The sequence below is a fragment of the Pinus tabuliformis genome, chromosome X, assembly GCF_031772625.1.
Source record: "Pinus tabuliformis cultivar Carrire ecotype Pingquan chromosome X, CPIR1, whole genome shotgun sequence".
NCBI classification, from domain to species: Eukaryota; Viridiplantae; Streptophyta; class Pinopsida; order Pinales; family Pinaceae; genus Pinus; species Pinus tabuliformis.
Genome location: NC_142308.1, coordinates 671927998 through 672000086, shown reverse-complemented (window position 1 = coordinate 672000086; position 72089 = coordinate 671927998). Strand labels below are relative to the sequence as shown.

At 39.0% G+C, this 72089-nt stretch overlaps 1 pseudogene across 1 annotated transcript; it reads right to left on the bottom strand.

Moving 5' to 3' along the window:
• Positions 1–25040: 25040 nt before the first annotated feature.
• LOC149141753 (bet1-like protein At4g14600) lies at positions 25041–66780 on the bottom strand (annotated as a pseudogene). Its single transcript, XR_016264546.1, has 4 exons — positions 66442–66780; positions 65718–65840; positions 25985–26041; positions 25041–25425 (listed from the first exon to the last, which is right to left on the bottom strand). The product of XR_016264546.1 is annotated as a bet1-like protein At4g14600 (transcript).
• Between the last annotated feature and the right edge of the window lie 5309 nt (positions 66781–72089).

Sequence of the window (72089 nt, the reverse complement as noted above, 5' to 3'; positions counted from 1 at the left end):
TGAGGTATCATGTAGCAAAGTGGAAACTTGTTACTGCAGAAGTGTGTTGCAGCTCACGAGTTGAAGTTGTTACAAGAAGACCATAAGCATATGACTAAGAGGTCATAGTTTTTTGTACCTTGGGAGTCTGATGCAGGAGCATCAACTCATCCTCTTAGAAAGCAATAAAAAAAAGTTTTAAAAGGTGCAACTATAAAAATGGCAAGGTAATATCTATTTTGTACAAGATTAAAATCTTGAAAAATCAAATCCGTGAGGGATCTTAGGGATCATGTTGAGAGCTTTATGTTGAAAATCATGGATACGAAGTTATGTAAGACAGTTTATTTCCCTTTATAAATTGTAAACTTGTGTGTGTATGAAGGGTGGCCATTAGAAGAAACATTTGGCCAACCAAGGCACTAATAGATGTTACGTAATAGTATAGCGGGTTTAATTAATGATATTTGATTTTTGCTTTATGTAATTCTTTGTGCGTGAATCATGGGTTGATGTTTTGATGGCTTGATACATTGATGCATTGAAATTGTTTGATGCATTGATGTTGCATGCATGCATGCACACACTGAGTGGACAGTGGAAGAGTATAGTGGAGCCATAACCCACAGGTCAAAGATCGAGACCAGTGAAAGATTGGAAACGAAGAACCACCAAAATTGTTTTCATTAGAAAGGATAAAATGTTCTCGGTGATAAATTTAAAAGAGACACTCCATTTGCAAAAGAGGGAAGTACCACTCTTCAAGTTACCGATCTAAGAGACCATGTAGAATCAAAATATCATCAAATCTCTTTACAATTTTAGGAAGGAGAAAGCAAACGAAGTAATATTTCAATCACTAAACATGCCAAACTAATGGTGGATGTTGAGAATGAGAGAATTATATCATTGATTGAAAACAAGTTTTTTTGTTGCTATACATGATTTATCTTTATAAATGTATAAGTGAATATGTAACTTGAAAAGGTATAAATGCACTCCACACATGCCTCTTAACAGAGGAATATTTTGCATACACAAATACATCATCAGGAAAAGAGTTTTTTCGAGTTGCTAAAGAGGTGTATTGAAACAAACTAAAGAGGAAATTTTAGAACAATGTAAATTTTGAAACGAGAACTCATATTGTTACCCGTTTTGTAGAGATACCAAAAAAGTGACCCGATTTTGAAAATGGGTGATGCAGAACAGACGTGTTTTTTAGAGCTTAGTTTTTGGCACTATAAATTTTTTTATGTACATTGCGTTTTAGAATGGTAATGTTTTTTATGCTGATTTAAATACGTGGTAATTCTACACTACGCCCTTTTTTTAAAATGCTTTTTCTTTTTTATTTTTGTTTTTCTTGTTCTTTTTCTTTTTTTTTCTGATGTATGAAATGTAAATAACTATTTTGTAAATTTAATCATTTTTGAAGTGGTCTTTTTCTTCATATTATCTTGTTTTTATTTTAATTTTATTTTTTTGTAGTGAGGTTTTTATTGTTTTGCATTTTTAAAGAAGAAGGTTGATATTTTGAATTTTCAATATTCTACATATTTATACATCGTTAATTAATTTTTCGATCCACAAGAAATAATTGTTTCTAAAAAACAATATTTTTTAACAATGGACATAAAAATAGCCATTTTTAACATAAATATAACTAAAAAACTATATGTTTTGATAATTTTTTGCTACAATTGACATGCAAAAATCACAATTTTTATACGAAAATTTTAACTAAAAATAGTTAAATAATAGTTTTTTTATGAATTTCATGTCAAAAAAATAATAATAATCACTTTTTTTTCAAAAAATAATGATTAACTTAAAAATTAATGCGAAAATCACATATTACAAATATTGAACACATAACAACCTTAATTGAGTGTATATTCTTCTCATAAAATGTCAAAGTCAAAACATTGCAAGTATAACTACTTAATAGTTACAAAAAAATGAGCTTGATTTCCAAGCATAACTTAAATTTAATCAACAACGTCACGTAATCCAAACTCTTCATCCTCTAAAGTTTCATCACTGTCTTCTTCCACAATATTTTATGCTTCCTTTTGCTCATTTTCATCTTCTAATAGATCTTTGATGTCTGCGAATCTCCCAATGTATGTCTTTCCAAACATCCCATGTAATGGTGGTTGAGGTTCCTTTGCCTTTTTTGCCACACGTGATTCACTAAAGTCCCCTTTCTTCAACCCAATTTCTTGCATTGCATCTAGAAGAAATTGAAGAGCATTAATTCTTTGCTGAATGAAATTGCACTATAATGGATTTTTTTCAATTGCAATGCAATTTCTTCTTTTTTTAATGCAGCATGTTAGTGTTGTACCTAATTATCAAGCACAAAAGAAATAATGAAGTAAATTAGTACAATGACATATTAATTAAAAAATAACAAATTGAAATTCAATTCCATATAATAAAACTTACCTGAGCCAGAAAATAAATCCAAAACCCAATCTCTTTCATTTGAGCATATGTCTATAAGATAGTTAATCAATCATTGTGGTTTTTGATAAATGTTAACTATCTCTCCTTTTGCTTCTTTGTCTTCATATGTTAGTTTTCTCACAACAACATCATAAGTCAGTGTTTGGCTATGACTCTTTCCGTCTACCCGATTAAAAATCATAAACATATAGCTATCATCTTTTGCCCAACTATCAATATGAATGAACTCACAATCATTTATAAATACTTGATCTTCACGGTTAAGAAGTTTTGACTTTTGCCTGTAACATGAAATAGTAAAAGTTCAATCAACTTGTACATAAATGAATTTTTCAACATTAATCAAATATACATTTTAAACGTCTGACCATGTAAGCTGCATCATTGAATTTGTTTTCCCCTTGAAGCTTGACAATATCATTACCAATTGTATGTCTGAATGAAATGTCACAAATCTCCATAATAGTGATGACGTGACTTCTACAAATCTCACAACCACTTTACTAAGAGCTTGATAAGTATAAGGGTCACTATCATAATCAATGTTTGAAATATTGAAACCATAGGGAATATCTGCAATAACTAGGGCATACTCTCTTTTAGGCATGAGTTTAGCAATGTCTTCACAGTTGCCTTGTATTACTTGATATTGAATAGTGTCTATCCCATTCCAAATGAAATGAGTAAGAGTTGGATCAAGTTCAACATTCTTAATACGTTGCTTCCTCAATCTTTCGATCTTTATTTTTTCAATAAAGGTTTTGAAGCTAATTGGTGCTCCATTATCATCCTTCTTCATCTTTTATAAAATAAACAAATATATGTGTAAGTTATAAATTAAAAATAGTACACAGATGAATAAAAATGAATGTGTAAATCAAGATACCTTTTTAAATGCAAGATAAAAAGCTTTTAATGTTGATGTAGAACTTGAATCTGGATAGTTGCGTACAACATCATCCCAACTATCTTAATTCAACAATTTAACCATTTGTTCTTGAATTTTCATATAAAATTTGTGACTGCATAGATAAAGTAACAAAAAATTAATATAATGATGTTTATAACAAATACTACCAAGATTCCCGGATGCGGGTGGTTATTTGGCATAGCAGGTCCGTGGCTTGTCATAAGGGCATCTGTACGCCCGGACGAGACACGTATACCAGGAGGATCTGTATTAGGTGTAGCAGCGTGCAGCATTTAAGGTTGCAGGTGATGGTTCATGGCAGTCGAGTCCTTTCGGCATTTACTGCCCTTCTTGGTAACTGGAACATGGCGCTTCAAAGCCAAAGCTTCTCGGTCATTCTCCCGCAGTTCATGTTGGCTCATGCTCTGGTCCTGAGGGAGGTCGTGGTGGCTCATTGTATTGGCTCCTGCTCTGGTTCTGACGGTGGTTGTGGAGGTTCTGAGGTCGCGAGGGGGTATTCCTTCAATTCGAGCAATTCGGGGATGTATGTCATTCTCCCGCAGTCTAGTATAAGGATTGGGTGCTCGGCGGTGGTGTGGGCTCATTCTCTGGTTCATAAGGAGGTTGCGAGAGAGTATACCTGCTACCAGCCCAATTCAAGGATGCAGCGAGAGCGCCAACGAGGGATAAGTCGGCGCGGGAGTTATAGAGGTCGGGCTTCGATTCAGAGGCAAGCCCCCTCCCCCTCCTCCTCAATTGAGGTTTCTTCCGAACGCAGACGATCCAGGGGACGGGCAGTGGGCAGAGGAAGAGCCGCGGAACACCAAGAACGGATGGAATGTGGGCACTCTGAGCATCCTATGGTAAGATACCGCATTCCATGCACACTGTCAAATTCTACTTTCTTTGTAACGGTTTCGGTGGAGCACTGCAGAAATCCTCGAGGTCAAGATGAGGCTCTTCATGCCAGCCCTCCGCGGATTCCTGGGTTGGCTCCCTCAGTCGATATGCAACTTCCCGCCGTTGACATGCTGCGCCCTGTTCAAGACAGTTTCTCCCCAGATCCTGGGGCAGGCCCAAGTGAACCTGTGCAGCGCAACATTCCCACCGAACCGGACATCCACCAGCCTCCCAGATGCAAAACGGAGGACGACCCGCACACCACTGATGATGACTAGTTCGCTCTGCAATTCGCCACAGGTTTCTGAGCAAGGAATTTTTTCACTGTCTGCTCTCACCGCTATCTTATATGTGTCAGGTTTTTGTCATTATGTAATTCTGTCCTTCTCTGTTACAGTGACGGCTATCTATAGTTATTTCAATCTCCATGTGTTACAGTCTCAGCTAAACATGTATGTCGGTCTCATGAATGTCGATTTGGTTCAAGTGTCAGTCTTCTGTAATTTTGGAGATGATTATTCCTGAGCTTACTGTCAGTCCTTCGACAGGAATCACAGAGCTTCGGCTCTGTTGTAACACTGATGATGTAATTTTTGCCTTTTTTGTAATATAATAGCATAGTCTTATTCAGAAAACAAAAAAAAACAAAAAAAAAACAAATACTACCAAGAAGAACATGTTTTATTTAAAAGAAAATTATAATCTAGAAATAAATAAAAATAATTCAACAAACTTACTTTTGAAATTCCTCAGACATTTCCTCCAATAATAATTCCCCTGACTTCACACAAGATAATATTGTTTTGACAATTTTTTCATCTTTCACTCCTTGCATTGCTCTCCAAGGTGTGATAATCATATCTTCTGGAAGTTGCTTCAATTCAGACGTTGATTTATTGCCGCCACATATCAATGGCTTAGACTTTCTGACCTTCTGGTTTTTAATGCCAATGTTTTCCAACATGCTAAAAATCTCATCAATCAACTTCCAAACATCTCCAGTTCTAAATGCCAATTGGAAAATGTTATCAACACCTCTAAATATATCACTAGAAAGGTTGTGTTTTCCACCTTTTGAATTGGGTTTCTCTTCAATTTGATAGCCTATTTCCATACAACATTCCCTTCGGAAATCTGCGGTAACATTTATCCTATCCCCACCACATTTTTCTTGAAATTCACTATGAATAAATCTAACCCTTTGGATGAAATTCATAAACATCCTATATTCATTATCTGAATTATGATCCCATGCCACTAACTTTGCTTCTGTATCCGATAAACCAGCATAAATGATACATTTCATTGTTTCAAAACATGGGTTATTGGGATATTCCTCCATCAATTGTCTTTGAGCTTCTACAGAATGGTTCCCCCCAAGCACATAATAATTGTATTCAAAACATTTTGACTTATAAAATGCTTCTTTCTTGGGAACTTGAACTGGATCAACAAGAAGCACATAATTAACCACATGAACATATGGATTGTACCTCATCAATGTCTTCAAGTTGTGAACATGCAGATGATGTGGCTTTCTGACTTGATATTGACATTGTCGTTCACTTGCCTTATAGGTTTGTCTGACATTAAGCTGAAATGTACGACCACCATCAATTAAGTTTCTATTTGTCAAGTTCTGTCGAATGGCATTTTGTTTTGTTTTGATAATGCCATCCTCTAAATCAACGCTTGGTATAACGATTTCTCTGCTTTCTTTTGAAGTTTCACTAGGTTCTTGATCGCTGGTAATGACTACTTCAAAATCTTCAACTTTACTTTTCTTCGTCATAACATTCTCAACAGATTTATTCTTGAGCATTGCTACTTTTCGTATTTTACGGCTCTTCTCAGTTCCAATGTCATCTTCAGTAACGGCAACATATGCTTCACTGTCAGTTTCAACTTCATCGTCCTTAAAAGTAACTTGTCTACCCTTGCTAGATTTATCCACTATAGGCCCTTTTTTCTGATCTTTTGGATGTAGTTTTGTAGCATCATCAATTACTACATTTTTCTTGTTTTCCATATCTTCTTCTGACATTGAGTAAAAACTGCTGACAACTTTCATGATATCATGCTCTATGAAATGAATACCTCCCAACCTAATTGAAAAACTTTCAACAAAATTCTGCCAAACAAAATATCATATGTCAATAAAAACAAAGTTAAAAAAATATAGCAAGGCACTTTCAAGAACGCAAAATACAAATATAAATAACAATACTTACGATGTTTTGTTTCATCTTATTTACGATTTGTTTACACAACTTTGTAGATACCTCTCTCGTGTCATACAATGAATATGATAGTCGATATTTAATCATTTCATGTGACATGGGAGCTTTTGTAAGTATGTAAACAACTTCAGTGTCTGGTACCGAACACATATCTATGACTCTTCCCATCAGCTCATAAATTCCATTATCATTCGGTACATCAATATATAGATATATATTCACATTTTTGCTTTCTCTTCCTTTCACATATCAGATTCTTGATGGGATTTTCACTTCTTTTGAATTTTTCCACTCTGAAATCATCTTCTTATCATTTGAGGCACTTGAAAGATTTGTAGCCATGAGCTCAGGTGACCAATGTTTTTTGAAGTTGCAACTTTAAGAGTCTTTGGTCCAGAAAGATTCACAGAAATCCTCTTTGATGCCATTTTCCTGAAAAATAGAAACACATAAATCAGTAAATAACGAAAACATATTAACTTAAATCCACAACGAAAATATATCATAAATTTTTAATTTATATAATCAGATAATTGAAATTAAAAAAATATTAACATTAAGAAATGGCAGAAGGCCACCAACACCACCTCGTCCATCTGCGGAGTGGCGGGGATTCCGAGAATCGCGCAACCTCCACTGGCAGACGGGCGGGCCGCCATGGTGGTGCAGGATGGGGTTGCGGCAGCTCCTCACCGCACCACCCAGGCGGCCCCATCCTACAATCGGTCGGCCACTCGCCCCCTCCGCACACCCTACCGGCCCCCTCCCCAAACTCCCCCACCTTGTCCCTCCGCCTACTCCATCCCCCCTGTCCCCTACCAGCCACTCCCTCCTACCCCACCCCACAATCGGATGGCCACCCCACTCCACCCCTACCTCCCTTTGCCCCCTACCCACCTCTCACCCCACTCCTACCCCCCTTACCCGCACACCCCACTACCCCCAACCCCTCTAACCCCCTACCCACCTGTACCGCTGCCGCCCCCTCTCCCACCGCACCCATCTCCGCCTCCCTCGCCCACTCCTCGCCACCCCTAGCCTCGCCCACTCCACCCCACCCGCCTCCCCCCTCATCCCACCTCACCCACCCCCCGTCTCCCTCGTCCAGCCCACCGCACCCGCCTCCCCCCCTTCACCCCGCCCCAACAGCCGCACCCCCTTCCCACCCCACCGGCTGCCTCCCTCCCTTGCTCACCCTACCCGCCTTCCCCCCTCATGCCACTCCACCAGGTCCCCCGTCCCCCGTCTCGCCCACGCTTCCCCTCCAGCCTCCCCCTGCCCCACCCCTCAATGGGATGGCCACCGCACCCCACACCTACCCCCGTTCCCCCCACTACCCGTCACCCCCTACCCCCCACGCCGCCCCCTACTCCCCCATACCCACCCCTCCCTCGCCAACCCCTCACCACCCTTACCCCCGCCAGCCCCTTCCCTCGCCCACCCACGCCCCCTCGTCATCTCACCCTACCCTCCCCGCCTTCCTCAGCCACACCTCCCTCGCCTCCCCCCTCCCGCTCCCTACCCTCCCCGCCTTCCTCGTCATCCGACCCTACCCTCCCCGCCTTCCTCGTCATCCGACCCCTACCCTCCCGCTCCCCCCCACCGCACCCGACCCTAGCTGCCCCCACCTCCCTCGCCCACCCCTACCCCCGCCCTCCCGCCTATCCCACCGCACCCCAGCCCACCCCACCCGCCACCCCCTCCCTCACCCACCCCTCCCCATGCCTCCCTCACCCTCCGCCCCCTCCCCGCGCCACCCCAGTGGCTCCCCTGCCCGCCCGGGTGGCCGGCTGATTCTAGGAATCGGCCGGCCACCCGAGCAGGCGAGTGGGCCTCCGCCCACCCCGCGCAACCCCGGTGGCTCGCTTGCCCACCCGGGTGATCGGCCGATTCCCGGCCCCCCAGGCAGGCGAGCGGGCCTCCCGGGTGGCGCGGGGTGGGTGGCGGCGCCCCACCCCGCGCCACTGGAATCGGTCGACCATCCGGGCGGGCGGGCCGCCGGGGTGGAGTGGGTGAGGCGGCGAGCAGGCCGCCCAGGTGGCGCTGGGTGGGCGACGGCACCCCACCTCGCCGCCCACCCTGCGCCACCAGAATCGGCCGGCCATCCGGGCAAGCAAGCAAGCCGCCAGGGTGGCGCGGGGTGGGCACCGCCTCGGTGACCCGCTTGCCCACCCAGGTGATCGGTCGATTCCCAGCCCCCCAGGCAGGCGAGCGGGCCTCCCGGGTGGCGCAGGGTGGGCGGCGGCGCCCCACCCCGCGCCACTGGAATCGGCCGAGGGCTGGGCGAGGGAGGCAGGGGTAGCGACAAGGAGGGGCCAGGTAGAGGTGGAGAGGGGTGCGCAATGGAGGGGGGTAGGGGTGAGACGGGTAGGGGGGTAGGGGTGCGGTAGGGTGGCCGTCTGATTGCGCGGCGGGGTAGGGAGGAATCGGGGTTTTGGGGGGTAAGGGGCAAGGGTGGTTGGGGGGTGTGGGAGGTAGGGGACAGGTGGGGGGTGGAGTAGGCAGGGGGACAGGGTGTGGGAATTTGGGGAGGGGGGCAGTAGGGTGTGCGGAGGGGGGCGGTAGGGTGTGCGGAGGGGGCGAATGGCCAGCCGATTGCGGGATGGCGTTGGGCCCACTATGCTCACGACGGAAGTATTGGTTAATTTGGCTGACAAAAATTATTAATCTTACAAAAAAAAAAAAAAAAATCTATTTCATTAAACTAATTTAATATGAAAATTTTCAAGGAAAAAAATTTAACTGACCTTTCAATTGCGAGAATTCTTCATTGAATATGTTGTTGATAGCAATATAGCTGCTCCACAAATTCGCTCCAAGTCTTTCAACGAACCTCAGAAAACCTTGATGTAATGTGAGTAATAGTGATAATGGAATTTAGTATATAGGTGAAATTACGGAGATGTTTTACCGTATGGTGAATGCGAGATTAATTAGTTTTAAAAAATTTTAACATTTTAATTTTTTTATGGTAATGAAGGAAAATATGATAAAGCGAATATTATGGAATTGTTTTACAGCGGAGTGAATGTGGAATTAATTTGTTTCAGAATGTATTAAAAAAAAAAATCAATTGTTTAGTAAATATTATATACTTTGACTATTAAAATAATTTAAGTAGAAGTTGTAGTTTACAATTTTAACTTTAATGATTTATTTCATAAAAAAAAATTAGTTTACATTTTTCATTAAATTGTGGAATAAAATAATGAAGAGAAATAAATCTCACAAACTTTTTGGAGGGAAATATTTTCGCGAAACTTTTGGGGGGGGAGGGGAATTTTTGGAGGTAAAATTTCATTTTCTAAGCTATATGATATCTTTAGGAGACTCTCCATTTGTATCATTCAACATCTTCTATTTGAAAGGGATGGATTGTCCTGATAGTGAAATTTCGATTTATATAGCATCACATCTTCATCGCATAACAACTCTATTCATATGGATGAATATAGCGGGAATTCTTCTACTATGAATAGAAAGTCAATTCTTCCACTTAGTCCTAATCCTAAAGACTATGAGAGTAGCACTGATGAAAAAGGGGATGGAGAATTTGAAATAAATAAAGAGTCACAGATTCCACTTTGTCCGAATTCGAAAGACTATGAAAGCAACAGTAATGATGAGCTTGATGACAAATTTCAAAAGAATGGAGTGTCACGGTGTCCACTTAATCCTAATTCTAAGGACTATGAGAGCAACAGTGATGAAGAGCATGATGGTGAAGTTCAAAAGAATTGAGTGTCACGGTGTCCACTTAATCCTAATTCTAAGGACTATGAGAGCAATAGTGTTGAAGAGCATGATGACGAATTTCAAAAGAATGGAGTGTCAGAGTGTCCACTTAGTCCTAATTCTAAGGACTATGAGAGCAACAATGATGAAGAGCGTGATAAAGAATTTCAAAAGAATGGAGTGTCAAAGTGTCCACTTAGTCCTAATTCTAAGGACTATGAGAGCAGCAGTGATGAAGAGCGTGATAACGAATTTCAAAAGAATGTAGTGTCAAAGTGTCCACTTAGTCCTAATTCTAAGGACTATGAGAGCAACAGCGATGAAAAGCATGATGATGAAGTTCAAAAGTATGGAGTGTCACGGTGTCCAGTTAGTCCTAATTCTAAGGACTATGAGAGCAGCGTTGATGAAGAGGGGGATGATAAATTTCAAAAATATGGAGTGTCACGGTGTCTAGTTAGTCCTAATTCTAAGGACTATGACAGCAGCAGTGATGAAGAGCGGGATGATGAATTTCAAAAGAATGGAGTGTCACGGTGTCCACTTAGTCCTAATTCTAAGGACTATGAGAGCAGCTTTGATGAAGAGCGGGATGATGAATTTCAAAAGTATGGAGTGTCACAGTGTCCAGTTAGTCCTAATTCTAAGGACTATGACAGCAGTGGTGATGAAGAGTGGGATGATGAATTTCAAAATAATGGAGTGTCATGGCGTCCACTTAGTCCTAATTCTAAGGATTATGAGAGCAGCTTTGATGAAGAGCGAGATGATGATTTCAAAAGTATGGAGTGTCACGGTGTCTAGTTAATCCTAATTCTAAGAACTATGACAGCGGCAGTGATGAAAAGCGGGTTGATTAATTTCAAAAGAATGGAGTGTCACGGTGTCCACTCAGTCCTAATTCTAAGGACTATGAGAGCAACTTTGATGAAGAGCGGGATGATGAATTTCAAAAGTATGGAGTGTCACGGTGTCCAGTTAGTCCTAATTCTAAGGACTATGATAGCAGCAGTGATGAAGGACAGGATGATGCACTTAGTCCTAATTCTAATGAGTATAAAGGTAGCAGTGATGAAGGACAGGATGATGCACTTAGTCCTAATTCTATGGACTATGAGAGAAGCACTGAAAATGCACATGAGGAAGAATATCCAATAAACATCGAGTCAAATTTTCCAATGAGTCCGAATTCTAAAGACTATGACAGTAGCACTGAAGAAGGGGAAGATGAAGAATATCCTCCAAGTCAGTGTTTGAAAAGCACAGTTGATCATAGTGTGGATAACATTCCTCTTAATGATGATGAAAATCCTTATACAAATGATAATCCAATGATGGAGATGTTGCCAAGAAATATTGTATCGAGGAGTAGGAGCAGACCTTTTCGTATCAATGCAAGATGTTCCAGATATTCAAGGGGTAGAGCAGAATATCTGACGAGAAGTTCTATCAGCGCACTCATTTCAAGTGAATGTTGCCAAAAAGATTGCTTGAAACATATGGATTTCAAATTTGCATTAGAGAGCAGGAAGAGATATTTTTCAATGAATAAAAGCTTGCAAAATTCATCTTTAGTTGGGTGCATGTAATCTACATTGTCAGGTTATGATTATCATATGGGGAATTTATTTATCTATAGAAAAGCTTTCAAAAAGTTTCATTTGATTAAGAATTTTCGTCTCTCGAGAATTCAAGAAAATTTGGAAAATGATCCCACATTTTACTTTGAATTATGTCATAAAAGACAGTTTCGGCCATTATCAAATACTGCAATGTCATGGATGAAAGATTTATTTTCAAAGCATGGAGAGTGTATGCGAAATAAAGAGACAATACATATTCCAGATAATTTTTCAAGACGAGAAATCTACAACTTATACAAAGAATATGCAGAAGGTGCTGAGGGACATGGCCGGTTTATTACATATCAAAATTTTGTGAAGCTATGGAAGAAATAATTCAACAATGTCTGTATTCCTAAGAAGGAAATGATGGGGATTCGCAGTACATGTGCTTCTATTCAATCAAAAAGGGACAAATGTAAAGGGTCAGAAAGAGGTAAGCATTCATAACTTTAACTTTTAAAATTGTATATTCATCAAGTGTGAAAACATATTTCTTAATGGCTTTTTTTAATGTTGTGTAGATTCAATTGTCAAGAACTTCATGAGCATCGCGAACAACAAACAAATGAAAGGAAAAAGTTGTACAAGCATTGAAAGAAGTGTTATGATAATCCGAATAAATATTTGGGTTTGATAATTGATGGTATAGGCCAGAAGAAAACACTTTTACCACATTTTGTTCGCACACTCAAAAATTTACAGAAGGAAAATTTTATTCAGTATCACTTGGTCGGTTGTATGGTCTTCAATGGGAAAATGTTGCCAAAGGTGTACTTCACAGCTCCAAATATTCATAATGATGCAAATTTGACCATAACCATAATTCATGATGTGCTTTCTCATTAGTCTAATAATCTTCCTGAAGTTTTGTATCTACAATTGAACAACACTTATCATGAAAACAAAAATCAAGTTGTTTTTGGATATCTAACCATGCTTGTTGAATTGAGAATTTTTCAGAAGGTAAAGGTTGGTTTCCTTCTTGTTGGGCACACTCATGACCATATTGATCAGATGTTCAGTCGTTTTTCAGTCACATTGAGGAGGAAGGAAATTGGGAGCTTGCCATCATTAATTGAATGTATTAAGAAATCATACATGCCAGAGCCTACTTTTGATGTGTTGGAAGACACTGTTGACATACGAAGGTTTATTATGGGATCATATGGTGAGGGGAAATGCATTGAACAACTTAATGACATTAGCTTCCAACATCAATTTCGTATCAAAAAAATTGATGGGAAAACACTAATATGGGGCAAAAAGTATTCAACTACTGCAGAATGGGCACCGTCATCAAGTTTGCAATTTTTGAAGTTCATTCTAGATCATCCAATATTTGCATCAAAAATATGTTATTACAATCAGTTGGTGAAGTTCATAATGCACGCAGACAGAATAGAGATACAAATTATTCTAATTGCCTAGAAGAAATTAAAAAATGTATTAGATATACATATGAGTACTTTGACATTACTGATTCAGTTTGGTGGGAGTCAATTTTCAATAATCAAAGTGATATCATTTCAACAACAACAAATGAAGATATACCTTTGAAAAATCCATTTATTTGGCCACAAAATGTGTCAAATGCACATGAGGAAATAAACATTGTTGAACAGCAACAATCTCAAGGTATTATTAATTCTTCACAGGTAGAGGAAAGAGAGATGTATATTGGTTCTAGAAGATCTCGTTCACAACGTGAAGCCATGGAAAACCTTTACAGGGGTTCAGTATAGGATATTAAGGAGGGTTGCATGATTGCAGTGCTAGCAGATGGAAATCCCAATGGCTATCCATTCTGGGTTGCTAAAGTTATAAAGATTTTTACAGAAAATGAAGATGTTACAAGTGTTGAGGTACATTGGTATGCCACAAATACACACTGATTCAATGGTGTGTATAAGCCAGAGATGGTAGTTGACAAAAGAAATGGCGAAAAGAGAAAAAGAAAGGGTACGAATATAAATCATCGCCGCACAGACATTAAAATTGGAGGATGTTGACATACTTGTTTATGACTTCAATTTAACAAAGATAGGAACTCTTCACTTCAAGACGATTCTGAAAAGGTTGTTACCAGAAAGAACAGTGTTGAGATGGGAGTATGTTGAAACCAGACGTAGATCTAAAAGAATTTTGAAACCTGAACTGATGGGCATGCATGTGGACTCAGATGGGGCACTAGTTGATGAAAGAAAAGAATATGGAACATCTTCGTCAGCATCCAGTCACTCATCTGAAGATGTGAATTCTGATGGTGTGCAAGAAAATATGAGTGATTTTGAATAATTGTTTAAGACAGTTTATCTAACTGATATATGCATCGTATCTTGAAATAAAAGTTTTGATTTCCATATGGTGTTAAATGAGAAGTTATGTGTCATTTTTATGTTGTTGGATCATTTTACTAGCATTTTTTTTAATTTTAAAGATTGACCCTAAAAAAAGTCATCGTTCCAGTAATAATCACTTTTTTGTTTTCAAACTGTATTTTACACAAAAATTTCGTTTTCACTGCCATTTTTAAAACATGTTCAAAATTGTCCCTAAAAAAAACCATCGTTCCAGTATACACATTTTTCATTTTTAACACTATTTTTGACGTTTTTTTGGCGTTTTTTTGCCAGAGTTCCCATTTTGAATTTATAGTTTCCATTTCAAAGTTTATATTGTTTTATGATCTAGGTGGATATTGGTGGCCACCCACCTATTCCACTTGGACACCCAACACTATTTCTTTCATTTTCCTTAATTGTAGCATAATTTTCTATTTTGGGCATTTTTTCGGGGCCTAAATTTCTGGAGTCGTTTTGAGGCCCTAAACGACATTTTTTGGAAAACAAGCACAGTTATAGCTTGTGACAGGGATCTGCAATCGAAATTTGTTGTCCTTAAATATATCTTTTTAACAAGGTATTGTACGCGTTAAACGAAGATCATATTTCAAAATTGCAACACCGGGAAGTTGATGTTCCAACTAATCCCAATCAGGCCCACAAACTTTTGGCACTTCATCTCCTGGGGTTAGGTTTTTGGATGTTTATGGTTTTCCGTCGTTTCTCAATAATAGAAAGGCCTTTGAGCCTCATTGTAACACAATTCAGAAGACATGTAATTAACACATTTTTTCTCATAGATAAGCTACCATCGCCTGAGCTAGTTTGTTTCCCTTATGCATGTAAATGGATTTCAGTTTTTGTTATTAATTAATTAAAGTTTAGTTTTTGTTGTAGCTCTTTGTTTCTGTTTAATTTTGTAATTCATTTAATTCCTGCATAAATTCATATCATTGGTATCAGAGTAGTCTACTCTTTTTCACTTCGGAAGCATCACACCCTTCAAGATACAAGTTAAATTCAATATTGTTATATTTAAAGGTTTGATAGATGCAAATGTTGTAGATAAATGGATAAGTTTGTTGGAAGGTTATTTTTCGGTTCATAGTTTCTCCGATCGTAAAAACAAAAAACAAAAAAATTACTTTTCAACTGCTTAAGGCCGCCCCCCATGTCAAAAATTGGTGGGAAACTTACTATGAGAAAAGGATCGAGGAACCCTCTCTGTTTACAGCCACACCCTCTAGGAACTCTTTTCGAGATGTTGTCAAGGAACAATATTACCTTGTGGGGAGCTATGAAGACAAATACATACAATGGACCACCCTACGACAACAAAGGGACCAAGATGTGCATGAGATCACAAATATTTTTCATACTTTGCACACAGTGCTAGGTATGAAAGACTCTGAGCGACATCTAGTTCTCAAGTATCGCGACTGTTTATACAAATAAATTCAGGAATAAATGGAGTTCCTGGAAATATCCTCTCTTGGTGCAGCATACCGATATGCTGCCAAAAATTAAACAAAAGAAGCGTGACTTTTGATCCGTGAATCCGAAGTAAAGCAAAAGTGCCTCCAAGTCACAGAGCAAAGGATAGAGCCAAGGTGGAACAAATCAGGTCAACCCATCGAAGCCACAAGAAAATAATGTTACCATGAAGACAAAGAAGGACATGAGAAAGTGGTGTGAGTTCCACAAAAGCCCCACCCACAACACAAATGAGTGTCACGCCACGCAGTCATTGGTGGCCGAGCTAAAAGGTTTGGAGTCTGATGCATGTCTTGATTTTGATCCAAAAATCGACAAAGGGGATGAAAAGGGGAAACATATTATCAATGCACATCCTAACACCACTGTTGCCACTTTTGAAGAAAGTGTAACTATGTTCGGTCTTCATAAATGTAATTTTGATTTTTGTACTTGTAAAAGAATAGAATTATTATTTTTGTCATCATCAAGAATGGGTTTTTTGCCCATTTGATAGGTCAAGAACATGTTCAAGTGCTTCTAGGAAAGTCAAAGAGTTAATGTAATTGTTAGAGACCCATGTGGGCATGTTACACTATGTAAATCTATGTATTAGAGTCAAAGAAAGATGTCAAAGGTGATCCTCCAAAGCAAAGACAAGTCTCCTTTCCAAGTTGGCTCAAGAAATGAATTTTTGGTACACTTAAATTCAAGTCGGTCTCATTGGTCAAGTCGGCCCAAATAGGAGGGACATACTCCTATATATAGGGCAGCTTGACCTCACAAATGAAGCATCAAGTGATCTTTGAAATCAATGAAGAAGAAGGCAAGAAGAAGGTGAGAAGAAGTGCAAAGAAGCAAGAAGAAGGTGTCTCTAGCCCAGCGAGAAAGGAAGGAAAGAAGGCCGAGTTTGGAAGGCCTATTTCAGACCTAATTACAGTCACACGTGTGAAGGTGAAAGGGCTCATTCTGCTGCCATATTGTATCAGCTATTACAATCATAAGAAGAAGCTCGGTTGGGCTAGAAAAGATCACTAATTAAGCCTCCTCATCAAGCAAAGAAAGAGAAACCTAAAGTGAAGGAAGGGAGCAAGTAAAAGGGTTTATTTCAAGTGCTAGATCAGCCAACGTGCGAATAAATTAGATCTACAGTAGGGTAAGAGGATCAGCCTCTAACTCAGAGATATACAGGAAGACAAGCCTCGTTCTCTAGCCTAAGTATCAAGGAAAATGAAGATTTACAAGTGAGGTAGAGAAGGAAAGGAAGACACCAAAGAAGAGGCCTCTAAGGAGACCTAGGGTTTCTGCAGTTGACGGAAAAAGAGCTATCAGTTGTCAGAAAAGTGTGAAGGAAGAGATCAAGGTGCAGAGCAGAAGAAAGCATTGATTGAAGGACAAAAAGAAGAGAGGTTGTATCTTATGCTTGGAGGATCTACTGGCCAAGGGTCTAGGGTTTGGCATTTGTCAATTGAAGCTTCAATAAGATAAATTTGCATAAGGGTTTTCCCCTCCAGGAGAGAGAGGTTTTGCCCTGGTTGAGAGCCAATATATTGTGTTCTTGTCTCTCTTTTTTTCTAACTGTTTAATGAAGTAAGAGAACTAACACTAATAATAATAAGAGAAGATTGTGGTAATAAGAAAAAGTAAAAAGTACCTCACATATAGTTATCATCGTCAAAAGAATCTCATCCTAACTTAAATGCCCTATATTCTTCAACATGGTAACCAAGCTAAGGTGACACATCAAGGAAGGGCATCTCAAGAACACAAAGATTGACGCATCAGAGCTATAAGAAAGGGTTCCATATCCATCAAAGACAAGGAGGATTACCATCTCCTCTCCTAGATCCATCAAGAAGGACTACCATCCTGGGAACAAGGAAAGAAGAAATCCTTCCATCTAAAAGCATCTACAAGAAGGTACATCCAAAAAGAGTCTCCATCAAAGATCCTTCATCATCAAACAAAGGCACCCAAAGATCTAGGCTCATCATTAAAGATCTCCAAATCTACACAGTGAGAAGTTTCTATCACCAAGCAAATCTCTCATAAGGCACCTTGAAGGAAGCATGTTGAAGAACTCCAAGATCTAAGAAGACAAATCATCATATCTTCAAGGAAACAGCGAGATCACTTCACAAAAACTCTCTCAAGTAAGTATTCTATGTCTTCTTTTGAACATATCAAAATTTCTTTGCAAAGAGAGCAACAAATTGTTTGGGACAGCTAATTTCCTTGCATAGAAAAAAAGGATTGATTTACTTCTCAGAGAAAATGAATTTATGTACTACATCAAGGGGAATGTCATTTTTCCTGCAAAGGAACAAACTCAAGCCTTAGCAAAATATAATAAGAATGAAACAAGGGCTCAAAGGATTCTGGTAGAATCCATCAAGGACCCTCTCATTCCTTATGTTTCCAAACTTGAAACATCTAAATAAATTTATGATAAGATGGTGAAGCTATTCTTAGTTAGTACAGCTAGAGAAGTGATATCGTTGTGTAATGAATTATATAAAATGAAGATATCCAAAGAAGAAGGAATAGCTCCCTACTTCATGAAGATCTCTGAGATGAGAGACCAGCTACAAGAACTAGGAGAAGTTATGTCAGATAGAGAGATGGAAACTATGGTGCTCAATGCATTACCTAAGGAATGGGGCAACTTCACATCAAGTATATATGCCAAGAAGGAAGCTATCTCGCTGAATGAACTTTGGTCTCTATGCAAAATTTAAGAGACTAGACTCAAAGCCAAGGATGATGTGGGATCAAAAGAGAAAGCATTTGTTGCTATGGCCAGGAGAAAAGGAAAATTTGGGCAGTTTGGCCCACAGAGAAAGGGTAAAAGGGATATGTCCAAAGTGTCAACAATATGGACACTATAAGAGGGATTGTCCTAAGTTCAAGAAGGACAACAATAAAAGGAAATGACAAGAAGCCCACATTACCCGAGAAGTGAAAGAAGAAGAGAAGTAGAAGAAGGAAGCTCCTCCGGATCTCTACTATCACTGAGATCAACTTCTTCACATAAGTCTTCTTTAAAGTTTTGGGTATCATAGGAACATGTAGCAGTAGGATAAAATGCATGACTTATGAGAATGGCATCTTCAAAAATATAGGAGCATTGTGTAAAGATAGCTCAGATATAGATATTCATATAAATGTAGCCATTGAATTACCTCATCATTGCATAAAGGAATGATCATGATCAAGAAGAATCATCTTAGAAGGCCACTATCATCAATAGGAAGGAGAATTTGCAGGATGAGGACTATAAGAATCCCCCGGTGGAATCATCAATAGAAGGTTCATGATTTTCAGAAAATGAAAATGGGTCGATGAGAATTCCACCTATGGGGATTCAAGAAAGGATGCAGGCAGAGCAAGATGTAACAAAGCAAAGGAGATTGAGGTAATATCAATCAAGGAAGTTGAGGTGATCAAGGAAAGAACTAAGATGAGGTATGTATGCATCTATGTTTTTCAGTTAAGTCATGTCATCATTTGTATTAATGACCATGGGGAATTCCTCTAAAAGCATGGTCAAGAATAGGGTAGATCTCTTTCATTAAGAATATGCACAAAGGCATGGTTCACACACTAATAAAAGTCAACATGAGAAATGACCTCATATGGAGTATGAGGTGATTGACTAGGAAACCTATAAAGAAGCATATGGGAAAAGATATCAGGGATAAAAGGACACCATGGACACTAGGAATCAACATCTGATAGATTTGTTAAGACATCTCCTGAAAGAAGGCACGAGAACTCTGACAAAGAAAGAAAAAGATAAAAGGACCCTTAACACCCGAAAAGGCTTGGAGATGTGAAACATGTAGGATGTTGTTGGATCAAGCCAAAAAAAGATGTCATGATGAAGAGCCATCTCAAAAGGTACTATTTGACTTAATGTTACATTTTGATTTTTCTTGAGTAATATCTAGATGGGGTCATGCAAGGCTACTGGAACAAGAGTTGTAAGTGCAAGTACAACTAGCACTCTTGTGGTGGATGGAAATTCCTGAAAGAAGCATGATGAGAAAGAAGTAGTCATATGAAGAAGGTTCCAGATATGTACCAAGAAGGCCACTTTCCATGAAGAAAGGAATGACATGACAAATCAAGAAGGAAAGTGATGGATGGCTAATGCCCTATAAGGAAGAAGCTCGACTGAATTTCATGACATCAAGGAAAGAAAGTGATCAAGCAGCTAAAGGACCCACTAGAAGTTGTTGATGAAAAAGGAGAGTCCCTAGTTGAGAGGGAGCTCTGACAAGTCCCTAGTCAGAGGGAGCTTGGGTACATCCCTTTATAAGAATGGGCATATCTTCCCTAGTTGAGAGGGAGAGATAGACACAACATTATTGTCTTCACTTGAGAAGAAAGAATGGAGGATTAGGTAATAATCTGGCATCTGATGCTCTTTGAGGATGTCTAGGGCATCCAAGATAAGAGTAGGCAAGAGGACCGATATTTTTTTAGAGTTGGGAACCCAAGATAAGAATAGTCCTAGAAGGTCATACTCAATGAACACCCAAATGGGTATGTAACTTTAGAGACAATGATGAAGGTGTCTATAGTCATTGGTATCGCCAAGATTGTGCTCTGATCTAATGCGAGATAGATTTGTCAGTCAAGGCCTTGCTGTGGAAACAATGTTGGTTACTATGATGCTATATCAGATGGATTTCCAATATGATTTCTCTTATGTGAACTCTTCAAATTGAAAATGTCCAAACACCTTGTAAATGATTTATGAATACCTCCCTAGTTAAGAGGGAGTGTTCAAGAAAGTGTACCTAGGTTTGGTCTTCATAAATGTAATTTTGTTCTTTGTACTTGTCAAAGAAAAGAATTATTATTTTTCCCATTATCAAGAATGGGTTTCTTGCCCATTTGATAGGTCAAGCACGTGTTTAAGTGCTTTTAGGAAAGTCAAAGAGTCAATGTAATTGTTAAAGACCCATGTGGGCATGTTACACTATGTAAATCTATGTATTAGAGCCAAAGAAAGATGTCAAAGGTGATCCTCCAAAGCAAAGACAAGTCTCCTCTCCAAGTCAGCTCAAGAAATGAATTTTTGGTACACTTAAGGTCAAGTCGGCCTCACTAGCTCAAGTTGGCCCAAATAGGAGGGACAAACTCCTATATATAGGGCAGCTCGACCTCACAAATGAAGCATCAAGTGATCTCTGAAATCAACGAAGAAGGCCGCTAGAAGAAGTGCAAAGAAGGAAGAAGAAGGTGTCTCTAATCCAACGAGAAAGGAAGGAAAGAAGGTCGAGTTTGGAAGGCCTATTTACAACCTAATTACAGTCACATGTGCGAAGGTGAAAGGGTTCATTTTTCTGCCATATCAGTTCAGCAATTACAGTCATAAGAAGAAGCTCGGTTGGGCTAGAAAAGATCACTAATTATGCCTCCTCATTAAGCGAAGAAAGAGATACCTAAAGCGAAGGAAGGGAGCAAGTAAAAGGGTTTGTTTCAAGCCCTAGATTAGTCACACATGCGAATAAATCAGATCTACAGTAGGGTAAGAGGATCATTCTCTAACTCGAAGATATACCAGAAGAAGAGCCTCATTCTCTAGCCTAAGTATCAACGAAAAGGAAGATTTACAAGCGAGTTAGAGAAGGAAAGGAAGACACCAAAGAAGAGGTCTCTAAGGAGACCTATGGTTTCTGCAGTTGCCGGAAAAAGTGTGAAGGAAGAGATCAATGTGCAGAGCAGAAGAAATCATTGATTGAAGGACAAAAAAAGAGACACTGTGTCTTATGCTTGGAGGATCCACTGGTCAAGGGTCTAGGGTTTGGAATTTGTCAATTGAAGCTTCAATAAGAGAAATTTGCAGAAGAGTCTTCCTCTCTAGGAGAGAGAGGTTTTTCACTGGCTAAGAACCAATATCTTGTGTTCTTGTCTCTTTTGTTTTAGTCACTGTTTGATGAAGTAAGAGAACTCACACTAATAATAATAAGAGAATATTGTGGTAATAAGAAAAAGTAAAAAGCACCTCACAAATAGTTATCATTGTCAAAAGAATCTCATCCTAACCTAAATGCCCTAGATTCTTCAACAGCCACCACCAAGGTCCAGAAGATTGAGCCCGAAGATCCCGAGGAGGAGGAGCATCTCTTTCACTCATATATGTGGGTGAAGGGTTCTCCGTTGTAGTTAATTGTTGATAGCAGAAGCCAAAATAACCTCATCTCAACTAAAGTCATGAAGCGGTTTGGTTTTCCAACGACACCACAACTACAGCTGTACATTATCAGATGGCTCCACAAAGGGCGAGATCTCTGCATCATCCAATAGTGTCGCCTGCCCTACAACATCAAGCCCTTCACAGATGAGGTACTATGTGACGTTCCTCCCATTGAAGTTTGTGATGTGTTATTAGGACAACCATACTTATGTTGTGTATGAGTCTAGGCCCCACATTGTTATTATCACTTTGGCAATAAGCTATACATGATACCGTAGGTAGTTCCGCCTACCGTCATTTCTTTGATCTCTGCTAAACAATGCAGCAAGATCATCTCCTAGTCCGAGAAGTTTTTTTCCTTTCTGATTCACTCTCAAAGGGGAAGATATTGGCCACATCCATGGCCCCCAGGAAGGGCTCTTCCACATAGTAGAAGCAAATGAATAAGGTCATGGAAGAGTACATGGACATCTTCTCCTCACCCCACAGGGGTACCTTTGCATTGTCAGGTCAAGCATTTGGTCGATTTGACTCTCGATGCACCTCTACCCAATCGGCCAATATACCAGTGCTCTCTTCTAGAAAAATAAGAAATCAAGCAGCAAATTTAGGAGTTTCTAAAAAAGGGAAAATCCAACCAAGTGTATGCACAAACCTCACAAAGTGTTTATCTTATGGATATGATATGATGTCAAGTTGTATGGGTAGGGGGAAGGGTTGAAAAGGGTGTTGAGGCCCAAGATCTTCTAAAATTCATTAAAGCCTAATTTATGTGGAGGTGTGGAGCCACCATATATCCTCCAATGATCCTTTTATCTCGAGAATGGCCATTGAAGTTTATTTCTCTTAGGTGGATGTGGCGGATTACCAAGGAACCATCAAAGAATGTGAGGGCATGGTGGTCTCCTTCCCTAGGATGGAAGTACATAATCACCTTTATGCTACTTGAAACACTAACAACAGCCATGGCAAGTCGAGTTGGTTAAGGAAATAAAGAGTTGAGCATAGCTAGCCTTTCTAGTAGGGAGGCCAAGTTATATTATAAAGGTGGGTTAATATAGTTATAATAGAGAAAATTATTAATAAAAGAATATATATATATATATATATATATATATAGAGAGAGAGAGAGAGAGAGAGAGAGACCAACTTGATGCCATTTAATTCAACTTAGGATGCTTTGGTAGATTAAACATGGTTTCTTGGTTGGGACTACTCATGCTTTGATTTAATCATTAACTTGTGTGACCCTATTGTGGTGATAATTGATTGCTTTGTTAAATGCATGCTTATGAATTAGGTGTACACAATCCCAATAGGGATGTTTGATGATTCTTTAAGCACATGCATAATGAACTAACATGCAGCTTTACAATCTACAAGGGTACAAAGGTGCCAACACCACACTCTACTTTGATAGTGAGGAGGCTATAAACACTTTGTTATCAATATTTATATTGACTATGTCATGCTTCTTGTTCTTGACAAGTGTATGCACATCATGCAAGATGCAAGAGACCTCACAAAGTGTTTATCTTATGGATATGATATGATGTCAAGTTGTATGGGTAGGGGGAAGAATTGATAAGGGCATTGAGGGAGTGGAGTGAGCCACCATATATCCTCCATTGATCCTTTTATCTAGAGAATGGGCATTGAAGTTCATTGCCCTTAGGTCAATGTGGCAGATAACCAAGGAACTATCAAAGGATGTGAGGGCATGGTGGTCTCCTTCCGTAGGATGCAAGTACATATAATCACCTTTGTGCCACTTGCAACACTACCAACAACATTGGTCTACGCCATGGCAAGTCGAGTTGGTTATAGGAAATAAAGAGTTAAGAAGCATAGCTAGCCTTTCCAGTAGGGAGGCCAAATTAATATATATTATAAAGGTGGGTTAATATACTTATAATAAAGAAAATTATTAATAAAAGAATATGTATATATATATATATATATACCAACTTGATGTCATTTAATTCAGCTTAGTGGATTAGCTCAATTGGTTCAAACAAAATGTTTCGAAGGCAAAAATCATCCTGACCTTTTTGGTTCAAGTTTGGCTAAGTCATGCTAGGTTACCAATGACTATCATACAATAGCAATTCACTGGCTCTCCATCTCATTATTTTGAGGAAGATTTAGGGATCACAATTTTCCTTGGAAATATATTCAGATACATAGATATTAAAGATAGCCTCATGTTGGTTTCCCCGCGAGGATTTCCTTGGGAAAAATATATTAACTATAACTCAAGGGGTTAACTCAACCAGTTGTTACCAACATTGTTGGGCTTTTAGTTAATTTTATGCTAACAAATGCATTGATTGAATCCTCGTGGGCTAATTGCACTCATCTGTTAGGAATGCAATCCCGAGGAAACCCTCCAAGCACTTCCCTTCATGCCAAGGATGGTACACAAGATAAATCAATATATTGCATTTTTTACTCATTGGGGACATCAAGTGAGGCCCAATAATATTCACCAAAGCAACAAACCTAGGAATTTGACCCTGTAACCTCTTGCTTATAGTTCACAGCAGTCAACCACTCAAGCTAACCCCCTGGGCATGGGAATATGTGCATGTGTGTGTGCACACACGCATGCGCAGGATTTAAAAAAAAAAAATACCACATTGTAAAATGACTCCACTAATATTTTATTGTGGTTTATATGCAAAGATTATGCACAGGGGTTCACCATTGACATAATCATTTATAAACCTATAAAAACTTCACTGACAAATAAGAAAGCAACACATAATCATATATAAAATTGTAGCTTACCTGAAAATATCCATAAGAATAAGGTCCACTTTATCTTATCCATAAACATAACCTCCCATACATGGGTGACAATTCATTTTGACACCTCAAAATCAATAAAAATAGCATGACTGTAATCATATAGGAAAAAACAAAAACTGGAAACCACAGAGAACTAATTTAGTTGATTTAGTTATTCGACAACTCACAATGATGATGATGCAGTGTTTCTCGGGACTAAAACCTTACTGAAAATCACTTTGCCAAAGTATAAAATAGAGGAGATAATAAATCATTCACTATTGAAATAACGCATACATCATTTATTAGGATGAAAAAATCACTTTGCCAAAGTATAAAATAGAGGAGATAATAAATCAATCACTATTGAAATAACGCATACATCATTTATTAGGATGAAAAAATCTCAATACACTAGCTGATTTCCTTTCACCACAATTTACAAAAATGCTAATGTGGCAGTGCTTTGCAGCATCAAACCCACATTGGCCCATTCATTTAAAGGCTGACAAGCTGATGGATAATGTACTTTCAGTAATCTTTTCTGTTAATATGCAAGCCTCTATTCCCCAAATATCTCACAGTTAGCTCATCGTCTTGAAAACTTGGACAACAAATAAACAATGAAAAAGCATAATAACGCAAAGAGAACCACGTATATTACTTGGTTTGAACCATTCTGTATTATCTTCCTGTTTAGTCTTTTCATGTTGTTTTTAACCCCTGCTTGAGCTTTGATCATTGTCATTTGCTGTCACAAAAGAAAGAATTCAGACAAACCATTCATTGTAAATTACATAAAGATTTCTGAAAGCTGTATAGAACCATTCATGCAAGGTTCAGTTCATTTCAAATGTAAATACAAAATTACAGCACAATCCTTATAAATTGACCATTCGGAGCTACATAAATGTGGTAATGTTTCTGTGCATGTAGCTAAGTCCTCTGCAAAGGAAAAAAAAAAGGCCCTAAGCAGTTCCACACGACCTAGAACTTTGGAAAATTCCCAGTTTAAAAGATACCTTCCATATTTGTTCAAAGAAGCAAAGAATACAAACTATAGGAGAAAATTAATAAGTTTGCTAAGTTCCATGCAGGACGAGCATTACATGAATAATTGAAAATGGACAGCAAGGTGAGGGTTAAAGCATTACATGAGTAATTGTATATAGACAGTAAGGCAAAGGATAAAGCTCAAAACTCTCAGAAATAACAAACTTGATTTAAGACGTGCTATAAGTCTAATATGAAAAGATAAAAATGCAAAACAAAAGCAAACGTCAGATCAAAATATTGACTTAAAACATTACCAGTTGACTTAAGAAGTCATTCTGGAACTTGGCCTCTGACCCTATCTCCTGTGCCACCTGGATACCAAAAGCAATTAAGTTAAGAAAAGCTCCAAGTAACTAAATAAAACCATCACTGCAATACAACTCCTATTGACACCAATTTTTTGTCAAGCTTGCAACTTCCATCTTGGGATATGATGCTTCATGTAAGGTTTTGATATCAACCCCATAAAAAAGTAAGGCTCACAAAATTTGACAATCAGACAACAACAGAACTAATTTTCCCACCAACAAAACATACCACTGACAATGTCAACTGTATAGCCAATACACGTCCATGATGTAAGTTTCACTCTAAGACAGAACACAACTCAATATATGTTTCAACTTTCAAGACAGTCACTTTTTTCAATCCTACAACAATACCTAAGAAGAGATGCTGCACAATAACTAATGCACTATCTCAAAATCTTTTAGGATAGCAGAAATATGCCAGGGACCAAAATATAACAAAATTATCAAAGTTATACAAAAGAGAAATTTAGAGAATATATAAACTTTAATAGAGCATTCAACAAACAAAATTTTATGATACAATTAGTTGTGGAATAAGGATAAGAGAGGATAGGATAGGATGCATAGATTAAAAATGACATTTGTCTATTTTACAATAAGTTATTTTGGCCGGTCTCTTATTATCCTCGTTAGCCAAATTGAAACCAAATTTTGTATGATAAATCTATGTTCCTATGCAACACGCAATCAATAATGTGCAGAGCTTCCGCAAAAGATGGCACAACAGCCATTTGAAAGTCCCATACAGTGAAGCCTATCTCTGACTGTTAAGCTGTTATTGAAGACCAGACACCAAAGCACCCTATATTTGAAGGACAAGCAGCCATTCCAGTTGCCCTAAAATCTGCCCAGACATTTTTATCCTATACAGCCCATCTTCTGTTGAAACCCGAGCCTGTGAAGCTTATGATGCACCATTGAATTAAATTAAACACATGTCAGGCATGCAAAAAACGATAAATGAAACTTGTTACTAAAGCAACAAGAAGACAAGAATTACAGAAAATAGAGAACATGAGTCCAGTACACTGTACAACTCAATATAATGTCTCCACTCCCTCATCTCATGACTATTGCTCACATCTATTTATACTTTTACTATGTGAATATTCAATGGTGACGTTTCAAATCCCCAAGTCACTTTATTTTAATTTTTGAACTACTAGAGATTCATTTACTGTTACACTTTGTACCAGATGACATTTTGTTAAAATTGGAAACTAGGGCCAAACTCCATGTGGGTCATCTTATTCATGGCTGATAATATTTTTATTAGATTCCTTTCGTCAAGAGGTGTAGGATTGATCTAAAGATCATCCGATTCCGATAAGTATTTATGAAGATATGAATTTACTTTGATTATGGAATAATTATCAAGCCGACCAGCAACTCATGTAGACTCAGAAGCCCAACAGTCGCATCTATTCAATCATCAAAATTTGTGTATAAATACAGGAGGACTTTTCCTCATTTGCACTCACTCATCTCATCACATCTCTCTCTCCCCTGCGCAGAAAAGAAACTCTTCTCCTACTGCGCAGAAAGAGACTCTTCTCTCACACGTGTGAAAGGAAGACGCAGAATTTAGGGCTGCAACTGCAGATCGGAAGTTTGACCAGCGTTGACCATCAGACTCTCTCTCAGAACTATGTTGTAGGTGGAACTGACTCTCCTCTAAAGCCCGCATTTTTTGGTGAAGGAATCAAATCGATCCGACGGTCGGTTTGCAAGATATTGTCTGCCCTAGTTTGGCTGATCTAGGGTTTGCTGCTGCTGATGTAAATCAGATTTACGTACTATTTCTCTTTGCTGAATTATTGAAGATAAAAGAAGATTTGATCAGAGGGTTTCCCCACATTGGGGTTTGTCCCTGGCTAGCCGCCACATCTTGTGTCTCTTGTCTTGGCTTGTTTTTTGTCGATCGTTTAATGTTTTATCTACACTTTACTTTATGTACATGTGATTGCTAATCTATGGATAATAATATGAAAGATAAGTAAATTGCTCTAAGCATAGAACATACCATAACTTAACATAGTATCAGAGCTGAGGTGAAGACAAAGCCCGAGCAAGAGCTAGAACAATCACCGAGGAGAAAAAAGGCAAGGCTATCCTAAAAGAACTATGGGGTCCTCAACGCTCTTCCCTGCCGAAGACAAGCTCAGTGAAAAAGCTGACTATCACGGATGGAAGATGTCTCTCGATCTAACCTTAGAAGATCAAGGAGTATTGGACCATGTGAGAGGCAATATTGTTGAGCCTCCGTCAAATGCACCCACTGTTGCCAGGAACAAATGGAAAACCGGCAAAGTCAAAACAAAGAAGATCATCCGGGACTCTATTGACAAGCGCTTGGTGGCCTACATCTCCGACCTGAACACCTCCAAGGAAATCTACAATAGACTAGTGAGTTTATTTAAAGTTAATGATGCAAATCAAGTTTTGTTTCTTGGAAATAAGCTGAAGGAAATCAAGAAGGGTAAAGATGAGAGCATGCAAGCATATTTCTTAAGAATCACCGAGATCAAGAACGATCTCCTATCTATTGGAGAAATTACTACAGATAGGGAAATGGCACTCTCAACCCTTGGAGGATTACCATCCAAATGGTACGTGTTCAGGACTACTCTTCTCAACAACAACGTAATTCCTGGTTTCGAGGAATTAATGGCAAGATGCATTCAAGAAGAAACAAGGATAGAAGAGCAAGAAATGCCCATGTCTAAAGGTCCTCCTACTGCCTTTTCTTCTCATGCTAAAAAAAGAAATAATTCCAGGACTAAATCAAAAAGAAAGGTTGGACCTAAGGGTGGAAGAAACGAACGATGTTACATTTGCGATAAAGCAGGTCACTATGCAAGGGAGTGCCCTGATAGAAGGGACTCACACCAGGACGATGATCAGAATCCCTCTCATGGCAATCAAAGGAATGGCAAATCTAATAGCAGAGGTAAAAGGAGTGCTGAAAATCAAGGAAGAGGACAATCATTCAAGAAGGCTAGAAATTCCAGGTATGAATCTAACACTATTGATAATAAGCAGGATGAATATTATCTACCAGCTGCTCTATCTACCTCTGCTCCTTCGGACTCAATGGGAATTTGGCTCATTGATAGTGGTGCCTCAAGGCACTTCACTGGTTACAAAGAAGTTCTCCATAATCTGATAGAGAAAGAAACTAACCTAGAAATTGTCCTTGGAGATAATATGAAATATCTCGTGAAAGGTGTAGGCAATGTCTCTCTTAAATTGAATCAAGGTAATACGATCCACTTACAGGATGTATTATATGTACTTAACCTCAAAAAGAACCTGGTGTCCATCTCGGCAATGGAAGACAAAGGCTACAAGGTGACCTTCAGCGATGGCAAGGTACGTATATGGAAAAATAATGTTAAAGATGCCTTCACTCTTGGGTTTCGAGTTGATTCATTATATCAGGTTGGTGGAAGTCCACTAGGTGTCATGTCTTGTGACACATCTCTTCAGTCCGAACTTTGGCATCGGAGGTTTGCCCACCTTCATTATAAAGCTCTACCCGATGTAAGACAAATGGTAATAGGGATGCCCGAATTCCGAGTAGAGAAAGAAGGTGTATGTCCGGGATGTGCCAAAGGAAAGCTCAAAAGGGGACCATTCCCCTCAAGCCAAAGCAAGACCTCCGATATATTACAACTGGTTCACTCAGACATATCTGGTATGATGCCTGTGAACTCCTTGGGAGGATATTCATATTACCTTACTTTTACAAATGACTATTCTCGAAAGACTTGGATATACTTCTTGAAAAAGAAGGATGAAGTGTTCTCTTGGTTTCGACACTTCAAAGCCTTGATCAAGAATCAAACCAAAAAGAAGATCAAGATCTTAAAGACGGATAATGGTACTGAATATGAATCTAACGAGTTTCATGACTTTTGTAAAGAGACTGGCATTAAGAGGGAGACTACGACACCATATACTCCTGAACAGAATGGTGTGGCGGAAAGGAAGAGCCGTACAATTGTGGAAGTCGTCTGTGCCATGCTCCATGATCAAAGACCACCGTATATGTACAAAACCAATGCCCTCATCAAGCATTGGGTTCCAAGACTCCTGAAGAAATGTTCACCGGTAAGAAACCTGACGTATCTCATTTTAGAATTTTGGAAGCCCTGTATATTTTCATGTGCCGAAAGAGAAAAGGAATAAATTGGGTGCATCTGGAAAGAAAGGAAACTTCATGGGCTATGGTGAAAATACTAAGGGCTATAGAATCTATGTAGCCGGTCAAATGGAAGTCGTGATTAGTCATGATGTCACCTTTGACGAAGATATGGCTCTCAGCAAGGTGGACAATATTCCGACTTTGAGGAGCTCCCATGAAGCCGACACCAGGGAACCGAAAGAAAAGGAAGATGAAACAATGCCTGATGTGGAAGAACCATGGATCCTATTGATCCACCTGAGCCTTCCTCTTCTAGGAAAAGGCCCTCTTGGCTTAGGGGGCTACTCGATGATGCTGAAGGACACACTGCACCCCGAGGAACCTTTAGTGAAAGTAAGAAACCTAACAAGTATCAGGGATACCTGACCATCATGAGCACGATCATACAAAATGAGCCTTCATCATTCTCAGATGTCGTCAAGCATCAAGTATGGAAGGATGTTATGACTGAAGAATAAGAGTCTATTATGAAGAATGATGTCTGGGAAGTAGTTCCTAGACCCCAGGACAAGACAGTTGTCACTTCTAAATGGCTTTACAAGATAAAGCATGCAGCAGATGGAAGTACGAAAAAGTATAAGGCTCGTTCTGTCGCTCATGGCTTCTCCCAGAAGAAAGGTATAGACTATGACGAGATACTTGCACCTGTTGCCAGATATACCACCATCCGCTCAATCATAGCCCTTGCAGCTTCACAAGCATGGAACCTACATCAGATGGATGTCAAGACCGCATTCTTGCATGGTTCGATCAAAGAAGAGGTCTACGTGGAGCAACCCGAAGGATTTGAGATTTATGATCGAAAATCTCATGTATGCAGGTTGAAGAAGGCTCTCTATGGGCTGAAGCAAGCACCCCGAGCATGGTATGAGAGGACCGATAGCTACTTGAAAAGTTGGGATTCACTAGGAGTGAAGTCGATCCTAACCTTTACTTTAAGATTGAGGATTACAAAGTTCAAACCTCTCATACTGGTGTTGTATATGGATAACCTCTTTCTAACAAGTGCAGACCCTCTCATTCACAAATGTAAGAGGGAGTTGGCTTCTGAATTCAAAATAAAGGACCTAGGACTGATGCACTATTTCTTAGGACTTGAAGTCTGGCAAAAGCCAAAGGAAATTTTCCTATCAAAAGGAAAATATGTGGTGAAGATATTCGAAAGATTTGGTATGGTCGACTGCAAACTTGTAACTACCCCGATGGAGCTTGACTTTAAGAAGTTAAGCAGTAGTGCTGCTGGACCTGCCGGAGATATGAGACTACTTGGATACACTGATGCTGATTGGGCAGGCAGTGTGGTGAATCGTAAGAGCACTTCCGGGTGTTGTTTCTCCTTGGGATCTGCTTCGATATCCTGGATGAGTAGGAAGCAGAAGTCGGTGGCTTTAAGCACCGCCGAGGAAAAGTATATTGCTGCTAGCATGGCCTCCTATGAGGCAGTCTAGTCGCGAAAGCTCTTCAGTGAGCTGTTTGGATTTACATTGGATACCACCGTGATCCTATGTGACAACCAGAGTGGGATTCGTTTGTTAGAGAATCCCATATTTCATGATCACTCCAAGCATATCGATATCAGGTACCACTATATTCGAGATATGGTGCAGCGAGGAGCAATAAGTCTCCAACATATCGGTACAGATGAACAGGTAACCAACATTCTGACAAAGCCCCTAGGGAAGGTCAAATTCCTAACTTTCCAAGAACGACTTGGTGTCGTTCAAAGACCCTCTGATAAGGGTCTTGTATGATGTATTGAGCTCTGGGAGCTCTGGGGGGTATGGGGTACTTCTTGGAGCGACATATGCCCACAGGGTGACTCACCATCCCCTGGTAGTGTACGTGTACAGGGTAAAAGAATCAAAACTTTCCCTATGACACCCCGTGGCGACTATGTAGCAAGATGATTAGTTCTCCTGTGAGGTCTGGATGATGTGTTCTCCATGACGACTATGTAGCAGGATGATTAGTTCTCCTGTGAGGTCTGGATGATGTGTTATCCATGACGACTATGTAGCAGGATGATTAGTTCTCCTGTGAGGTCTGAATGATGTGTTCTCCATGATGACTGTGTAGCAGGGTGATTTGCTCTCCTATGGACAGGATGATTCTCTCTCCTGTGGACAGGATGATTCGCTCTCCTGTGGACAAGATGATTCACTCTCTTATGGGACAAGATGATTCGCTCTCTTGTGGGACAGGATGATTCGCTCTCCTGTGGACAGGATTGATTAGTTCTCCTGTCGAGGCATCCTACCCATGCAGTTTGGGACTCATGGGAAGTACCTCTCATCTGATCAATGAGCAGGGAAATGAGGATAGGGACCATAGTAGTACCGATGGACGCATCGTTGTATCTACCGTACTCCCTATGCTAGGATGACCTTCATTGATCTGGGATCAATGATACTGGTCTGGGACCAGTGGTAGGAGTTGTACCCACTATGACACTGACTTCGGGTCGGTTGAGGACTGGTCTGGGACCAGTGGTACACACTCTGAGACTGACTTTAAGTCAGTGGAGGATGGTATGATACATCCTCGATCATTTCTTCCTCTTCATAATTCGGACAAAGCAGAGCAGAGCAAAACAGAGCAGATCAGAACAGGACAGAACAGAACAGCGCAGAGCAAGCGGAATAGAGCATAGCAAAGCAGGGGTCAAGTTGTACAGGGCAGTGCATTTGATGGATGAATAGTAGCGACCGACAGACAAATTGCAGATGAAGTTCTCCCTAGTTGAGAGGGAGTGTTAAAATTGGCAACTAGGGCTAAACTCCATGTGGGTCATCTTATTCATTTCTAATAATATTTTTATTAGATTCCTCTCGTCGAGAGGTGTAGGATTGATCTAAAGATCATCCGATTCCGATAAGTATTTATGAAGATATGAATTTATTTTGATTGTGGAATAATTATCAAGTCGACCAGCAACTCATGTAGGCTCAGAAGCCCAACAATCGCATCTATTCAATCATCAACATTTGTGTATAAATATAGGAGGACTTTTCCTCATTTGCACTCACTCATCTCATCACATCTCTCTCTCTCCTGCGCAGAAAAGAGGCTCTTCTCCTACTGTGCAGAAAGAGACTCTTCTCTCATACGTGTGGAAGGAAGACGCAGAATTTAGGGCTGCAACTGCAGATCGGAAGTTTGACCAGTGTTGACCATCAGACTCTCTCTCAGAACTACGCTGTAGGTGGAACTGACTCTCCTCTGAAGGCCACATTTTTTGGTGAAGGAATCAAGCCGATCCGACGGTCAATTTGCAAGATATTGTCTGCGCTAGTTTGGTTGATCTAGGGTTTGCTGCTGCTGATGTAGATTAGATTTATGTACTATTTCTCTCTACTAAACTATTGAAGATAAAGGAAGATTTGATCAAAGGGTTTCCCCACATTGGGGTTTGTCCCTGGCTAGCCGCCACATCTTGTGTCTCTTGTCTTGGCTTGTTTTTTGTCGATCGTTTAATGTTCTATCTGAAATTTACTTATGTACACATGATTGCTAATCTGTGGATAATAATATGAAAGATAAGCAAATTGCTCTAAGCATAGAACATACCATAACTTAACACATTTGTACTCACATATTATGATATTTTGACACTAGTAACCTGCACACACATCCTATAGCATGCTTGTGTTCCTAGTTCTCGTGCCCCTTGATCTTCTTAGTGACTCATTGTACCTTCATCCTTTACCCAATTTGCCCTCACTGTACCTCACCTTTACCATTCCATCTTTACAGTACATTTATTTTTAAAAATGCCCAGACAAATAGGCAATAACTTCCACACTCCCCCTTAATGACTATTTGGCTAAATCAATCAATACATTTGATCTTCAATAATTGTATCTCTCGAGCTACTTCATCCCAGAACCTAACTTTGTGCTGAAGTCTACTCAAACTCTGATCTCTGTCTTGCTCTGATTTGCACATTTAAGTGGCTTATTCTGCCTCCCATCAATCAAATCATCTTTCTTAGGATCCGAATCCTGATCCTGATCTTTCTTAGGATTCAAATTAATGTCTGATGTTGCCACCAGCCTAATAATCATCCCAACAACTTGGAAAATATGTCTTATAGGAACAACACCAATTATCTGCTCCTGTGGAGGTATACCTACCACCCTGCATCAGTCTAATTGTCAACTCGATAAGTTGAAAAATAACATCTACCTCTAACTAGCCCCAAAGGTTAGTTTAATCAGTGGAACCATCCACCCGAAGCATGTTGCCAACGGGGCAGCCAAAAGTCAAAGGTTCAAATCAGGTCAAGTCCCTCGGTGTCACCAACCACTACTAACAATGTAAACTTTGAAACGGGAACTGATACTGTTACCCGTTTTGTAGAGGTGGCAAAAAAATGACCCGATTTTCAAAAGTGTTGATGCAGAATACACATGTTTTTTTTAGAACATGGTTTTTGGAACTTTAATTTTTTTCATGTGCATTAAGTTTTAGAATGGTAGTGAATGGTAGTGATTTTCATCCTGATTTTAAAAAGTGAGTATTCTACATCACACCCTTTTTTTAAAAGACCTATTTTTTGAATATCTGTTTTTTTAAAAGACCTAGTGTATGAAATGTAAAAAAATATTTTCTAAATTTGATAGTTTTTGAAGTCGTCATTGTATTCATATTTTCTTGTTCTCTATCTTAATTTTTTTTTTTTTAGTGGGGTTTTTATTGTTTTGCGTTTTTAAATCAGAAAGTCGATAGTTTGAATTTTAGATAATCTACATATTTAGACATCCTTAATTAATTTTTCAATCCACATGAAATAATTGTTTCTAAAAAACAACATTTTTTAACAATGGACATAAAAAATAACCATTTTTAACATAAATATAACAAAAAACTAAACGTTTTGATAATTTTTTGCTAGAATTAACATGTCAAAATCACAATTTTTATACAAAAATATTAACTAAAAATGGTCAAATAATAGTTTTTTTTATGAATTTCATGTCAAAAAAATAATAATAACAACTTTTTTTTTCAAAAAATAATAATTAACTTAAAAATCAATGCGAATCGACCCGCCGCCAGTCGGGCGGGGCAGGGCGGCCCGGGGGTGGCGCTGCGCGATATATTCAACGACATATATCAAGTGATTGAATGAACTACAAACTATACTTCGGTATCCAGCAATCAATTTAAAGCGGCAAGCAAATGCTTTAATTTACTGAACATGATTGGCTGTTTCACAAGGAGAGCCCACAAGGCATGACATCAGAACTGCCAGCTATTTTAGTACTGGGCCACCCCCTCTCCCTGCTCCTCCCTCTCCCTCTCATCCCCCTCCTCCCCTATGCTCCTCCCTTCCTCTCCCTCCAACCCCTCCTGCCCTCCCCCCTTGCCTCTCCATCTCCCTCCCACCTTGCCTCCCCTCCCTCTCACCCCATTTACCATCCACCTCCCCCTCCTTCTCCCTCTGCGCCCACCTCCCCCTCCCCCTCCCTCTTCCATCTCACCCCACCTCCACACCTCCCCACCCCCCTCAACCATTCCCTCTCTCCCTCTCACCCTACCCCACCTCCCTCTCCCTCTCCCTCTCATCCACCTCTCTCCCCAACCTCTCCCTCTCATCCACCTCTCTCCCCAAACTCTCCCTCTCACCCTACCCGACCTCCCCTCCTCCCTCCAACACCCTCTCCCTCTCACCGCACCTCCCTTGCCCCTTCCTCTCCCTCTCATCTACATCGCTCCCCAACCTCTCCCTTGCCCCACGCTCCTCCCTCTCCCTCTCACGCCACCTACCTTCCAGCGCCCCATCCTCCTCCCTCTCCAACAACCACCTCTCCCTTTTCCATCTCACCCCACCTCCCTCTCCCTCTCCCTCTCATCCACTTCTCTCCCCAACCTCTCCCACCTTTCTCCCCAAACTCTCCCTCTCACCCTATCCCTCTCCCTCTCCCTCTCATCCATCTCTCTCCCAAAACTCTCCCTCTCACCCTACCCCACCTCCCCTCCTCCCTCCAACACCCTCTCCCTCTCATCCACATCTCTCCCCAACCTCTCCCTTGCCCCACGCTCCTCCCTCTCCCTCTCACGCCACCTACCTTCCAGCACCCCATCCTCCTCCCTCTCCAACCACCACCTCTCCCCTTTTCTACCTTGAACAAAAACTTCTCATCCAATGTCTGTTTTATAAAATCCAATGCTAAAGCATAACGTACTTCATCATATGGGTGATTATACTAGTATTCAATTAACTCTTTAACTTGAAGAAAAAGTTTGCAACTTGATAACCCAACGATCAAAATATTTACCAGTAAACATAGGAGGTGGTAGCAGATCAAATCTACCCCAATCACCCTCAATTTCTTCTTTATCTTCTTCCAAACTTCTTAGTTCCTCACCTACAACCAAAACCTCTCTAAACATGGAAATAATCTATGCCTCTTATTTTTTATTCCTTTTCTTAATCTTATTCAGTTTTGCTTTGCGACCCATTATTGTTGTGTTTCCTATGTCTTATAGCTTGTTTCTTAATTGGATGAGACTTCCTTTATATCGCCCCCAAAAAAATTATGATTTTTAGTATATGCTCTCATTAGAGACAATCTTCACCTAAAACACTGTCATTCTTAGCAAAACACCAAAACCAAAACTTTGTTGACAAGCGAATAGGCCCAAAACATTCTTTCCAATAAAACAACTTTAATTTTTAATAACATTCTTTCCAATAAAACAACTTTAATTTTTAATTCCCCAAAAAATATCACCTTCTCAAAAAGTTCTTACTAAACTCGTTAAACTCACATATATCAAACCTTTAAAATTTCCATTTTAATAAAATATTTATAAAACCTTACAAGGCGCTTTTTAAAACTAATGCTCCTTTCATTTTAAAAAAAACACATTTTTTAATAATATAACAAGTCAAACACCATCTGACTTTAAAAATATCTGTGACTTTTAACAAACTTTTGATAAACGACCCTTTAATCTTGCTGTCAAAAAAGATAGTTTTTGACCTTTCATAAAAATCCTTTTTTTTAAATGCTTTGGAATAAAAAAAATTCAAAGCCTTCAAGCATCAAACCTTTAGCTATGACTCTCGGATACAATGGCTCAAGATGGCTCTCGAACCGGTGTGCAGGCTACTCTCAGCTCGTTCCTTCCATGAAATTTCAATTGGCTTATGAATATGTAGCAGCAAAAAAGAAATGACTCTCTTGGTAAATTTGAATCTTTTGACTCTTGCTCGGTGCGACTATGCTAGCTGCGTCTGCAAAATTTGTCTCATATTTTCTTGCTCGATCTTTCGCTCTTAGTTGTGTGTTATCGGTCACACAGTTAGGCTCTGCAAGATATTGTTGGAGATACTCTGACTCTTTGAAAGCTTTGGTTTAACCTCTCTCTAATACCAATTATTTTATCGCGCAGCACCACCCCCGGGCCGCCCCGCCCCGCCCGACCGGCGGCGGGTCGATTCCGGGAATCGACCCGCCGCCGGTCGGGCGGGACGGGGCGGCCCGGGGGTGGCGCTGCACGCCGCCATCCAGTATATGTACTATTATTATGAATTTACAGAAAATAGTTGCAGAAAATGACACATGATTGTCAATGCCGGTTACAACTTTGATTTTTACATTGATAAACATACTCCATTCCACACTTCGGCAAACTTTTATGACATAAAATAATGACGCAGACTTAATACAAACAATATTACAATGAATTCACAACCTCTCAGCGCTTGTTTATGAATGCTAAAAACATAAAATCCTACTTTGTTTTATCGCTGGCAAATCTATTAACATATATATATTTCTCAATCTTGTGCATTGACTTTCAAATCTTTAATTTCCTAATACTGCCTTCAATGTGCTGAAAGCCTTTTTTACTCGAGATGTGTGATTTGAGCTTTTTGTTGGACGAAACTTTTGTTTTTAATGGAAGTCATTTTGTGTGAGCAAACGGTGGCAGCTTTCTTCACACAACATTTTTTGCAAACGATATTCGCTACACAGAGAAATACAATGTTTGTTTGACACAGAAATAGAGGCGTGGACATTACACGTCCATCTGTCTTATATCCTACAGTGTAACCCTGAGCACATGTGGCTTTTCCTTCAAACCACGGTGAAATGTATATATTTAAGTGCATCAAGGGCGCCTGCTAGTGTTTCATTAAGGACGTTCCTTAGTGTTGCGTTCATTTGTTAGGTTTCTTCTTTATTGTTATAATTCGGTAATCGATGGAAGCTGCAACCACATCTAAGCTAAAGAAGATTGGAGTGTTTCCAGTTTATTCTAATGCAGCTTTTATTTTAATTTAATCATAATTGAGGTGAGAATGTATGAGTTGGCGGCAATATGAACGGTAGTGAAGATGTGCATTAGCTTTGGAGATGAAGATGGCAATTAGCATTCTAGATGAGTGGCAGATAATTGCCCAAATTCTATTTTGCAGATAGAAATTAAAAGTTGGCTGACCAACAGCTGAAGAATTTGAGAATTTTTGCAACATTTGCTCAGAATATAAGTTATCCTACTATATCAGATTGTTGGAGGCCATATTCATCAATGAAAAAATTCTCTTCCATGCCGGCGACAAGGTGTGCTCCGAGGTAATAAAGGTTTTAAAACGGAAATGGAAATTATGGATCTGTATTCCAAATAATTGTATTTTTGATCACCATGTTCAATCTTTTCATATTCATGGCGGTGATTCAAGACGACCGTTGATCTCCTTCTCATATATATAAATGTTGTATAAATTATTTTGTATAAACTATTAAATTCTGAGCTAATGGATGCAATTGTTCAAATTACACAACCGTTTCACTATATAATGAATAACTGCGATCGGTTGAATTGTCATTGTTTAAAAAAAGAAAAACATATCTTGCTACTATTGGTGTATTCAACACTTGCATCCGAGCCATTTCAAATTCTTTTAGTAACGTATGCACATGCGCAAAGAAATCTGATACCAATTTTTTTATCGCGCAGCGCCACCCCCGGGCCGCCCCGCCCCGCCCGACCGGCGGCGGGTCGATTCCGGGCGTGCAGCGCCACCCCCGGGCCGCCCCGCCCCGCCCGACCGGCGGCGGGTCGATTCCCGGAATCGACCCGCCGCCGGTCGGGCGGGGCGAGGCGGCCCGGGGTGGCGCTGCACGCCGCCATCCAGTATATGTACTATTATTATGAATTTACAGAAAATAGTTGTAGAAAATGACACATGATTGTCAATGTCGGTTACAACTTTGATTTTTACATTGATAAACATACTCCATTCCACACTTCGGCAAACTTTTATGTCATAAAATAATGACGGGGGGCAATTATTTTGATCATTCTGCACAACCGCAACCATTATCTAAATGTAATCTGAATTGGGAAAAGTATTCTCCTACATGTAGGTGCATTTCTCTTTTTATTGCCCTTCATCCTTTGTCCGTGCAATATACATTTTTCTGTATTTAGGGCCAGTTAAAAACATATAGTGACACATCAGTGTATAAGGAAGAAATTGTTAAGAAGAAAACCTGATAAGAAAGTGTTAAGGAGATTTCTAGCTATGAAAACCTTCACACTAAAAGTGCTGTGGCGTGCAAGGTATAAGCAGAGTGTGATACCAATGCAAAGAAGCAACCAATCATATAAATTTTAACAGTGCACAACAGTGCTATTTATGAGAGGTACACTAGCAGTTTGTGTGGCGTTTAGTTTTTACCATGTTTAAGGTTTAAAACGCAAAGAAGCAACCGACTATATAAATTGAACAGTGCACAACAATGTTATTTTTGAGAGGTATATTAGCGGTTTGCGTAGTGTTTAGTCTTTACCGAGTTTAAGGTTTAAATTTTATGAGAATCATTTTGGAGGAATTAAAACTTTCCCGTATTATTCACAAGGTATAGATATTGTGTTTGTGTAACCTTTAGTCTCCTCCAAATTTCAGATTTAAATTTTATGCGAATAAATTTAGAAGAATTAACTAGCTAGGCTCAGCTTAGTTCCATTTACAATGTAAAAATAAATGCAACAGTGCACACTATATACGTTTAAGTTGCACCCATGAGCCTTACTTCGGAAAGTCGATAATACAAAATTAGAGATATGAATGGACACTGTTAAGCAGCCGAGTTCTATTGGGAAGTAGGATAATAACAATGGGTTAAGGATTGATAAATTTATATAGATGGTAGATTCAATAAATATTTAGAGATTTTATTCTCGGTTGATTTTCAGATTTTGAAATAATTTTGAAATTTGTAATCCACATGAAGTTAGTTAAAGACATGAACATTCATTTCTTTTCCAAGGAAAAAAATGCATTCTTTATTTCAGCAGAGAATTAAAGAACACTCTCTTCAGGTGCTCAAGGTCAGATAAAAAAAAAACGTTTAATTTCATTGCAACTCGGTCACCGCGCATACTTTTAATAGGATAAGATCGAACTTTTATCTTATTTAATTGTAATAATTTCATTGCCACGCTAGCCTGTCTCCACGTATATTTTTATAAGATAAGATCAATTTTTTATCTTGTTTAATTGTGTTAATTTCATAGGAACACTAACAGTTTTCCACGTATACTTTTAATAAGATGAGATCCAATTTTTATCTTTTGTGAGAATCTCATTGTAACCCTAGCCCGTATCCACGTAGATTTTTGATAAGATAAGATCACATTTTTATGTTATTTAATTTTGTTAATTTCATTGCAACCCTTGCCCCTCTCCACGTATACACTGAATGTGGGTCCAAACATACTTAAAATGAAAATATATATGCTAAAAATTATTGGACCTTTAGTTGATGATGAAGAATTTAATTAACCTCCACTCAGATCATATTAATATGGACTTTTTGACTTTAAACGATTATTTGAAATTTTTCAATTTTATTTTCATGATCAAAGAGAAAAGAAAGAAATATTTTTAAATGAAAATTTTCAAGTCTATTTTTATGATTAAAAGGAAATGAGAGAAGCAACAGTAAATTGAAAATAAAAAGGATTTCAACAGTAAATGAAAAACAGTCAAACTAGGCCTAAAGCCTCTTACAAAAACAATATACGATAAGGTCATATATTCAAAAGCGTTTCACTATCTGACCAGAAATTATTCAATGCTTACAATGAGCTTGTTAAAGACCTGGAGGGGACTGGTAAATTAGAAGAAGGTACAAATAAACAAGAGGTACCTACTTTGTCAATGGGGTCTAGCTTAGATGATTGAAAGGAAAAAAATTTAGATTGTTATCCTCTCCACCTGGGTTCAAAATCTTGCTTGTCACATCTTTGCCCTTCATGAACCAATTGTTGTTTGAGGCTCTTCATGAGCCCTGAGGAATATCTTACCCTTGCTTATCAATGGTGAGAGTGCTTGGTTACACAATACATGTAAAAAGATCAAGAGGCAACTACAAATATGCCAGAGTTCTTCTTGTGAAACCTCACATCAAAAACCCATTTAATGATGTTAAAGAAGCAGCCATCTGTCAAGTTCTTGTATTTGTAGACTATAATCACTAGTCATATCCAACCATATTGTATCAAATCGAAGTGAACTGGGTGAACGATATGCCATTGGGAGGGAGACTAATGGAATAATGAAATTATTATTTGAAATAGATACCAAGTTGTCATTCATGGACAACCTGGAAGAGTAATGTGGTGATGTTCATCAGGCATTTGGGAGTTATGTTCAAACGATTTTCCATTGGCTCGACAAGTCATGTTCCACCGAGATCAATGGTCAACAAATATGTTGGGTTGAGAAGTAGTGAGGGAGTTAACTACCTCGAGAAACATGATAACCAATATGACCCATATCATTCTGACAAAAGGAGGGGGCTCCAACTTTGGGGATGTAGATCATCGATGCATGAGCATATCGAATCATAAGGTAGCAAGGGGGTTAACTACTTCAAGTCACCTGATATGTTGTAGATTGAGTTAGTGCTCCACCACGGGACTTAAGGTCTAGCGTTGATTCTTTTATTAAGATGAGAAACTATTGATTTTGGTTGAAAACATGTTAAATTTATACTTAGGAAAGAAAAATGATATTCTACCAGAAACATTAATGTGTTTTTTCCTTAAAATTTAACTTTGTTTGAGACATAAAAAATTGGTTTTATTAGCATTTTTTAAAAAGTATGAAAATTGACCCTAAAAAAATAAATCATTATTCCAGTATCAACACTTTCGTTCTGAAGCTATATTTTGCAGGAAAATTTCGTAGAAAATTTCGTAGTCACTGCCATTTTTAAAACAGCCGCAAAATTGACACCTAAAAAAAATTCATTATTCCAGTATCAACACTTTCGTTCTGAAGCTATATTTTGCAGGAAAATTTCGTAGTCATTGCCATTTTTAAAACAGCCGCAAAATTGACACCTAAAAAAAAAAAACATCGTTCCAGTATACACACTTTTCGTTTTGAGCACTGTTTTTGTGGTTTTTTTGGGGTTTTTGGGCCAGAGTTCCCGTTTTGAGTTTATAGTTCCCGTTTCAAAGTTTACATTGTTTACTGTAACTGGTGGTAGAGCCACCCTCCATCCAGATATTCCAAAGAAGAGGGTGATCCTGCAAGGTTTTCACTTTTCCATGGGAAAAGAGAAGAAAAAATAATTAGAAAAAACTTAAAAAGCATTAACCTCCAACTAACAACTGTATGCGATAATTTGTATATTCCTCAAGTGCTCCGGACAGACTAGATGGCTCACTAGCCATGCTTGTTATTACCAGATTGTGGTCAAAAAGTATCTTTTATTAATTTTTATTTTTTTAATGCTCCTGGTCAAAAGCAGAAATTCACCTGCAGACTTGGTTTCACCTTACTGGCTTACAGTGCCCCTCAATGACTGTTTGGCTACATCAATCAATGTCTTTGATCTTCATTTTCATTGTCTTGAGCTACATCATCTCATCACCAAACTTGTGCTAAAATCTACTCAAATTCTGATTTCTGCACATTTATGTGGCTTGCTCTGCTTCCCCTCAAATTCAAAATCATCTTTCATTTGACCCTAATCCTAGGTTTAAAAAATGTTTGTAGTTGCGTCTGTTCCCTGTCCGAACTATCTGTATTGTAGTTTTCCTTGTATTCTATCTATCTACTATCTTATTCATGATCATTGTTGCTATTGTTTGAAAAGTTGGGTTGGTTTGGAGGTGACCCATATTTGGAAAAGTTCGAGGTCCTCAAAAAGGTACAAAATCATGGAATTTCTAGAATCATACAGAAAATTATACATTTCATTCAAAATAATCACATTAAAATACCATAGTCAATAATTCATCTGTCATGCCAGGCAGTAACTCCAATTGGCAGTAAAACTGATTCGATTCATTTCATTAGGTATGCTATTGTTATATACAAAGGGTGTGACTGCTCAGTTCATTTCCTGATGACTGTTCACATTCCTAATTTAACTATTTACATAAATTCACCCAATCGCAGAGGATTAGGTGTCAACATTCCCCCTTTAATCTGAAGGGATGTTGGTGAGTCCAAGCATCGTTCTGAATCTTTCAAGCTTTTCTCTTCCAAGCGCTTTGGTGAAGATGTCTGCAATTTGCTCATTTGTGGAACAATGACGGAGATGGATTGTTTTGGCCTCAACATGATGTCGGATCAGATGATATTTAGTATTGATGTGCTTTGTTCGATCATGGAACTTTGGGTTCTTGGCCAACTTTATTGCAGAGGTGTTGTCAATCATGAGTGGAGTTGATTGTACTTGTTTTACCTGCAAATCTTCAAGAATTTTCCTAAGCCACACAATTTCTTTTGTTGCTTCAGCTGCTGCCACGTATTCTGCTTCTGTTGTGGAATCTGCTGGAACTGATTGTTTGCGTGATCTCCAGGAGACAGTTCCTGATCCAAGACTCATAACATATCCTGAAGTAGATACCCCAATTTCTTTGTCTCCATCGAAGTCTGAATCAAAGTATCCGATCAAACTGAAGTCATCCACCTGTGTGTACTTGATTCCAAAGTCTTGAGTTCCCTTCAAGTACTTTAGAACTCTTTTTGCAGCAGACCAATGTCCCTCACAAGGCTTTTGCATAAAGCTGGAGAGGATTCCAACAGCAAATGAAATGTCTGGTCTGGTAGTAGTAAAGTAGTTGAGACTTCCTACAAGCTGTCTATACTTTGTTGCATCCTCAAATTCCTTTCCTTCAATAGATGTGAGCTTTAAGTTTTGTTCCATTGGAGTAGTAAGAGGATTGCACTCTGTCATGCCAAATCTGTTTAACAAATCTCCAATGTATTTCTTTTGAGAAAGAAATATGGATTTTGGATGTTGGGTTACTTCAATGCCAAGATAGTAATGAACATAGCCCAAATCAGTCATTTCAAAACTTTTCCCCAATTCCTTCTTTATGGATGCAATGTAGCTTTCATTGTTCCCTGTCATTAAAATATCATCTACATATACCACAAGATATACAACTGTTTTGCCAACTTTCTTGACAAATAAAGTTGCATCATCAAGATCAAAATGATTGAAGTTGAGTTTCAGAAGATGCTCAGTTAGTTTTTCATACCAGGCTCGCGGTGCTTGTTTGAGGCCATACAAGGACTTCACAAGTTTGCATACTTTATGTTCATGACCTTTCACAGCAAATCCTTCAGGCTGGGACATAAAAACATTCTCATTTAGATCTCCATTCAAGAAAGCAGTTTTTACATCCATTTGATGGACTTTCCAACCGTTCTGGGCTGCTAGTGCAAAGAGTGTCCGGATGGTGGCCCATTTTGTTGTGGGGGCAAAAGTCTCCTCATAATCGACCCCTTCTTTCTGTGCAAAACCTTTTGCCACAAGCCTAGCTTTGTGCTTGTCAAGTGAGCCATCAGCTTTGTACTTGTTCTTGTAGACCCACTTGCAGCCAATTGGTTTGGTTCCAAATGGAGGATCAACCAGCTTCCAAGTGTCGTTCTTTATGAGGGCATCATACTCCTTTTGCATCGCTTCTTTCCATTCATCATGAGAAGCAGCTTCTTTAAAGGAAGTTGGTTCAAAATCTGTATACAAGATCAATTCACAATCATAAGAAACATCCATATCAACAGGTAAATTAGAGTCATCTACATCACCTCCATTTTGTTGGTTTGAATTTCTGGTTCCTGTTTTTCCAATTTCATCAAGATGAACACTTTCAGGTGTCTTCGTCAGCCACTTTGGGGGACCTTTCTGAGATGGTCCAGGCTGCTCTGTTGATTGAGTTGGGACTGAATCAAGATTGAGTCTCCCAATTCTATCAATTACATCACTTAAAGCATCATCCGTTGTTGGAGTTTCATGTGGGGGAGAGTGTTCTTCAGAAGAAGATTCCACATGTTGATCTAGTATAGGAATCCCCCCTTCAAGATGTGGAATCTGATTATCAAATTCTTGAAATGATTTTGTTTTTGCGAATCTATCCAAGCGATCAAGTTGTCGCTCAACAACATTGTCAGATTTGGATGATTCAAGAAAAATTACATCTTTAGATACAACAAACTTTTTATTTACTTCATCATAGAGGCGGTATGCTTTGGAGGTGTTTGAATACCCCAGGAAGATACACTTACGACTTCTAGCACCAAGTTTGTTTCTATGTACCTTTGGTATCAAAGCATAACAGGTGGAACCAAAGACCCTGAGATGTTTTACCAAAGGAACATGTCCATACCACAATTCATAAGGAGTCTTGTTTCTTATAGCATTAGATGGACATCTATTCTTTATATATGCAGCACATAGAACAGCATCAGCGCAAAACATTATCTTTACATTTTTGAAGAAAGGCATGGATCGTACCATATTCAAGATTGTTCTATTCATTCTTTCAGCTACACCATTCTGTTGGGGATTATAAGGCACAGTTGTTTGATGTTTGATCCCATGTTGGCGAAGATAGTTTTCAAATTCATTTGATGTATATTCTTTTCCATTATCAGTGCGAATAGACCCAATATGAGATTGTGCATCATTTTCAATCCATTTATGAAAATTCTTGAATGTTTGGAAAGCATCAGATTTGTTCTTCAACAAATAAACCCAACACATTCTGGTGTAGTCATCAATAAATGTCATGATATATTTATTTCCATTTGCAGAAGGAACAGGCATTGGACCACATAAATCTGAATGAATAAGTTCAAGTTTCCTATGTGCTCTTGAATGTAAATCATGAAAAGACTGTTTTTTATGCTTTCCTAGAATGCAAGCATCACATTGCTTAAGTTTTCTAGGAATTGTAGGCAAACCAGCAACACCATTTTTCTTCAATAAGCGGAGACTGTCATAGTTTAAATGTCCAAATCTAGCATGCCATAATAAACTTGATGGAAGTGTACCTTCTTCATGATGAGAAATATATGAGAAATGTTGTGCATGAGCAGAGGTTCCTTGCAGTTTGAGAAGCCTTTCTTCTTCTATTCCCCTCATGACAAGTGAGTGGTCAGATGCTTTTCTTACCTCAAGCTTGCCATCAAACATATGAATGGAGTGACCTTGCTGGCGGATGTGGACCAAGGACAGCAAGTTTCTTTTGAGCTGTGGGAGATATAGAACATGATCCAGAAGAAAGTCTGGAAGACCAGGCAGTTTAAGCCTGATTGTGCCAAGCCCTGATGGTTTGATTTTTGATTGATCTGCACAGTATACTGCTCCATCAACATTGTCAGTGAAATCTTCAGAAAAATCTTTTCTATGAGTCATGTGACAGGATGCTCATGAATCAAGCAACCAATCATTTTTCCAAGAAGCAAGTGAAACATTAAACAAATCTTCATTTACTCCAACGTTACATTGTGCCTCAACATAGTGAGCGGATTTAGGTGCTTTAGCTTTGTTTGTATCATCAGTTCTACCTTTCTATTGGTTTCTTTTCTGCTCAATTTTGTCCCATGGCAGCTTGCATGTAGAGGCATTATGTGATCCATTTCTTTTGCAGCGAATGCAGTGCAGATCTGCCTTTTCTCCTTGAGAATGTCTGCCCCCCCTGCCTCTGAAATATCTTCTCTTCCTCTTCGTCCACCTCTTCCTCTTGTAGAATCTTGAGCATGATGCTTTTCTTTATGAGCAAGGCACACAGTCTCTTCAGAAGATTCAGGGGCTGTCTTCTTTCCAAAAGCTCTCTCTTTCAGCAAACTTTTTCACAAGAGAGTCAAAGGTTATATATTTGAGATTTCCATTTGCTTGCAAAGACTCAAGATAATTGGAGTAAGTAGGATAAAGTGCCTTGAGAAAAGCAATAAGAGGGATATCCAGCTCAACCTTAGTAGATTTGATATCATGCATTATAGACTTTACTTCAGATGCAAGAGCAAGAGGATCATTATTTTGCAGTTCAAGAGTGAAGAGTTTAATCATGAGTTGGACAACTTCAAGTGCACAATGTGAGTCATAGACTTCTCTCAGTTTTTGTAGGGCTTCAAAGGCAGTTGAATATAACGAAATATGGCGACTCACTTCTTCATTTACAGATGCTGCGATTAATGCATAAGCTTTGTTGTTCTTGTTTTCCCAAATGACGAGCTCTTTGTCTGAGGTAGGCTGTACTGGGTCATTGTCTCCTTCTCCGACACATACTCCTTTCCACAACTCATTGAAGATGAGGGTGTGTTTTATCATTCGGGACCATTCAGGATAGTTCTCCTTGCCAGTGAGAACTATTCCTACCATGGAGATGATTGAATGCATTCTGTAAGAAAAGAAATTACTTCTGCTAATAGAAAACAATATATATGTTATACCTTCCACTTCTCAAGCATATAACATATCGCCATAAAAAACTTAATAAAATTTCATTCCACGCTCACCGCACCAATGTTTTTACATGAAACAGCAACATTTGAAAATGTATTTGACACCATTCACCATACAACAATTTCACACCTCTGTCATTCAATATATTGACCAGACTTTTAAAAGAAAGAAGTATGGCAACATATTATTCAATCCAAAGAGAATATTTCGACCAATTTTTAAAAAGGGAGTATCGCAACTTAGTCCTCCAGTGCACCGAAAATACTAATAGAGACAGACATGAAAATACACCGGGCACCGTGGACACCATTAATTGAACATCCATCGTTATTTGAACATCCACCGTTCAGCGCATCGCCTTAATACCATATAACAGTCAGCCTTTAAATACAGCAGACAAATGATCCTTATTCCGCAGACATGTATAAAACTCTAGCTTATAGATAGCAGATAGAGTTATGTCACCGTTATGATCAACTATATATAACTAATCTAACAGAGGTTCCCTGACTGACAGAGAAAAATGAGCTTAGGATTGTTCTTTGCCTATCAAAGTAAGCAGCAATTCTTCGTAGTCTCCAGAGGTATCCACCGCTATTGCATGCTCTAACTATATGAACAGGCCAGCGTTTAAATATATGAACAGGCCAGCGTTTAAATACATGAACAGTCAGCGTTTAAATACATGAACAGTCAGCGTTCGAACTTATTTGAAACATCCGCATTCGAACTTATTTGAAATGGCATCATTCAAAACGTATTTGAAATAAACAACAGCATTTAAAATCATGCTCACAACCACGCTTCCGCTGCTGGGCTCATCACGCTTTCAGGCAGCATTTAAAATCACGCTCACAACCATGCTTCCGCTGCTGGGCTCATCACGGTTGTCAATGATGCCGAGTCTTCCGCTGCTGGGCTCATCACGGTTGTCAATGATGCCGAGTCTTCCAGCATCCAACCTAATGGCGTGGTTTGCAAATTAATGGTGCGACTGAATGGTATACAGCGTTAACACAACGTTTCAATTGAACAGCGTTCAATCCAGTGTTAACACAGTGTTTCAATGAACACAGCGTTTCAACCAGCATTGATGTCAGAGCAGCGTTTAGTGCGAATGGGCACCATAATGGAGATTCGAACCTTGACTATTCAGTTTCAGATGCGGTCAGAGACAAGCTACGGCTTATGAGGGACAGATGCGTTATATAGAGCGTTATGGACAGAGCGCAGTGGCACAACGGAAGGGATATGCACAGATTTGTTAAGGCAATGATACACAACGCAGAGGACAGAAGTCAGTCAAAACAGTGCTCAGGTCAGAACAACAGAGGACAGTTGCAAAAATGAAGGGAGTTACAACTATTTTGAGAACTGGCTCTGATACCATGTCAAGCCAGGCAGCAACTCCAATTGGCAGTAAAACTGATTCGATTCATTTCATAAGGTATGCTATTGTTATATATAAAGGGTGTGACTGCTCAGTTCATCTCCTGATGACTGTTCACATTCCTAATTTAACTATTTACATAAATTCACCCAATCGCAGAGGATTAGGTGTCAACATCATCCATAGATTACATCTTAGGCTCAAATGAAAATTTAAACACCTACAACATCAAAACCTGCTTCAAATCAAAAGTCGTGCCACCATCTTCATGTAATCTATTAACAACCTCAGTGAATATTTGTTGAAATATGTAACTAGGTTCGGTCTTCATAAACATGAAATGTACTCTTGATTCTCGTATATTGTAAATAGAAAGAAAAATTATTATTGTTATTTGTGTAGCATGGGTTTCATGCTCAAGGTCTTTTATGTAGAGGTCAAGCACCCATTGAGTGCTTCTAGGGTTTGTCCTAGTGTCAAGAAGTCAATAGAGTCATTGTCATATGAAGAAGACCCCATTGAGCACATTGTAACACATCAAAAGAATTATTTTTGTATTTAAAATTGTCAGAATACCCTCCAAGACCAAGTCAGCCTGGCAGCTAAGAAGTCGACCTCAAAAGGGCATGTTGTCCTCCTTGGAAGCCTATATGTAAGAGGGAACTCGACCTCCTATGGACACTCACTCACTTCTCATCATCTAAGCAAAGGAGAAGCAGAAGAAAGGCTAGTGAAGAAAGATAGAAGGACGAAGGACAAATTGTTTGGGGTTATTTCTCTCTCTCTCTCTCTCACGTGCGAAAGGAAGGCTAGAGTTTTGCAGCTGCAAGGTCGAACTTGAGGAAATTGCAGAAAGAAGGTCGAAGGACAAACTGTTAGGTCACCTACAAGCCCTAGACGAAGGAACCCAAGCGAAGGTCAAAGGAAGTTTTGGAAGCCCTGAAATTGCTCACATGTGTGGAAGCAGTAACTATTGCAGGAGCCGAAAATTTCAGACTTGCAGTGGAGGCCGAAATTCTGTAACTGGGGGTCGAAAGTGTGCAGCTGGAAGAGATTTGATTGGGTTTGACTTGGACAGAGGAAGCACATCATCAAGGTCTGACTTGGTCTTGGAAGGGTATTGGTCTTGGTTTAGAGGTCTTGGAATTCGTCATTTGAAGAATCTATAAGAAGAAAAGAGATTTGTGGGTTTTCCTCTCGAGTGGAGAGGTTTTGGCCCTGGCTTGCAGCCTACATCTTGTGTTGTTGTGTATTGTTGATCTTCTTGTTTTGGTAGTTGTTTGATGATAAGAACATAATTATAAGAGAAGAAGCTAATAATCAAGAAAAATAAAAATACATCACAAGCAGTTATCAAATTTAAGAAAAATCATCCTAGTTGAAGCCCTTTAGATTTCTCAACAATATCATCACTACATTGACCTATGTTTCTGTTTTCATCATGTTCAAAGCAGGGTTCTCTAATCCAAGAATTGTTTTCATTTTGTAAGAGAGTGTATAAGCAATCGTAGTTTATTGTATAAAAACACAAGATTTGAGAGTTTTTTATTCCCTAGTCAGTTCCTCTTGTTCGCATGGATCAAATCATGTGTACTCAAAATTCTTTCACATGCTGAAACTATGGAACACTCGCTAGAAATTTACAAGGCACACTTCTGCAATTCAGAGTAGAAGCAACATAATTTTGCTACCATAAATCTGGAGGCATTCTATCTACCTACTATCTTATTCATAATCCTAGTTGCCATTGTTTAAAAATTTTGGTACGTTTGGGAGGTGGCCATATTTGGAAAGTTCAGGGTTCTCAAAAAGGTACAAAATTATGAAATTTCTAAAATTATATGGAAAGTTATACATTTTATTCAAAATAACCACATTAAAATACAGAACCATCCATTAACACACAAAATAAGATATTAATCCACTGCATTAAGAACCTTTATGACATAATTATTAATAATTCTATGCATAGATTAGGGCCTAGGGTCAAATGAAAATTCAAACATCTGCAACATCAAAACCTGCTTCAAAAACAAAAGCTGAGCCAGCATCTTTATCTAATCCTAAGACGTCACAAGTTCAAATCCAGATGGGGGGTAGAGCATGTACACCTCCGTAGATTGTAGCAGTCAAATCGCTGCATGGAGGCGTGTCCCTTGTACCACAAACCAGTGTTGAAAAAATCGGCAAAAATCAGCAAACTGTGGCACATATTAAAAAATATAAAATATATTCATTTTTTTCAAAATCAGTAAAAATCGGAGAAAAAAAAATTCAGGAAAATCGGCTGGTTGAAAAATCACGATTTTCGGGCCATCGTTGAAAACTTGGCAGTTTTATCAACACTGTCACGAACAAGGGGGTCTCATAAACCAATTTCGTGTCTAGCTTGGCCGTGACCTTAAAATTAGATTACGATGATGATGATTAAGACTCAGCAAGATCATCACTACATTGACCTCTGTTTATGTTTTCATCATGTTCTCCAATACAAGAATTGTCTTAATTTGGAAAAGAGTGTAAGCAATCATAAATTATTGTGCCTAAACGCAAGATCAGAGAATTTTTTAGCCCCTTGTCATTTCCTCTTGTTTGTATGGATCAAATCACGTGTACTCCAATTTCTTTCATGCTGAAGCATTGAAACATTGGCTAAAAATTTGCAAAGCATGCTTCTGTGATTCAGGGGTAGACGTACCATAATTTTTCCATCACATAGTTGGAGGCATCCAAGTTTTGTCTGCTTTAACTCCTTGATGCCAAACACTCTTCTGGTTGAGTTGTCCCCAAGGGGCGTCCACGTTCGACCGAGCCTCGCACAATCCTAGTCATAAGCATCCCATTATGGGTGGATCGATCTTCTTCCATACTAAGCAGGCTGGCCTCAACCTAGGCTCAACCTAGTTACAAAAAAAAATGCACTAAATACACTTGTTTGTATTTCCTCACTTCCATTATGGTCCATCCCAATCAATTTAAGATCTAAATAACAATCTGACAAGTCAACTTAGGACAATGTAGTAATTTCCTAAGTTGTCGGATCCGGTATAAGGAGGGTCAGGATCCTCAGATCTGACCGGGATTCGGATACGTGTGAAATACGGCTAGACTGCGGATCTTGAATTTTTGGAAATGGATCCTGAGGTGAGGAAACAGATCCCAAGTCAGGTAGTCGAATCCGAGGAAATCAAGTAAAGTAAAATTACGAACCCAAATTTTACTTTAGGTTTTTGACTTTCTTAAAGTGTGGTCCCCCTTCACTATGCGGCAATCACACCCAGGCAATCTTGAATATTCACCCTCGGGACCCCATGCTTCACACAGCGACAAAGCAACTGGTTGGAACACACGAGGAACACAGTGACAGAGCAACTGGTTGCCACAATGAACTCGTCGCCGCAAGGAACTTGAAAGGAAGTTGGAACACGCAAAAAGTTGTTACCAGTCGGAACTTGAAGAGAACATGCAGAAGGTTGTTACCAGTCGGAACTTGAAAGGAACACGTAGAAGGTTGTCGTTGCGAGGAACTTGAAAGGAACACGCAGAAAGTGACAAAGGTTGTCGCCGCGAGGAACTTGAAAGGAACACGCAGAAAGTGACAAATGTTGTCCCCAGTCGGGTGTTGGAACACACAAAAGGCACAAAGGTTGTTGTCGGTCGGATGGGCAACACACAGACAGGAGCACACACGCAGACAAGAGCAACACGGGTCGGTTGAAAGCAACACGCAAACAAGAGCAACATAACTCATAGCCACAGGTAAAATTAACTTTAAACTTTTATGTATTCTGTCACTATGTCTAAAAAAAATTAAAATAGTACCAAAACATGTATTTTGTAAGGTATTTTTATGTATTTTAAATTTTTATGTATTTTGTTATTATTGTATTTATGTAGTACCACTTGGGACATTAAAATATCATTCATTGTTATCTTTCCGAGGGTGTTAATAAAAGACTTTGTAAAAAAATTATTTCTGAAATGTTAATGACTTAAAAAATTATTTCTGAAATTTTTATGTATTTAATTTTGTATTTTAATTTTTAATTGTTTATTGATAATATATTATAATTTGAATTTTATATGTCGTAACCATTATCTTTATGGAACCATCACAACATGAGCAAAGTGAAGGGGAAATCAACAAAACATACCAAAATCTCCTCTATGGCAGTATGTGGAGATTATTGGAAAAAATCTTGTAGGTGGTTCCTTGCGCCAAGAGGCGCATCTATAGCCCAATATGACCCTGATGTGTAAGTATGTCCGTGCTCAAACTTAAATTTTAGCTAATGTCGGCCAATATAAAAATAAAAAATTAGAAATCTAATTAATGTTTATGTTGGTCTCTCTAATAAATAATAATAATGAAAATACGAAAAATTAATGTTGGCCTAAAACAAAAACCAGTCTAGATCCATCTAACTCTGGATCTATCATGCGTCGAGAGGGATCAAATCCCTCAAGGTGCAAACCTTCTTTTTGGAGTGTAAAATTTGAGGAAAGATTTGTACCTCGTGGGATTTGATCCCTCTCGACGAATGATAGATCCGGAGTTAGATGGATCTACGTTGGTTTAAATGGAAGTGCAATGAATGCGAAGATATCAAAAATGCGAAGATATCAAAAATGGCTCATATACTAGAGTGAAGGCCCATCTCACTGGTCAAACTAACACAGGGGTGCAAGTATGCACTGGGCCAAAAGATGCAAATGGCAAACTTGACCAAGGTTTGAGTCTTGGAAAAATGAAATTCTATGCATATTTGCAAAAAGCTGATGATAGGAAGCTTGCTAAGGGAAAACACCCTGTGCAAAGCTCTACAACTAGGCCCCCATTGCCATCTAGGCCTATTGCCACAGCTAATAAAAGGCTCACTCTAGGCCCTCTTGAAGCAGCTTTCAATAATCAAGGTAGAGACATAGCCGATGAACATGTCGCTCGTTGCATCTATGCAAATGGGCTAGCATTCAATTTGGTGCGTTCCCCTTATTGCCAACAAATGATTAAGGCGTTTAATGAAGTGCCAAAATGGTACAGAACCCCTGGATAAGAAAAGGTCTGCACCACTACTTTGTTGGCATCAGAGAGACAATCCGTGGATAAACAACTATAGGCAATCTGAGATACATGGACAAAAATGGGGGTGTCCATCATTTCTGATGGATGAAGAGAACAAAGAAACTGCCCATTAATTAATGTTGTTGCAGTATGCCCCCAAGGGGCAATGTTTTTGAAGGTTGTTGATTGCAGTGGAATAGAGAAAAATGCATCTTTCATATCCACAATTCTTATTGATGCAACAGAAAGTGTGGGGCCACATAATGTTGTCCAAGTCATTACAAACAACGCACAGAAGTTGAAGGTTTGATTGTAGAGGGTCAATGTGATCACATCTTTTGGACTCCATGTGTAGTACATTCATTAAACCTTACACTTGCCAAGATTGGTGAGATTGAATGGATTAATGAAATATATGTAGCAACAAAAGAAATCCAAATGTTCATAACCAATCATTCAATGTCCCAGGTCATATATAGAGGTTTTGCAAAGTTGGAGCTACTGAAGGTACTCTTTTTTTAATCAATATTATTTGTATTGAAAATTCTTAATTTTAATTACAAATTTATATACGATCTCTTATTTGACTTTTGACTTTTTGAAACTTGTAGGTCAAAAGATATGAAAACATAAAATGATAAACGATACATGTGATGTTTTAAAGATTAACTACCAATTGGAGTTCATCAATAATGATTCACCACTGTAAATTCAAATCAGAAATAGACTTGAGAAAAGCAAAGTTAGGTTATTATAGTATTAAGTTTAGGATTTTTATTCTTTAGTTTTTTTAACTTTCAAACAATTGGAGGAGGCAATCATAGGGGGCCGGACAACCACATTGTTCGGTCGGGGTCCTTTTCTTAGCAACAAATGACTATTTCAAGCACCTAATGAAATCTTCTATTTTTAGAAATTTTCTCTTCTTGAACCCTGAAAGTGCCTTTGTATACCATTTTTATGAAATTCCACAATGTTTTAGGCCTTCGTCAAAGCCACTCAAACTTGGTCAAACTTGGGTCCAAAACTAGACATTTTGGGTTTTCAGTGATATTCACATTTTTCGATATCCAGTATTAAGTATAGTGTAGGACAATCTAGGGGCAATCCCCACACTGTCAAATTTTAAATCAAATTTAGGGTTAAGTCACTTCTACAAGCAACATTCACCCCAGCATACCATGTGCCATATCCTTTATCTTGACCTAGTCCTTATGTTTTCTTGATTACCATTGATCAATCCTTTTGACCAGATTAGTGGTTCACACCACACAGCAATTCTCTTTTCCCTTCAACTTTGGGTGCCATGTGTCACTTGGAGAGCTCATTGAGTGGTGCACCTTGTTCAAGGATAAGTTGGATAGAGTTCAGTGCAGTTAGCTTCAATTCAGTGGACTTCGTTTGAATTGAGCTCCTGTTCAATTGAGTTGTCATTAATTTGCTCCAGTTACACACTTCAATTCTATTTGTCACATGTTATATTTGCTCAGCAAGGGGAGTGCTCCACCCTAGGAAGCTTCTTGGAAGCTTATTTTTTGCACGAGCTGACTTTTATTTCAAGTCATGCAACATAATGGACTTGTCTATTATTAGCTTGGGAAGGATTGCTTATAAAAAGCAGGGTCTCTTAGTGGTTGCTTCATGGTGAAGTTACCTTTCTTGGATGAGGGCACATGAGTGGAGGAAGCTTCCAAGCTTCTAAATTCTAATATTGGACATTACCTTATCTATGTGTTCTTGAGTTGAGTGTTTCACTTAAAAAGATTCTTAAGAAACCTTTCCGGAATCCTAATTTGAAATCATCGGAAATTGTTATGGAGAAGTTACTTTCCCTTGAAGAAAACATGCTAGTATTGCCTACCAGAGTTCAACCTGGCCTTGGAAGCTTCTTGGGTTGACTTTTACTCTTCCATACACTCCATTCTTAGCATGAGTTAAGAGCTCCACTTGAATATCATCCATGGTGGACTTGATTTCACTAGATTGACTTATACTCCCCCTTAATGACTATTTGGCTAAATCAATCAATGTCTTTGATCTTCAATTTCATTACATCTCAAGCTACTTCATCTTAGCATCAAACTTGATGTTGGACTCCCCTCAAATACAAAAGTCTTTCCTTTGACCTTGATCCTAGATATAGAAATGTTTACAGTTTCCATCAGCCTAATGATCACCTCCACAAATTTGAAAATTTGTTTTATATGAAAAATGCCAATTATCTGCCTCTATGCAGGGATAGCTACTACCATGCATCAATGCAATGGTCAAATCCATAAGTTGGAAGATGACATAAGCCTCCAACAAACAAAATCACATGATAGTTTGTATGTTCCTCGAGTAAGGGACATACCTGCACTAGATAGCTCATCGGTGAAGCTTGCTACTACCAAATTGTTGTCAAAAACTATCATTTTTTTTTCAAAGCTTCTCCTCAATGGTAAGAACTTCACCTCAGGACTAGTGAAAGCAATACTTAGCTAAGCAACCATGACTTTTTTTTAGGGTGGGGGAGTCGATGTGGATCTATTCCATCAAAGTTGACTTGGAATTGCTCCTGGCCCCATCCACATGAAACAGCTCCTAGCATAATCAAATCATTCCACGAGGGGCAAGCATGTCACAAGCAGGAAACAGAACTGGGTAGGGAGGATAAACCCCTTGCTTTAACCACCCAAGCCAAACCCCATTCACCAATGAAAAGTATTTTCTTCTATCATTTGTTTCAAAAAAATAACTTTATATTCATCACCATTGTCTTCGCATTATTTCATGACAATCATTTGTCAGTCATACAATTTGTCCTCTCACTCTTGCTTTAGTTAAACAATTCAGTTTTCAATCACATGTTTCTTGCTACTAATTTTGTCCACTTTCACCAAATCAGTATAATGAGTCATATACTTAACAACTATGTTGCAGGAAAATGCCACCCTGGGTGGAATTTCCTGCTCATAAACATTTCTGACACTGAAAACATCCTGAAAACACATGGGGTATGGTGAGAAATGGCATCCTCTCATCTCCCTTGTTCAAGGTGTTACCATTCAAACCAGCAGGGGACCTAAAAGGGGTTCCTAAGAGGGCAACTGCTAAGTTAAGGGCAATGGTGGAGGCTTAGCCCACTGTCACCACAATTAAGTCTCCCTACTCTTTACGGACTTTCACCAATGGGAGGAGTCCTGGTAGTGTAGGGATCACTTGTAAAGTATATGTCAATGGATACGTGAGAAGTGACCCTAGAAACCCTTTCACAAGGATGGAGTGAAGAATGGAACTTGCTTTCTTTTTAAGCAAGGGACTTGGTCCACTAGGGGTAAGGGGTGAGGATTGGAGGGTTATGGGAGAAGGAATAGGCTTATAGGAGAGGTTCTCAATCCCTATAATCCTTAGGAAACTTGGATTCCCAAATGGCCCTTGACAAATAATCTTTATTGGGAAGTGGGACCACACGGGGCCAAGTGGACCTAGTCCAGTTTCGGGGATGGAATGTAGCAACCAATGATGTTCCTATCCTGGACAAGGTGAAAGGAAAGGACCAAACAAGAATATTTACTTTAAAAGGTTGAAATGATCCTGTTGAGGTCTAGCCTTGGGGATGCCTAGGCAACATTCAATCCTAGAGCTAGGGCTTGGGATTTCCGAAGATTCCACCGTTAGAATTGCCTCAAGTTTGGAGGAGAGGGAGGGGAACCACCAACGTAGTAACCTGTAGGAGATCGAAATTTTTCCTTGGGTCAATTCCCGGGAAATTGATGCCCTAGGTGACCTAATGGGGCTAGACTTGGGGAAAAAGGGGAAAATTGTAAAAAGAGGGTTAAAATGATCACCCCTTTTAAGGGACCAATGCCTAATTCACTTGGGGATATGGAATCAAGGATAGTGATGAGTAAGAACTTGGTTTCTTGATCAAGAAGGCCCAGAAAGTCAGCTTCATCCAATGTTGAGAGAAAGAAAAGAAAAGTGACCTTCAAGCATTTATACTTCAAAGCAAACGATGCAGGCTTATCGAGGCAAATAACCTCTAGGACATTTCATTCATATAACATTGGCCCATACATTAAATTAGCTAAAACATGCTCAATTCTACATTTCGATTATGCAACAACTAGCCCTAATTTTAGTAAATATGCAGCAACAAGAATAATAACATTAAATTTACTTACAATGTTATAAAGTATATCCAAGCAGCGTTTCGTTTACAAGACAAAGATCCAAGACAAGATAAATAGCCCAAATCCATACGTCGAAATTCATCCATCTCCAAAAAAATAACCTCCAAGGAAAAAATGTGAAGCTCTCTACGATTAGAGAGATCCCAAGTTAAGTGATGATCCCAATGAATGTGTCTAACATCAATATATAGCCTTCTAAGGAGTTTGAATTAGCCTATGGGCCTACATTAACCCCCAATGATAAAATAATGTGCAAATAAAACCCCTATTGGTGACAAGCCCACCAAACTAGCCCACAAGTGTAAAAATAAGCCTCACAAGAGGCCAAATAATAATATGTACATGTCGTGGGGCCCTCCAAAGGCCCAATAATATCTTGAAGTGCCATATTGAGGAATAAATTCCTCGGAATATGATTGACAAGGGGGTGGCCCCTTGTTCTCCAAGTAGTAGACCTGTGGTGCTCCCAATGGGTCTGAGGGCCCTTGTTCTCCAAGTAGTAGACCTGTGGTGCTCCCAGTGGGTCTGAGGGCGCATAAATGACCCCACGGGTCTCCATATGAATCAGAGATGCATCTAGATCCTCTGCAAGGGTCCAAGTGGTCATCGTACAAGTCCTGAGACACTTGCCAAGAGTGTGGGGGTCTGTTGGGCATAATGTACCAAGCATATCACCATCATCCCAAAAGTGGATCGCTAGTAGTCTCTGAGCATCCATGAAGACCCGTGGAGTGTTGTCTATTGTTGTTGAGGCCAATGGCTCTCTATGCACACCCTACATGTGCCAATGTAGACCTTTGGGGGTTAGGATCCCATATAGGGAGACCAAACCCAAATGGAAACCACCTGTAATTGTTGAAGAATCTAGGGCAAAGTAGTGTAGTGTGATTCTTCGTTACTTGATAACAATTTGTGGAGTATTTTTACTTTTTCTTGTTAGCTTATTCTTCTTCTTATAGTGCATGAGTGTGTACTTCATCAAACTGCTACCAAAACATAAGAACAAGAACACAAGATGTTGGCTCTCTGCCAGGGCCAAAACCTCTCTTCTCTTGAGAGGAAAACCCTTTAGTGAATTTCTCTTATTGAAGCTTCTATTGATCAATGCCAAACCCTAGACCCTTGACTAGAAGATCCTCCAAGCACAAGTCAAGTCCTTTCAAGATCACTTCCTCTTGCAACACTTCGTCCTCTTCCTTCCAGCACTTTGTCTTCCTCCCTTCGGCACTTCTTCCGGCAACTGTAGAGACCTTAGATTGTGTGTTCTAGGATGAACCTTGACCTTTTCTTCCTTCGCTTGAGATGGAGTCTTTCTACCTTAGGATGATGACCTTATAGCCTCCCAACCGAGCCTTCTTTTCTCTTGACAACTATTGCAGACTTAGGGCAGCAACAATGCAGCCCTAATTCTTCACACGTGTGGGAGATTCTCTTCACAAAACTATGTTAGACTTATCTTCCACCCTTCGCTTGCATACCCTTCTTCCACGCTTAAGAGAGAGGCCTTGTAGGCCTAGTTTTCACCCTAAACAATGAGATATGGTGAACTGTAATTCACTGTTGTCATAACTACAGCGATTGCTTCTCCTTTCCTCGCACGTGTGCCTGTAACTAGCCCTTTAACACTTCAGTTTTATCCTTCTTTTCGTCGTTGCCTTGGAGACCACCTTCTTGTATTTTTGGTGCCCTTTTCCTTGCCTTGTACCTTCGCAGATTTCAGAGGAATGCATTGTCTTTTTGAGGGAGTGGACAGCCTCTATATATAGAGGTTTATCCCTCCTTTTAGGCCGACTTGTAGCTTTGAGGCCGACTTGATTTTCTTGCTACAATAGGTGCTTTTAATGGTACCATTGCTTCTTTTGATGGTGTCTATGCTTGGAGGATACTTGACTTTGCTTGGAGGTGTCTTCATTGACTTTTATACATGAATATACATATTGTAACATACCCTTAAGGTCTTCAACATAATTCTTTTGACTCTTTGACTCACCTATAGCACTTTGACATGTGCTAGACCTACTTCAATGAGCAAGAAACTCATTAACATATATTATAAAAATAATATTTCTTTTCTTGAATAAATACAAATATCAAAAGTACAATTATGAAGACCGAACCTACTTACATTTCCTTCAACAGTAATCCTGCATAAGATCCAATGCGTCTCCTATGCTTCCAGTATAGCCAGTCATTAAAATAATTGAGTAAAAGAGCTTACAAATCATGGATAACAAAGTGGGCACTTCATAATGGCATGTCTTTTCGTAGTGGGCTTTAGCATGTGCTAGTGTCTCCAAGCTCCAAAGGGGATTAGCCAAGTACCTTATTAGGTGGTTTCAGCCCTTAAAAGGGATAGTATGTCCAAGGTACATCCCTCTAATGGGAGTGGCAAGTGATAAATAAGTGGAATGGAGTAGGGAAGGAGAGGAGCAATCATGGGCCACATATTGGGGCATAGGTGTAGCTAGATAAGGGGAAGCCCACATCTGGGTATGTAATGTATAGGAGGGAGCAATCGCGGTACATGAGGTGCCTCGGCCTTGATTTTTCCACCCTTCTTTATATGTCTTTTGCCTTTTATGAATTTTCTTTAATTAACAGCTCGAGGCTCAAAGGACAAGAGTATGATGTGTAAGATATAGCAATGATTACCCCTTCTAAGGTAGGGTGGTTCATTGCCCTCAAGGGGTTGGGACAATCATGGATTCCTGAATGATAAAGGAGGCTCATCTAGGGCCTACGGACCCAGGGTGATGGCCATGGATTGGGTAGAGCTCAGGCATTGGCTTTTGCCCATGTGCTGATTATTTTTGTCCGGGCCATCTTTTGCATTTTGTGGTACAATTTCCTGTTAAATGTGGCCAATTATGCTTTTTTTCTTTTTCTTTTAGCTACTTCAACCTCTGAGGCATCATTCCAGGCCTGACCCAAGGTGGGGGCAAGAGGGTAGGGAGGTTGGCCCTATGCGGACCTAGAATGGAAATGTGGGACCCAGGTGGGAGAAATGATGAATGGGGGTATAGTGAGTGGAAAGGGAGTAATATATGCGGATAAAGGAGCGGGACCACGCACCCAAAGTCAGGGTTTCCTAAGTAGTACCACCCTAGAACCAAATTGTCAATAAAGGAGACCCCACGGGACTAAGATCCAAGGGTAACATCCAAAAGAGATCAAGGGAACAAGAGCACAAACTAAGCCCACTCTTTCTACCAAATCGCCACATCAATCCACACCCAGAAGTATCCATGATAAGTAAACCCAATACTCAATTACCAAATGACAAGATATACCTTTAGATTCGGGAAGCCCACCTTCAAACATACGATTAGTACAAGTGGGTGAAGGACCACATGGTTGGCTCAAGGGGCAGAGAAATGGCACAACGAGCTAGTAGGAGGCACCAAGGGGCTGCTAGCTGCCAGCTAAGGCTCATCATGGAAAAAAATTTCTCCTAGGGATATCACCCACAAAGTGGTGGGTAACACAAGGTATGGTTGAAAAACATTTCCTCATTGTTTTCCAAACAGGAACAACACTTCCGGCCTAAAAATGGCCAAAAACATGTTTTCCTAATTAAGATGTGGCATGGGCACCATAGCACATGCCACTAGATTTGCATTAAAAAGGCAATTTATGATCCAAATTTTTTGGGAAACAATTTCTTGAAATGAAGAGAATTTTACTAAACATATTTCTTTCATACAAGTTCATTCTTAGTTGAGTTTGAGAGTGCATTTGGAAGTGTTGTTGAGATTTTGGAGTTTGTGAGTGCAACCAGTAAGTTTGTCAGCACAGCCAATAAGTTTTTGAGTGCAACAACAGTTGATGGTTACTTTCCAATGATTTCCAACAATGAAATGTTTACCTCTTCATCTCAAAGCGCTAGCCAAGTCACTAAATCCCCATTGTTCAACGTGATTATCCTCTTTGTCACCATACCACCAAATTCACTGTCATGCCAAGGGAACAACACATGAATTTAAGTGTAGCCCCAGTGATAAGCTTTGTCAAGAGTCTTGCACTCCCATAAGAGCCCATTTTTTGCATGAGTGGTCATGGAGTCGAGCTCTACCCTAATACACTCAACATGCTAAAAAAGATACCTTATATAAGAAATGCAAGCCAAGACAAAATTGCAAGACAAAGCAAGTCAAGGAGAATGCCTCTCCTCTGGAAGGAGGACCCACCATTCAACAAGCACCTTTGATTGTCTAAGAAGCAAAAGTAGAAACAGTAGTGGATGGCAGAAAGGATGCCAAATGGTACAATGAAGGAAAAGAAGTTGATAGGAAGATCACAAGGTGCGCTTTTGCATGTTGGAACATCTATTTCCATTTGCTCACCATCCTGGAACAACATGCTTCAGATTGAAAAATGAATATCTGAGAGGACACAAGCCCCAATTCTCAAAAGGTGAGAACAACACTGTTTTCAAAGGACAGGAATCTTATTAAGGGGTGCTTGAAGAGAAATCTAGTTGAAATAAATCTGGAGTTTCCATTATTTCTGATGGTTGGAAAATTTATCATTGCTTCTTCACTGAGTAGTCCCATGCCCATTTATGCCACACACTGCCCAGTACAAGAGAAAAATACAAAATTTATTGCAAAAAAGTTTTAATGAATCTGATACAAAAAATTAGACCCCATTTTGTGGTGTAGATCACTAGAGATGTGTCTTGTTGCAAAGTTGTTAGGATGATGGTGGAGAGCAGGTACCCCAACATCTTTTAACTCCATGCATAGCGCAAAACTTGAACCTTTTTTTCCAACATATTTCTACTCAAACACCTTGTATTGTGCAACACTTCCTCATGTGCTTCCTTCAGGGCCTCTCAAAGCCATTTTGGCTTCCTCTTCCCTATAGTAGCCTCCTCTACTGGTATGGGAAAATCCTCCACTAGAGTCTCTCCTCCTAATGAGTATGCCCCTCCTATTCTCTGTAGTGAATCTGGGCTCTGATATTTTGTGCCCAGTGATCCTGGACTCTATGAACTTGTCACCCCAAAAGTAGGTGATGCTCCTAATCTTGGTGTACCACCTGAAGATCCTGATACTTGTGGTGTGGCCCCTTGTTGAGGAGCCAGTTGCTCTACCCGATGAACCTCCCAAAACCTCCTCAAGGCCCCCTCCTTCTCAAATCTCACATCCCGCCTTAGAACAACTTTCCTCAGCGCAAGAATGTATATACGATAGGCCTTGCTAGTCTCACTGTAACCCACAAAGATACCCTTCTCTGCAGTGGGTTCTAGCTTCATCCTCTTCTCCTCGGGGACGTGAATATGTAAGGCGCCCAAAAATCCTAATGTGCCCAATCTTCGACTTCTTCCCATAAAAAGCCTCCTCAAGAGTCTTACTCCCCAAGACTCTATGTGGACTCCTGTTCTGCAAGTACACTACAGTGTTACATGCCTCAACCCATAAAAAGAAAGGTAGCCTCTAATCATGCAACATAGCTCTAGCTGCACCCACTATGGCCCTGTTCTTCCTCTCTGCCACCCCATTCTGTTGGGGGTTATAAGGCACTATGTACTCCATCCTGATGCCAACACTCCTACAGAACTCCTTCATCTCCTTGGAGGTATACTCACCCCCATTGTTATTTTGTCTTCTAGTGTGAGTTGTATTGGGAACAAGACGAAAGGTTAAGTTAGCCTCCTAAATTTAGGAAGGACGAGTTAGCACTAGCAGTGAGCCTTTGTTAACTTGTGAACCACCAGTTTCACTTACCTAATATAGAACTCACTAATTTTAACCATTCAAATTACCTTTAAAAGAAGGAACAAAGGCACGAGTTTAATCATTGTTTTGGTGAGCATGAGTTGGTGAGACCAAGCAATAGGAAGCACGAGTTTGTGCGTGGAGCTTGTGAGAGAAAGAGAACAAGCCTAGGTGAGGCTTGTGGGAGTTTGAAGAAGGACAAGTTCCTTGGGTTAGGAAGCAGGGATCAAGGTGCAAGCAAGGGTGTTTCAATTTAGTGTAAACAGAGAGAACATGGTTGTTCTCTAATGAAACTTTATTGTATTGTAAAAGATCCATTGTTCAACCTTCTTCAATAGAATTCTCAATAACAAGCAGAGGGTTTTCCCAGTTAGGTTCCCTAGACAATTCTGTGTTGTTGAATTGCGTAATTATGCATTTATTTCTGTTCCTATTCCGCTGCATCTCGTAGAGAAATTCTGTGTTTATTTGAGAATAAATTATATTTCAGAATGCTCATGTTAGCAGCTCAGAATTTTGTGGATTTTCTGCAATAGATAATTAAATCAAAATGTGTCCCTGTAACAAGACAAGCTACAACAGCAGTGCAACTCATATCTGCTCCTAGATGATGCAATTCTTCATTTGACACAGAGAAAGGTATCATTAAATCCATTGGAAGATAGGTCTATTGGTGCAATTTATTTATTTTCATCTCCATCAACAAGGGCAGTAGTTCACCTATCTCCTAGCAGTTTGCATTATGAATTGGTCAAAACAGAGCCTCAACCTTATTATGGTCTATGCGCTCCGGACTTGAGCTTGGAGAATTACACCAACATGCCCTCCGCCAATGAACTGGAGACCTGAGGAATTAATCAAAACGGAGTGGAAAACTAAGAAAAAATCGTCACTGTCTTTGCAGAATTACTTGATAGAAGGGTTGTCTGCCCTCATTCTGACCGGACCTGATGGTCAATTACTAGCCTAACAGAAGCCACGATTTCTGAATATCAAATCATACTGATCGATAAATGAAAATCTAGTCTACTGGTCATAAGAAGGAACGTCGCAACAAGGAAACTCCAATTCCCAGGAGAGAATTATGTATATATATAATGAGTACCCCCAATTTAAAAGCCGTGCCGGAAGCATGGTCGAAGGTCCTCAACCATCTAGATAGCTTAGGTTATCAGGATCCTCCCAAACACATCGAATATCAGAAGAATATTTCAAACAATTACATTATATATTACATATTTTACATAGCATATGCAGTTAACAGGTTTATAGTGTAGTAAATTCTCGATATACCATATGGTGGCAGGAAATTCAAGAATTTTTAACTGGCAATTCTGCAATTCTACCTTTTCTTGATCAGAAAACAACATTGATATAACCGACTTACATATTTCAACTGTGAAACTTTGTGGTACAGGCCAGTAATTTCGTCATCCAAATCTCCGTGTATAGGATCACTCTCAACTGCAACTGATCAGCAGGTGCAACCGATCTGCTACTGAGCCCATCCCTGCATCCACCATTCCTACCAGCCTTGAGAATTTGAATTTGATTTTATTTGAATTTGATTTGATTACACAGGCATATTTCCAATAAAAATTGATGCACATAAAGATGATTGAATTTGCCTGCAGGAAAGCAAGGCCATTGCAAGGGATGTGGCCGATCGAATCAACTAGGGTATGAATCCCAAGTCCCAACACAATAGGCTAAAATTTTCTAAATAAATGCTTTTCAAAAAAATCGACCGAAGATATCAGGAGAGTTTCTAATGGTAACACATGACAGTAACAGGTTATTATTTAGTTCTTTGTGCACAATCATACAAAGTTACTTGTTAAGTTTCCCACCTAGAAGGGTGAAACAATAATGTTTTTTTCAATTAATTCTTTTAGCCCACCTATCAAAATTATCAGAACAGGTTAAAAAATTCCAAGCCAGAAGAGTAAGAGACTGACTAGTTTCGTTTTTTACAAAATTTTCTCGGAAGAGTTGTCAGCCTAAAAGAATTGTTATCAAACAACCCACCAAACTTATCAAAACAAAATTGGAACGCAAAAGCGTCAAACATTTCATTGACATCTGAAAATTTGGGGTTTGAATGTACCAACCTGGATCTGAATGGCCCTGCGCCAAATGGAGCACCCCTTTGCGGATTCGCCATAGAGATAAACAGACAGATCGATGGATGGAGCAGGAAAGATCAAATACTATTATCTCACGCACTCACCTACCAAAGATCAAATTCGTCTAGGTGCCTGCAAGTGCACCCAGAGTTACCTTGTCTTTTTCCAAATCAAATTTCTGAAAATATTAGTCTCGAGTTTCCGTAATTTGTGCTTTGGCCTCACGAATCTCTTGCTTCCTTTCCAAAGCATGTCTTTCGCTATATCTTTAGCTTGTTTCCTTTCCAAGTAAACCTTTCATATGAATCCGACCATTGACTTAAAGTTATAGGTTTTATATCGAATTTGGGATGAAGAAAAATTCCTACACGAAACTAAGTCTTCATGATTGGACCTAGGCCTTTCGCTCCTCCTACAAATCTTACCCAATTTATATTCCATTTTTTTCCCTCGAAATATTTATGGTGAACTCATCCGAAGGGGGGTCACACACTAGCCGACTCAACTCATGGACCCTCACCCTCATCGACTACTGCAGATTAGTCGACTAAACTCATGGAGTCTGAGTTTCATGGACCGCACATTAGCCAACTCAACTCATGGAGCCTAACCTTCATAGACCGTACATTCGCCGACTCAACTCACCAACTCAACTCATGGAGCTTGACCTTCATGGACCATACACTAGTCGACTCAACTCGCCAACTCAACTCATGGAGCCTGGCCCTCATGGACTCAAGTAGAATTGAACTTGGGCCTCGTGACAGGGGACCAATGACTTGGCAAGGGTGGCTTCAACCCACTGGGCTACCCATCAGGGCCACCCAATTTATACAGTATGGATCATAATATATACATTTTCTTTTAGGAAAGGTTCTTTTCAGTAACTTCGTTATTTTTTTACATTCTATCTCATGAGAAGAGTATGTTCATTTATGTGAACTTTATTTTCTTCTTTTTTAAATCATGGTGAATCTGTAACTCATTAGAGTAATCTAGACGAGGCTCAAGATCAAACCTAGAAGTTGTCACTATAACACCAAGAGTATACTCAACAACTTGTAAGCTAGATATACTAGGAATTGATGACTTAGCAAGAGTCGGGACTCCACAAGGGTGGAGGAGTCTACTCCTTTAGCCTTATCACAACATGCCAAAGATGTTCCCTCGTGGGATTTCAAGCCAAAGATGTCCCCTCATGGGATTTCAACCATTTGGTCATCCCATGGGGAGACTTAATGACTTGTACATCTCTGTAAATTTTAGTAGTCAAATCCTTGCACTAATTCAAGTTCCTTGTCCCACAAACAAAAAGGTCTCAGTCACCAATTTGATGTATGACTTAACGATGAGTTTAAAATTAAATTATTATATTATTATTATTAACCTTATAAAGAGTATTCTTAAAGTGCACCATATAAGAAAAAGTATTTTTTATATGCGTCTCTACATAATTAGCATTTAAAAAAATTCACATCTTATATTTATTCATCAATCTATATATAATACCAACATAGTAAAGTAGGGTCCCTTACAAATGCAACTTTCGTCTTCCCTTGTCATAACAATATTGAGCATTGATCTACTCCTAATATTTCCACAATTAGATCATGCATGAGAAATGCTAATAATATTTCACCTTATTGGTCTCAACCATTAGCATAGTCATCATCACATGTCCATTCATTTTGCTCCATGTTAACTACAACCAATCTCAAGGGAATAGACAACATATTGTATGCCCTTCGCCTTGCTAGTCTCAACCACTAGTAAAGTCATCATCATGTTGATTAAGCCTTAACATCTTCAATAAGCTCAAGGATGGCATCATGGCTTCTTCCCTTTACACCCTGTCATGCTCATAAACAATTGTAAAGGAATGATAACTTATCTTTGTACTGAAAGGAGTCCCAAGGATTAGCTCAATTGGTTGAGTTCCCGTTGCTAAAGCACCTCATTAATGGGAGGCCGCGAGGTCAATTCTCCTCGATGTCCTCAGGTTTAGGCTCCACTAATAAGCTGACGGGATGTGATCCCTTCGAGTGGATCTACCCGAACATTTCCTCGAAATAAATAAAATTCTTTGTACTCAAAGAAAGAATTAGTAACATATCATTCTTGATGTCTACAACATAGTTAAATTATCCTTCTTAGCCCATTTGATAAAACAAGGAACTAGTGATGTTAATTGTCAAATTATAAATATCATCAATAAGATTTCCAACATAAATCCTCATTGTTTGGTTTCCATAAGAATTATATAATCATGTTTTTTGTCAATAAAAATCATAAATAATTATATAGTTGCAAATTTTAGGTTTTTGTGGCTGGAGTTGTTTGTTGATGATGGAAGATAATGTCGACAATAAAACCTTCATATGTGGATCTTCCATCCTCTACAAACAATGATAAAGTTGTTAAAAATTTGTATATTGCAATAACCAAGTTTGTGTTAATGACCCCTACAAACTTGGATATGGGGTACAATATTCAATTTTTCACACCTTTAACTGAATTTTAGTGACTAATTACAACTATGATCAATGAAGTCCAAATTACAACTTGACTATTGGACACTTGCTACATATGTGCCAACAAAGGCTATGTCTCTTTATTGGGTTGAACCTTGAAAATTTGTGAGTTTGCAATTTTGACCCTTCTTATCCATGGTTTCATCCATCACATAATGAAACCACATTTTTAATGAAAAAAATTGAGATCCACTCATAAGCCATTTCCTAAACATAATACTTGCTAAAAAAACCTTAAAAGGAAACATTAATGTACAAATTGACATGTTTCCAACATAAGATGTTGAAAAGGGGGAGGATTTTGGGTAATCATTAGATATAAATGTACCTCCATGCATGTGTCTTCAAAAGTTGCATGCATGTAAGAGATTTAAGAAAAAGGTCTATGGCTGAAAAAAATGTGCATGTCAAAGAGCTCACTAATGGAAACAATTGAAGTGGTGACTCCAAGAGGACCTATCTAACACATACCCATGAAGAAAGTTACTAATTTTCATTCTTTGTTGCCTTTCTATTAGGCTGTAAAAGAAAGCACACTCCTCCATGTTTATTGTTCCTGTATTTTGCAAGGTCGTGACGTTGGTCAATTGAGTCATTTTCCCATGTTGTGATTGTTGTTGTTTTGAACCCTTAACTTTGATCAATCCCTTTATATTGAGTCTCGAGGAAAGAAGAGTTTTCAATCTTTGTTGCTTTCATCTTGAAACAGATCTTTCAAAGAGGAACTAATTGATTAAGGAGTTGGCTTTGAGATTACCAACCATCGTAGAAAGGTATAATAATACTCATCCTTAGCTTAATTTAACAAGATTATTATTATTTTCCTTTCCCGAAATCATTGCCCAAGTGGATGTATGTTGATTCCTTGACATTGGATAATTTGGGTTTGTTTGATGTACTTATAGTATTTCATTACTTTTAGATTCTTGACCTCTATAAATATATAACAAGTGTTGAATGTTTGTTTTTGTGCAAGACTTGAAGTGAACACATGCCATTGATTGTTGCTTCTCTGGTTGAAACTCAAGCAAACAAAAGACAAAAATAATACTCTAAGAATTCATGTTAGGTTAGTCCCTACTCCTTCTCTCCCTCTCTAACTTCAAGAATGATTTACATTATGTTATCTAATGTTTTAAGTGTTGTGTGAAACTTAGTTTATTACATGTTCCACAGGGTACCAACCCCATTTAATTGCATAGGATTTATTGTAATGATTTGAAGTGGTTCGATACATAATTTATCATATATTAAGGTACTGTGTGGAGCACTTTGTAAGGCCTCTTTTAGGGGTAGGTCCTATTTTGTTGATTTGTGATCCTAAAACTTCAAGAGCTCATTCAAGTCGTTAAAGATTCATTTTTTGAGTCAAAATTTTACTAATGAAGTCCACAAGCTCTTGATGTTGTTGTGGACATTAAGAGTTTCCAACTATATAATGGTCACCTCAATTAGGGTTACTACAAGGAAGTTTTACTTCTTGCAAGTTGACCTGTATTGTGGATCATTATTGTGTCAAGTGGATGCTATATAAGCTTCCATTACTTGCCCATATGGAGTTAGTCACACGTGGATTTTAAGAAAACTCTAAAGGTCCAAATCCCTAACCCTAATTAGGGATTAAGGCAGGCAAAAACAAACACGACCCAACCCTACATGGCTATCAAGAAATGTTAAGTACTAGGCTTCCAGGAAAGGAAGGGGGTTCATTCTTGTTGTATTGATTGTTGTTCCATAGTTGAGTAGAATAAGGAAGTGGGAAAATAGATGAAGTAGAATACTTTGTAGTAGCCATATGGGCCAAAGTGTTTGGTACTTACGAAAATGTGCTCAATTACAAAAGCCCTCGTCAACAAGGCACTACTCAAAGGGAAACTATTAGGATAATCACCATTGTCACCCAAGCAACCTATCATCTTCACTTTAAGTCAACTCTCCTTTGGCTCAAAGGGGATATCCCCAATAGGATTGCAAAAGCTAAGAAATGAAGAATTGGATGAAGTGAGAGTAGCTTTAGTATAACAATGCTTTGGGTTTTTTAGGATCTTAAAAGAGGTGATGGAAGGATGTAGAGATCAATGCTAAATTCAACAAGGGAAATGGAATGAAGGTGAATCAAAATGGCTTAGGGAGTTATGAAGAAAACCCTCTTAAGAATCGGTCTATTTCATTCAAGGATTAAGAATAATAAATTAGAACCAATGAGAAATAATAATATATTACTTAAGCAATATTACTAAATGAAGTTCAAGATCCTACAATATGTTGTCCTCTAGGGAGAAACCTTCACCAAAAATACCAATTGTAGGTTGATAAATATACTAAATACTTCTTACTAAGCTTCCAAGATGGATAGACAAAGCAAGATGTGAAATAATTATATAAATAACAAAGGAAGAAGAAGAGAAGATACACCAAAATGTCTTCCTTCCAAGTGGTAGTTTTTACCATTCAATGCATCGATCTAGATAGCTCCTATAAGACCCGATCATTTTGCCATCAATATTTATGCTCCAAATAAGAACCAAGATAGAAAATCTTCAAGAATTGACAACAATATCCACAAAGAAAGAAACAGTTACACAACCATATGCTCTTAGAAAGATATGTCAATTAGGATCTAGTGAATGGAAGCTCCAGAAATCCAACCATGAGGGTAAATGACGAAGCGATACTCTTTATATTGCGTCAAGCTAAACTTCCTTTACAATAGAAAAATAATATCTCATGTGAGATCCTTGGATCTTATGACATCCCCTACTGGTTAATTCCCCTTGTAAAAATATTTCCTTGTAATTGTGTAATTATAATTTAAGAGACTAAGAGAAGGGGGAGAAATATTATTGTTGCTTGAGGAATGGATTGCTTTAAATATCAATCATGTTTGGTTGGGTGATTATAAATGGGTTGACTAAGAAATAAATTTGACTGAAAAGAAGAGGACAGGGCCAGGTGCCCTATAGCCCCAACCATAGGTAAGAACAGGAAAAAAAATTAAAGGCAGCATGAGTTGTGTTGTCAAAAGTGATTAACTATGTGAATGTTGTCAAAAGTGATTAACTATGTGAAGCTTTGGAAAATGATAGATGGTTGGTATGTCAA